General features: G+C 29.1%; 4 protein-coding genes across 9 annotated transcripts; 2 read left to right on the top strand and 2 right to left on the bottom strand.

The window, feature by feature from the left end:
• Window positions 1-13,316: 13,316 nt before the first annotated feature.
• LOC148238089 (nuclear RNA export factor 2-like) lies at window positions 13,317-26,559 on the bottom strand. Of its 2 annotated transcripts, XM_088181781.1 has the most exons (10): window positions 26,503-26,559; window positions 26,086-26,360; window positions 25,765-26,020; window positions 24,326-24,443; window positions 24,045-24,258; window positions 23,556-23,745; window positions 23,346-23,497; window positions 23,082-23,276; window positions 13,523-13,638; window positions 13,317-13,440 (listed from the first exon to the last, which is right to left on the bottom strand). In XM_088181781.1, the coding sequence occupies exons 2-10, from the start codon at window positions 26,287-26,289 to the stop codon at window positions 13,365-13,367; spliced, it is 1,521 nt and encodes a 506-aa protein (XP_088037907.1). In that variant the 5' UTR covers window positions 26,290-26,360; window positions 26,503-26,559; the 3' UTR covers window positions 13,317-13,364. The 2 variants fall into 2 exon arrangements, with proteins under 2 accessions (XP_088037907.1, XP_088037906.1); XM_088181780.1 differs by having other exon boundaries at window positions 26,086-26,559.
• On the top strand, window positions 16,291-19,388 carry smid (nuclear valosin-containing protein-like smid). Its single transcript, XM_088181779.1, has one exon. The coding sequence runs from the start codon at window positions 16,342-16,344 to the stop codon at window positions 18,916-18,918; it is 2,577 nt and encodes an 858-aa protein (XP_088037905.1). The 5' UTR covers window positions 16,291-16,341; the 3' UTR covers window positions 18,919-19,388.
• A 5,268-nt stretch (window positions 26,560-31,827) lies between the features above and the next one.
• Window positions 31,828-42,231, top strand: LOC148238091 (insulin-like receptor). Its single transcript, XM_088181386.1, has 6 exons — window positions 31,828-33,611; window positions 36,389-36,821; window positions 36,890-37,092; window positions 37,156-37,290; window positions 39,749-39,923; window positions 39,984-42,231. The coding sequence occupies exons 2-6, from the start codon at window positions 36,426-36,428 to the stop codon at window positions 42,090-42,092; spliced, it is 3,018 nt and encodes a 1,005-aa protein (XP_088037512.1). The 5' UTR covers window positions 31,828-33,611; window positions 36,389-36,425; the 3' UTR covers window positions 42,093-42,231.
• A 767-nt stretch (window positions 42,232-42,998) lies between these two features.
• Window positions 42,999-57,871, bottom strand: Rh50 (Rhesus blood group-associated glycoprotein Rh50). 5 transcript variants are annotated; one of them, XM_088206148.1, is made up of 10 exons: window positions 57,723-57,871; window positions 49,916-49,985; window positions 49,634-49,838; window positions 47,671-47,862; window positions 47,461-47,603; window positions 45,612-45,762; window positions 45,247-45,548; window positions 44,714-44,881; window positions 44,485-44,584; window positions 42,999-43,328 (listed from the first exon to the last, which is right to left on the bottom strand). In XM_088206148.1, the coding sequence occupies exons 3-10, from the start codon at window positions 49,800-49,802 to the stop codon at window positions 43,150-43,152; spliced, it is 1,404 nt and encodes a 467-aa protein (XP_088062274.1). In that variant the 5' UTR covers window positions 49,803-49,838; window positions 49,916-49,985; window positions 57,723-57,871; the 3' UTR covers window positions 42,999-43,149. The 5 variants fall into 5 exon arrangements, with proteins under 5 accessions (XP_088062274.1, XP_088062276.1, XP_088062275.1 ...); XM_088206150.1 differs by lacking the exon at window positions 57,723-57,871 and adding an exon at window positions 55,473-55,511; XM_088206149.1 differs by lacking the exon at window positions 57,723-57,871 and adding an exon at window positions 53,590-54,192.
• Window positions 57,872-72,089: the final 14,218 nt, after the last annotated feature.

The following is a 72,089-nucleotide window of genomic DNA, read 5'->3' on the forward strand; positions in this document are numbered from 1 at the left end:
CAATTTCTCCGGCTGAACGGCAATCCATGTTGATGTTTTTTGCCTCAATCCAAATCATGTATGTATAGGGTGTTTCGGAAGGCTCTATTGGAGCTGATGTGATAAATAAAATATAACTGATTGAGGGTTGCTAACGGACGGAAACAATAAAGATGGCAATTCGTTTTCTTGGATGAGAGCGCAGGGGAGCATTTACCAGTAATTGTCAATATTTTTATTGTCTTTTACTTACGAGTTCAACTTCAGTGTTTTAAGTGCAAAATATATTTAATAGCTCTTTAAAACTTAATTGTATTTCATTAAAAATAAATAAATTATCACATATATAAAAAAATGTAGATGCAATAAAATAGCAGGTATTACAAGTCAGAAAGTTTTTATTGACGTGTCGAGTTGTATTATTGGCAACTGTGATTTCATGGAGCCGCTGGGATTTGTCGTGATGTGTTCTCTTGATGATGCTGGACGATCCACTGTCTCGTGTATATGCAGTGTCCTGGTTTGTCTCTCCTATTCCGTTTTCTGCGTTCTCGACACGGCTTTCTCTGTGTAAACAAGTGTAACATCTTTTAGAATGCTGATTTGAGACAGCTTTGGCGAATCGCAGATAAGGATGTTTGCATGCCAATTGCATCGCTTCTTAGATACAGCAACGAAATATATATAAATGGAAATAATATAGGTGACTATTCTGGCGATCAGGAACCAACAGATAAAATTATTATCATGCATCCTTTCCAACCAAAGAGTAGTTTTTCAGCGTTATTTATGAGTGATAAACGTTTCGGGACAGATGTGCTATTTGGTAGTTCGTGAAGTATTTCAAATTAATAACCCAATTGTTTGGTCACGAGATCTCTTTTCCATTGTTTTTAAAATTAATGTTAGCGTGGTCTTACTTTCAATACAACTTATTATTTGTTCAAAATAGTCATTAGAATAACCTTAAAATTATAAAAAATGTGCAGGTGGTTGAAACCCTTACAGTATTCATTATTTTAACTATGTAAATAGTTGAGATTTTTTGCTTGTGTCAGATTGTTTTTAGTCTGGTGTCTCGTTATTTATTTACCCCATTGTAACGCCTATCATATAAGTTATTAAATTTTATATTTTCATTTTTTGTATTAATTAGTTTCAAGAAAAGGTTTTATTAAAAATAAATAAATATTTTTTTAGGTACCAAAAAATTACCTGCGTTATTAAATATTATTTACTACAATAGGACTATTATATAACTGTTATATGCATGGTTATCTGGCTTTATTTAACCAATTATCACATAATATTGATCTGTAATTTAAAAGATGCATTTTAAATGTTGATTTTATACCGAAGAGTTAAATTCTATAGTAAAATTTACATACATATAAATAGGCAGGCTGCTTAATCGTTATCGTACCATTCGCTTCCATTCATTTGCCTGGTAGACTACGTGTATAGTCAATTATCGTTCAATCGAGTTTTCTTTGTTTTTCTGATTGAACAAAGCGAGTTTTGAGGTAATTGCATGAAGCCAATCGATGCTTGTTATATATGGCTTCAATTTAATTATTAATTCTTAAAAATATGTTATGCAATAACAAAATTACTAAATGGTGTCATTAAAACAAATAAAAATTAAATTTTGCAAAATATTTTATTGTCATATTATTTATTATTATTTATTATTTTATTAATTTATTTAGCTTAATAGCTAATCTTTACATCTAACAAATTTAGTAAACATGTATAAAAATATATAAAAAATACATAACAGAAAGAAAAAATAAAAATATACAATAATAAAGACCTAATATTATAATTTATTTCTATATGTACGAAGGTGTTTTTTTATTCCATTTATGAAACCCGTTATATTTTTGCTGTTTCGGATTTCTCTTGGAAGACTATTATATAAATCAAAACCTCCGTACATAATTCCCCTAGCCGTACTCGTTTTCTTATACTTAATTATCTTTAAATTTTCTCTATTTCTAGTATTATATTTATGTACATCTTTATTTCTTATTAAATACTTATTAAAATATTCTGGTAACATATTATTTTCTAACTTATATATAAATACTAAAACATTCATACTCAATATTTCTTGAACATTCAACCATTCTAATCTATCAATCATACTTTTACAATTAGTTAATCTATTTTTATTTAAGATTACTCTCATTGCCCTATTTTGTAATTTTTGCAACATTTGTTTATCTAATTTATTTAACATATTTAATAGTGTTGCACAATAATTAATATGGGGCAATATTATACTATTGTAAATTATTTTTTTTGTATTTATACTTAATATATTTCTTAATCTAGATAATAAGCCTATTTTTCTACTAATTTTTTTAATATGTAATTACAATGTTCTTAAAAATTTAATTTTGTATCAACAATTACTCCTAAATATTTTATATTATCCACTATTTCTATACTAGAGTTATTTATTACTATTTTGGTACTATTATCTAACACGTTTTTATAATTAATAAACATACATTTAGTTTTATTCTCATTTAATTTAAGTACATTATTCTTTAACCATATTTCTAATATACTTAATTCATTATTTAAATTATTTACAATTTCTTTAATGTTATCACCTATGCAATGCATTAATGTGTAATCCGCAAATAGATGAATTTTACATTTTTTCACATTATTAACTATATCATTAATATACAAAACAAATAACAATGGTCCCAATTTAGACCCTTGTGGTACTCCATAAGACACTAATTTCTCTTCAGAATATACATTATTTATTTTAACTTTTTATTTTCTTTTATATAAGTAATTATTAAACCATCTTAAAACTATATCACTTATACCTATACTCTCCAATTTCTTTAACATTATTTTTCTGTCTATTGTTTCAAAAAATATATTTAATAATATATTTTTTCAGAAACACCAAAAATCCTTTAAAAAAATAGGAGGCATTTGGGGTTTTCTCAACTTGGAGTCATTATTTTTAAAAGTAGTAATATTCCTTACACAGTAAAAAGTCAATTAGAGAAGTAATCCAATAAATTACAATCTTTCAATACAAATACTTACTGTGATTAGAACCTATTGCTATTCTCAAACATTTATATTACGGTTACACCATGACTTATTAGTATTTTATTAAAAAAAATATATTCATCACGTTATTTATCCGTGAGATTAAGAAATCTAAAAAAACCTTATGATCATCGATCTGAATTATAATTATACAATAATCACTAATTTTGGTCTCCGAGATACGATAGGATCTAAACGGAATTCTAACCCAGGTCTATCATGCCCATCTTATGTGTTATATGAGACCATATAGTCAAAGTATTTTAATAGTAATCTTTACTCAAGTCGCAACTATCTATTTTATGTTGTGTCATTTAAGTTAATCAATAAACTTGGAAGCTGATTTGAGTTACCGAAAGTTTTAATTAGAATCCTCAAACACTTTTCGAAACCTTTATACACATATTTTCAAGACAAAAAAACATTTTCTATACAGCTGATATTGTTTCGCTAAAATCGTGAAACAATTAAATTACATAAAAAAAATTAAACGTGACTTGAAAGTATTCACATAAATTTAATCTAAGATAACTAAATTATTGTTTGAACTAATAGTTACATTTTTTTCAACGGCTAATGAATCTTTATTTAATTAAAAAAGAAAAAAAGATAAAGAAGCACTGGTTATTTTAAAAGTTTTTCAGATTTTTCTTAGCCCTAACAGATCAAGTTTTTGACAAACAAGCATATGAGTGAGTCTAATTTATTGGATTTTTATCAAAAACTAGCCTAATGAAATTTGATGGTGTTAAAAACTCTATTTAAATACAAACGTAATAATGCATAACTCATATAAGATAATAAAATTCTCGCTTATTAAAAGCTCACACTCGACCGCCTTGACAATTTGCATATATTGAAATAAGCGAGCGTTTCGTTTAACATAACGACGCGCCGAGTTTACGACCCCTGTCCCCGGACTGCACTCACGCATCTACCGCACACCAGTACGATCCTCTAATAAAGTCCCAGCACCAGGATCAGTGACCGTCTCTTGTGGCGCCGACGAGGCGCTAGTCTGTCGCCATGGCAACCTTCTCGGTGCGTTTTCCGCGACGACCCCACGCACGAAAACTTGGGAAAACCGACGAAGGGAGACGGGAGAGGAAAAGGGCAGCGCAACAGTCGCTTTGGATTTTCCGCGACTCGAGAGACAAGTAGAAGAATAGCAGCGTATTATATAAATAATAAGCCGTAAAGGTTTTTATGGCGCTCTCCGCGAAATGAAAATGGGTTATATCGCCGATTTACGGCGCCCCCAAGACGTGTTTTATAATAATTGATATCGAGTTGCTCGTGTGGTCTATTGCGCAGATTGGTACTGGTATACAGGATGGCTCAATTAAATTAAAAGCAAATTTTGAGGATCAATTATGTAGATATACTTACAACCAGCTAGGTATTTTTAGTAAAATAAATAAAGAGTTTTCATATGTCTATCTCGGAGCGTTCTGAGTCATCCATTCATTTTTTTAACCACTTAGTGAAAAATATCACTATAATGCCTGTAAAATAATATCTACTTATTATTCAGTAATTATTTTCATAATCATTAAGCTTTTTGAATTTTATAAAACATGCATAACACAATACTGTGTAAATTACTGATCAGTGAGGAGGTCCAAGGAAAGTGATTAATTTATTATTTTACATACATTTTGATCAGAGACGTATTTCTGATACATTATCATTTGACATTCAAAAGAAAATTTACAGTAGATATAGGAATGACATTCGGTAAATATAAAGAATGCTGCTTTTATTGCTTTCTATGTACACGATTTGCGATTGTTTGTCGGTCAATCAGCAAATGGAATATATATATATATATATAGATAAAAAGACAATTTTTTCAAAACAAAATAAAAGCGCATAAAGAACAACAGTTTTTGGAGCGAACCTTATCACTCGGGTATATTGGGAGTAAAAAAGTATATAAAATGTTTCACTGTTAAAAAATATTTTTTTTTATTGCTTTTAAAAATGTTTTTAATTACGTGGTCTTCAATCTGTGGGGTCACATTAGATCAAAATTAAAATCATAAAATTTGTTTTATTCTTAGGTTAAAAGAGTATTTACAAAAATATTTTGAAACTCAATATAACAAAAATTTAAAAAAATGCTGGCTTTGAGGATTAGTTGCCGAAATGCAATGATTTTGTTTAGTACTTGTTTATTATCACGGCGCCATGCTCAAATTTAATAGTTGTGAAACGTCCACTTATTATTTAAACCCAAACCTAACCTAAACGAATATAATAACGGTATAATGCTTAATTTGTTAAGGCTATGTTTGGGTTTGAGCAGCAGATGGACATTTTTCGGAACTTTCCGGTTATCAGAGGTCAAATTTATTCTAAAAATATATTTATTTATACATTTTATTAATTTATATACAATTATAAATAGCATTTTTTAAGTAGATTCGTTAGAAAAAGTTATTCACGGGGTGTTCACTGTTCTGACCAACGCTCACTCGCTGCCGCTCGTTCGTACCTAACCTGTTTAAATATTGAAATTTATGTAACAAACACAGCAAAATAGGTTATTACATGAATTGTTCGTGACTTGAATGTGAATTTAATTTTCAATTCATACATTATAAAAGTATAGTACACTTTATTATGTATATTGAAGCTGTATAAACTATTGTGTAATCAATCAATCTTTTAAAATCGCAGTAGCATGGGATTTTATCTACGCGAATTTGTTGAATCACTACGAAATTTTCCATGAGTCACGTTGTTTTCCTGGAATTTTAAGATGATATATAATTTTGATTCTGTATTATTATTATTTAAGAGTACTCGTATTCGAACGATAGTAACTATCTGCAGACTGACATATTATAAAATAGAAGGTAGAGACAGTTGTAAATATTAAAAAGAAACTCATATTAGAACTTTAAAAAGGATAATTAAACTGTTAAGGACTCTCGTCAATTAGATAATATTTTTTTATTCTCGTTGGAACTTAAATAAAAATGCTTATTTAATAGCGAGAGCCGCAAAGGAAGAAAAAAACGAGGTATTATTACAAAACTTGTCAAAAAATATCTGGCTTTCTTCCATATTATTATTTTAAAAAGTATCACACCCTACTTAATTAAAAAAAAAGCCAAATATATTTTCAATATATGATAATTCATGATAATTTTTACTCCTTTTAATGTATATTAAAACCTGTTTTTTGTATTACCTTAAACATAATTATTGACAAAACTTTTGAAGATACCTCTGGAGTGCAAAGGGTTAAGCTTTAATTTTTTTCAGAAGTTTTTGCATCATTTGATTATGAAATGTTATTTAATATTTATCCGCTCAGTTTCCCTTTGGATTCAAATCTGTAGGCAAGCATCCGAGACAAAATTGCATACACGCTATAATATTATAGTGTCACACAATCGAGCGTAATAAAGCTGCTTGATACTACATAATCGAGACATAAAAATGAGCCGGAACGCCGTTCCGCCTCATTCCATAAATCCGCCGAGCGAACAAAGTGCACGCATGGAAGACGGACACCTCGTTTTATTGACATCGTAAAAAAGGGAGTCCTCGACACCTAAAACTAAAAGGCCCAGAGCTCTATTCGGCTCTGTACAAATTCGACGTGAGTAATTCGCGACCATCGAGACGTGACCGTCTGGGCTGGTTTTGAACAGAGGAGGGTTAAGGGTGAAAAACTTCCCCGGCTTGGGGATGGTGGAAGAATCGAAATTATATACCTAACAACTCCCACCAACCTTCATCAGCGCGATTTCTAAGCAAACAGATAAGATTTCTCATTGAGATAAATGATGGATAGACATTTGCGGACACAACAATATACATACATAGTAGCTATTGTCTTTAGTTATTTATAAATACTATATATATATATATATAGATATTGTCTTAGAGTACGTTGCAAATACAAAATAGTCCTTAAGCCCAGTAGATAAGTTATAAATATAATAGAGGGTCTGGACTAGAGTCTCCAATTACTCGAACCATCAACTACTCGAGTATCGAATATTAAAATTTTAAAATACTCGAGTACTCGAGTACTTTCGAGTATTTACCAAATGTACCAAAATAGCTATTATTCAAATTCGTGCACATATAAATAAATAAATAAAATACTTAGTATGTTAATTTTTACAATTATTTTAACTTCACGAACATACTTTTTAAAAACAATAATGCAAAAAGTGTCTCGAATTTAATATTACTGCTAACCTTTGGTTTTATTATTCCCGTTATGGAAAAAACCCTTTCCGTTGCTGTTGATGTTGGTCTTATTGTCATTAACGCGTTGGATAAGGCTTCTAATTTATATCTGTTCGCTTTTTATAGATATAAAGATTTTTAACTCTCTTTTTATGTTCTCTTCTTTCATTCCCTTCTCTGCTTTTCTCTTATTTCCTTCGATTATTGACAAAATAGCATTTTGTAATTCTTCTTGAATAGATTTTTTTTCTTAACAATATACAATATTCTACTCCTTCTGATTAATGCGAAGAATTTAAATATATATCCTTCGAAGATGTATTTGGGTGAATCCCTTTCACTCTAGAGCAGAGGTGGCCAGCCTTTTGTATACCATGCGCCAATTTTTTCACAGACAAGTTCAGATGCGCCATACAACTCAAGCACTTTTTTTATCTTCTTTCGTTCACATTTTGGGTTGTAAAATAAAGATAGGAGTAGGAACTGCTTCGTTTATGGGAGAAAAAGGAATAACTCAATCACGGAATTCAATTAATTAATTTACGTCATTTTAAAAGCACACGTTTATTAGAGCACAAATCTACAATAGTAAGAAATAATCACATGGGCGAGAGGGTGATCGCTGTTCAAATTCTAATTAGTTTTTTGCGACCCTGTTTTGCTTTTTACTAATTTCATTTATTAAAAGGCTTGTTCACACCTGTATGCGGTTCCAAAGCGACATATATAACTTTTTGCATATTTTCTTAGCTCTGGGAAATGTTCACTAAGTAATGAATGCCAGAAATTAATAATGTCAGACGCATTTTGATCCGGGAAAAACTTATCAAATTTAATTTTTAAGAAGGAATTTGATTTTAAATCAATCAATTCCATTTGCATGTTACAAAGCATCTGCATTTTATTTTGTTCACTTACTGAAAATGGCTTTATAAATGAGAGCATACAGTTTTCTTCTTTAGCAAAATCACGAAACCACTTTCAAATGACTCTTGCAAAATCTTGATTTTGTCAATATATTTGGTCAAATTGCTATTACCCGCAGCACGTTCACTCTGCTCTTTTAAGTGTGAAAATTGATTTTAATCCTCATTTTGTAACTGGGAGATAAACATTTTTAATTTGATTTTAAATAAACTAATGCTATTTACTCAGCTAGAAAAGAATGTATTCTTATCTTGTAGTTTTATATTTAGATCATTAAGATGGCTAGTAATGTCAACTAAAAATGCCAAATCAAATAGCCAGTATAATAAAGTTCTTTCATCAGGTAGTTCATTTTCCTTTACCAAAAAATTAGAAACGGCATTTTTCAATTTCCAAAATCTACTCAGAATCGGACCTGTAGAAAGCAAGCACACTTCACATTGAAGGATAAGTTCACCATATTCCCAATCTAGCAATTCACAGTATTCTCTGAATTCTCGTCTGTTTAATCCTCTTGCTCTAATTTTATTCACACATTTCACAACCGGTAACATAACATGTCTTATATTTAAAGTTTTCCCACACAATGCCTCTTGGTGTATAATTCAGTGATATTTTAATACAGGACGTTATAAAAAGTTTTCAAGCAAAGTTGTAAATACAGAAACTCCATCAGTACAGACACTGATGAGTTTACTATAATCGAATTTTAGATTTTCTAGGCATAATTTTACTTTTTCAAATATGTCTGTTCTTCTTGTTTTACCATGCAATGACTTCAGACTAGCAAGTTTTTCAAATACATTAAAATTATCATTAATTCCTCTTATAAAAATGTTTAACTAGGCAACATCACATATGTCCATTGATTCATCCAAAGCTAGCGAAAAGAAAGTACAAGAATGAACAACATCTCCCAGTTGCTGATCTACGTCCTTTCTTTCTAAAACTTTGGATAAATATTTGGAGACAAGATTTAACAATTTCTTCTCCTAAAGAAAAAAGGCTTCTTTTTTTTGCCAATGCTAAAGCAATTTTATATGATGCTTCTGTCGTCGCCAAGTCTTCACAACCTACTTTAAGAAATATATTTTGTCTTTTTTCTGATTTCTTCCTTTTTCTTAGTTACATATTCTTTTCGTAACTCAGACTCAAGAACAAGCTTCATTTTTTCTTCTATATTAGTCTGATGCTGTGTTTGATAGTGTCTCTGAAGATCATGCCTTCTATTATATGAAAGAGTACTTTCACAAACAATGCAAAACGGTTTTCCTGATGAATTTGCTATAAATAGCTATTCATTTTCCAACTTTTCATTGAAATCGCGCTTACTATCACTATCTTGGCTTCTTTTCTTCATTTTCTTTTGCATTATAACAGATAACAGGAATTTATAAAAAACATAAAAAAGTATATAACTCTAAAAAGTTGAAAAAGAACAAATAGATCCAATGTACGTACGTCATATTACACAGAATATCAACTATGTGGGATTTGAATTCTATATATTGCTCTGCTTCGACAATCGTTATACATATTTATTCTTGAATCTGTCTTTTAATCACTCAATACAAAAACCACGCTAGTACACCTAACACTCGCAAAAACTCCGCTTCAAACTCCACGCCACGGTGGCTCACTCAGAATTAACTGACAAGCACGTTGTGTGTTGCTAGTGCGCAGTGCTTGCGAACGTTTGAGTGGGAACGCACAATGGCAACACCTATAGCAGCGGTTCTGAACTGGTGCATCGCGAAAAAAAATATGAAAAGCCGAAAAATCCGCATAAAGTTGGACATTACCGAAGGCTGAATGAATTGAATTAAGGGGACTTGAGTTAAATATGGAGTCAGTTATGACGCCTATTTCAAAAGCATAAGTGGCGCAAGAATGCAATGCGCCACTTGTGATCATCCAATGCGCCACGTTTGGCGCATGCGCCACTGGCTGGCCACCACTGCTCTAGAGCTAAACGGTTCGCAAAGAACTGACTTTACTTTAAATGCCTTTAAAACACACAATTGTTTTGATTTATATTTTAAGCTGAGGGATCAGTATAAACAATTTACAGCACTTTAGACTACAACTGCATAGTCATAAAACCTAAAAATTTTTTTTGTTGATATTTCTTATTGTTCATTGCCATAAATTAGATAAGTCGAGACTGTCGAACAGAAAACACAAAAGAAATTTCTCCGTCGTACCCACTAACATAGCCGACGACCGGAACTATGCAACTATGGAACTATGAAAAAATTATACCTGATAGTAACCGCTCTAACTCGGGACTTCAGGCATAAACGCCAAATAAAACCAAGACGTTAACCTTTACCGGACCGAGTTAAAGTTATTTTTGTTTCTGAAATATTTCAAAATTTTTTAATTTCGAGTATTAATCGAGTAATTTTAAAAATACTCGATTATCAAGTACTAGAAAAATAGACAAAAATACTCGAGTATCAAGTACTCGATTACTCGAATTGGAGACTCTAGTCTGGACTAGGGTTCTCAATTATAATTAGTTTTCAACTATTCGAATATTGAATACAAAATAGATGATCTCGATTTTTATTTAACCAATTGGTGCAAAAAATCAATTATTAGTCTGAAATAATATATAATTAAAATATAATTATTGCTTTATAATAGTCATATTAATTAAACATTAATTACTATCATACCCGTTAAGCTTTTTTAATTTTATAAAATATGCTGAGCAATTTAAATATGTCATTTTATCGATTTTTTTTGTATCATACATACAATAGCTAATAATTTTATTAGGATCGGATCTGTTTCTGGTTTTTTGTGTTGATTTGCATATAAATTAAATGACTAGAAATAAATTAACCGCGATCAAATTATTCAATTGACTGAAAAAACATCTTTGCGTATTAAAGCAACAAATAAATAAACGTCACACGAACTTCACAAAAATTTGCGACGCACGTCTGTTTTTGAGATAAGCGTTAAACGATAATAAAGGGTGGGCCTTTCCAACATTTTGTTTCGTTCAACGATCGAATTCTGTGTATTTCGGTCATAGTAAATACTACTGATAAACATTCTATTCACAAATGTATTTCGAAGGCGTAAAAGCATTTTTTTTTGTTAGGAAAAAGCGTCTCATTTTCTCGCATTTCGAAACAAAATAAAGGCACATAACGGACCATAAATTTTGGAGCGGCACTAGTCACCCGGGTATATTGAGAAAAAAACGGCTACCTGTGTTGCTCAAGTATACAGATTGTTTCATTCTAAGATTTTTTAAATTTCATTCGAGATAATATAAACGAATATTTAATTAATTATTCAAATATTGATATAGTAAAAAATAGGACGAATAATTCGAATAATCAAATATTCGATTGAGAACCTTAATCTGGACTGGAACGCCAATAAATATTTATATTTTGGGCAATCATTAACTAGTGAGTTCTAAAAACGTATAGTCTAGCACAAATACAAAGGGTTGTTTTTATTGGCGGTAAAAATGGGCGGTTAACGTTTTTGGAAGAATTGAGCTATTCGGTGTCCATGTATTATTTCCTTCGTTAACGCTGGTCTTTTTTAATATATAGATTTTTCTGTCGTCGTTAAACTTTGTATCGGAAAAAAGAGATTTTTCTTTTTGTTGTGCAAGTGGTCGTTATGGTAGCCTTTAAATTTGGGTTGAAACACCCCACAGATCTTGAATAATTGCTGTAAGATGAGAGATAGTTTTATTAAATTTATTCACTATGTCTTATGTATCATTGTTTATTTTTGTCTGGAATTTTATTTTTAAAAGTCTTATGTTTTTTGGGTTGTGACTTTTCCATCAAGATAGACGCCGAAAAGCTGGTAATTATTTATTCAGTTGTAGTACGTATACCAAAGCGAAAATGATAATGGAGGAGTGCTGGTGAAGAATCTTCTTGCAAGTTAGCCCTTTGTTTGGATTACGCAATTGTCAAGTTATAATCCACTATCCTTATTATTTACATTCGCAAGTGTTGTTAGGCATTTGTCAACGCATGTGGATGGAGACCTCCCACACATTTATAAATATATCTAATTTTTTGGCGTTCATTTCTCACCTCTTGAAAAAACATTAATTACCGTACAAAAACTTCCATAACCGTTTGTTACCACTAAGTACTAAGTATTGTCAATGTATTGTGCGATCATTGAAACAATAAACATTGTTTTAATTAACAGATTGTTAGTCTTATTCGGGATTTGCTGTGGCAACTATGAAGCAACCACAATGTTTTCGTTTTCTATGACACACAGAATACATATGTATGTATTATTAAGATGGAATATATAAGAGAGGCGAAGTTTGACTATACACTATACGGTCCAATCCATTAAAACATATTTTTGAATGATCTTGTAAACAGGGTATAAAACGGAGACGATGGGTATATCATAAAATTGAAAAAAGTTTTTAGGTAAAACTCATAAATTACAATTATACCTGATTGTCATAATGTGTTTAGTATCGTTAAATGTTGTTTAGTCGACTAATTTTTTTTCAGTACTATCGGTATTTTATTTTGTAATACTGGTAGTAACGAAAGTCGATTTTTGCCCCAATACCCTAATCCCTATTGATAGCAACATTATTATCTGCGTGTACATTAAAACAGTGTTACGGCCTTGAGCATATTTTTTATTTGACTTTAAAGTATTTAGACTTGAGGTATTCGTGTACATTTGCAGAAACCATTTTTAATAAATTAATATTATAATAATTATATACTTTTTGCATGTATTTTATTATATAAATAAATAGAAAACATACTTTGATATTGGAATAATTAAATTTATACTAATATTCTGTATTATATAATTTCCATATTCCTTCTCTTTTGTATGTATTACATAGATGAAAAATATACATACATAATATGCATATAAAGAAAAGTCTGGTTTAATACAAGCTTTTCAACAAAGTCGGCCAACGGTGCCAAATTTTCCATTCCATTCGTATAACAAGCGGAAAGCTCACGCCATTAAATAAAAAAAATACGTATATAATTTATTTCATGCACATTCTCAGTTCACAGAGAAAATGTAGTTTCCCGTATTATTTACTTAAATATCAGTAATAAAGAATAACTAGCACATGTATCACAAAAATGTACTTTATTAACGGTAATGGTTTTGTTACAAAATTATGGCATTTTCTTAAATATCTCAATGGCTTTCTTGATTGCCGTTTGAAAATTCCATTTGGACTCCTCCAAGCAACTAAAACAACAAAAGGAATATTTTATAATATTATATATAATTTATGTGACATAGATAATAGATATGATGAAGTTATAGTTACTCATAAGCTTCAGACGGTGAAAGTGTGGTGATGTTAATTAAAAGATCCACCAGGCTTGATTTCGTCGATTCTGGCAATACACCAACTGGCGAAAGAGTTAGTTTATTACTCGTTTTCTGAAACATAAATCTTGTCTGTAGTTTTAAGCAATACGTGAACAATATTCATAAGTAAAGTTTGCGAATGAATCTCTTAATGCAATACATTCTCTTTAATCAAACTTAAGTCTACTGAGTTTTTGTCAGCAAAACTAATACTTCAACATTTGTATGATATGTGTCACAGCAAAATAAAGCAATTTTGCTGTTAACAATTCAGTTTCATCACTTGGTACTAAGTTAAGCTTAGACAAAATAAACAGAGATAATTTAATTCTATAACTAATCAAAAGGTACGGTCAACACTGGCAATAAAATCACGAATGAATATTTGTGTAAGATCGATAAGAATATGATCTTTCATATTATTTTTAGAGATGCCGTAAATAGCAGCACTCTTATCCCTCTCAACATAAGTAGACGTAATTATTTCATAAGGGAGCTTACCTTGAAATAAGCAAAACCTTATATTAATAAAAGGAAAATAGTGGAGAAAAATTATATTAAAGGCAACAAGATACATTTGAAACGTTCTTATCAAATATCTTCCGATATTGATTTGGTTAAAAATGCAAACCACTGATTGTGACATAGCAGGTAAATGTTTCTACCTTACACAGCTCTTTGTTGCTATAGCTGTCATAATAAATATCGTTTTGAATATGTACTATTTTTGAGTATTTTTTTTCTAATTTTGAGTTTATTAGTTACATTTCTTAAAACTTTTTAGTATTGATTTTAGATATAATATGAAGCTCGGGTCTTTCTCTTTATGATACATGTAAAATTGAATGCTGATTTTTTCTTTTTTTAACACATTGGATACCATAATTCTTAAAAATGGGGCGAGGCTTAGTTGCGAAAATTAGAACCTAAACCTTTTAAACCGTCACAACTTTTTAATTAGTTAACGTGTTAATATCAAATTTAAAATACAGCTGAAGCTCGTAAGCATTTCCATTTATATTGGCAAAATTTTGCCCGAAAGTTCTCAAGAGTATCTTGTAATATTAATGTATTAAGCAGACTATTATTAGGTTCAGATCCTGTCATAACAGGAATGCGACCAGTACATAACAAAAAAGTAAAATCTTTTAAGAGACGGTAGCCACGTTGTTTCACGATGAGCCTCATCTAGATACAAATAGACAATCGTTGGATAAGTAAGAAGAATGGTTTCAGACCAGGAACCATAGAATTCCTCTTTCTCAAGCTAAAAATTTAAGAAATACTTTACATACTTTTTTAAATAAAATATTGCATAAAAAAATTAAAATAAATGTTGTATTTTTTCTGTAATATATTTTTAAGCACTAAGGCCGGTTTTACACGTGCCGTATGGATTCACCCAGCACCGGGCCGGCGTTTGTTTCAATTCCAATTTTGTGATTATTGTCTTTTTTCATGTGTACTTTTCTGACAAGTCTACATTACAAATTTTGGTGAACAAATCATCGTTCGTCCGACGACGCCCAGGGGATAAATTCTATTTGGACTGCCTTGTTGAGACGGTCAAACACCCTGTCATAATCATGGTGTGTTCAGTCATCAATGTGCAAGGGATATGAGGCAGGACAAGTACAGACAAGTACTGGAAAAACGGTTCTTGCCTCAAGTCGGAGAATGGTTCCCTGGTGGACATGAGTATATGTTCATGCACGACTCCGCACCCTGCCATAAAACCAGGAGTGTCACTGCATTCCTGGCTGAAAAAACGTGCAGGTTTTGCCATGTCCAGGGAATTCTCCTGACATGAATTCTATTGAAGGCACACGAAGAGGGAGGACCAAGGGGGTGATTATAAACAAGCAGCAGCTCATTGAAACCCTCATCCGAATGTGGCATCACTATCCTGAGCTAAGGCAAAGTGTAAAAATGTGAATTGAGGGTATGCCAAGATGTGTGTACAAGCCGTAATTGGGGCAAAATGCGGTATTACAAATTTTTCACTTTTTATGCGATAATATTTAAATATAATTAAATAAATGCAGATGTATTACAAATTTTTCACTTTTTATGCGATAATATTTAAATATAATTAAATAAATGCAGATGAATAAGGAATATGGTGTTAAAATGTTCCCAATTAAATGTTATTATTAATAAATAATAATTACTGTTCCTGAAATCATAGATATATTTTTTTTATGAATATAATAAAAGTGAAAAAAAATCATATGTATCCCTATTAATTTTGCAACCCAATGTATTTGACTAAGAGCACTTATGGAATTAACTAAAGTAGAGAAATAATTTTGGTGGCCTAGATCGGTAAAATACCCCACAGTGCGTCGGTCACAGTTATCGCATAGCTTCGGGGTATTACTGTACATTACACGACTGAGTTTTCTTTCTTGCTGCTCAAAGAGCGGGAGTGAAATGCAATGCGTATGTGTAAGCGACTGTTGCACCCGTTTACAAATATGCATCCCAGAATTAATGAATTTATCCCCGATGAGTGCTTATTATTATTTTATGCTATGCGTAATACTTCCAACTTAATGTTTATTATATTTATATAGATATTTAAATTATTTAATGCCATGTGTATTAGTTACACATCATAGAAAAGAAAAGGTTAAACAAATAATTTGTTCACATCGTCGATATCGACGCTCGCGTCACAAACATGGCCGATTTTTCACACTGGTAACACTATTTGCGCTTGACAGTTGGCAGCGTGCAGTTTGGTGGCGGCGGTTGTTCCGTCTCGCGTCCATCATGAATCTCAACCGAAAGCGCAATCTAGCGCTCGTCAAGAACTCGCAACTGGTCCCCAGGGTCAAGAAGTACCTCGCGGACAACCTGGACAAGTCGTACGTGGACATAGCGCACATGTCGACCACACTGCGCAAACGGTACAACGAATACAAAATATGCAACGAGCAGCAGTTCCACAAGAGCGTCGAGGCTGCCTACAACATCGTCCTGCAGAACTACGGATTGCACGGCCACGACCTGTCGTCCTCGTCCAGCAACGATGACGACTCGGACGACCTAGAAGTCTTGGACGACTCCAACGCCCTCAACGAACAACTCACCAACATGTACGACAAGAAAAAGAACAATAAGAAAAAAGATCAACCACCGGAGGAGAGTAACAAGAACAGCGGTGAACTGATCGACATCAGCTCCGACGACAATTCGGAGCGAGAGACGCAATCCAAATCGCTCAAACTGGATCAACGACTGCAGCTATCGTCCGCCGAAGAAGAATACGCACCGCAACCCGTGCAAATCGTACGAGAAATCTTAGTAACCGACGATTCCGCAGCGAAAAAACGCAAATCGATTAAGAAAACGACCAAGAAACCGGAAGAAAACGAACAAACCAGAGGCAAACACACGAGTAAATTCGGTTTCGAAGACATCGGCGGAATCGATCACATCAAAGAACAAATCTGTGATTTAGTCCTACACATGAAACATCCCGAAGTGTATACCAAATTAGGCATCAAAGCTCCGAGAGGCGCTCTATTACACGGACCGCCCGGAACCGGTAAAACGCTACTAGCCAACGCCATAGCCGGACGATTGCAATTACCCATAATGGCGAATCCAGCCACCGAACTAGTCGGTGGCGTATCGGGCGAATCCGAGAAATTAATCAGAGAAGCTTTCGAAGCTGCGTCTGCTTTAGCCCCCTGTATTCTATTCTTAGACGAGATCGATTCAATCTGCGGTAATAGATTGAACGCGCAAAAAGACATGGAGAAGCGAATGGTCGCACAATTATTATCGAGCATCGATAGTTTGGACGATCGAGTCCTGCTATTAGCGGCTACGAACAATCCCGATGCATTAGATCCGAGTTTGAGAAGAGCCGGGCGATTAGAGCAAGAGATTGCTTTAGGCATACCAACGTTAATGGCCAGAAAGGATATCTTGAAAATCCTATGCAAAAAACTAAATTTAAGTCCGGATATAGACTTAGATCTGATAGCTCAATTAACGCCGGGATTTGTCGGCGCCGATTTACAAGCCCTCATAAATAAATCTTGCACAATTGCCGTCAAACGAGTCTTTAAAAAAATAAAAGAATCACAGATCGTCGAAGCTGAAGCTATTAAACCCGCGCCGATTAAAGAAAACGGAGACGTGTCACAAATCAACGGAGAAGAAACCGAAAACAAAGACGAAAAAACAATCGATTCCAACGAATCGATCAACGTAGAAGACACTACGACTGAAGATCAAAATGATTCTATACCGCTAATCGTAGACGATAAACCGCCGCCGCCACCGAATAAAGCCAGTACCGCATTAGACGATCTACAGAGATATCTAGATGACGATCATCCGTTCACCGATCAACAGTTGCTCGATATGAAGATCATACAAGAAGATATGTTGATCGCTTTGAAGACCACGAAGCCGTGTGCCATAAGGGAAGGAATCGTAACAGTCCCGGATACGACATGGGATGACGTCGGATCTTTAGCCGACGTCAGGAGAGATCTACAATTGGCCGTCCTAGCGCCGATCAAATATCCCGCTCAATTGGAAATCCTAGGCCTCAACGTACCGAGTGGCGTATTATTATGCGGACCGCCCGGTTGCGGTAAGACGCTTCTAGCCAAAGCCGTGGCTAACGAAGCCGGAATCAACTTCATCTCAGTCAAAGGACCCGAATTGCTGAATATGTATGTCGGAGAGAGCGAGCGCGCCGTTAGAACGTGCTTCTCTAGAGCGCGTAATTCGGCGCCTTGTGTCATATTCTTCGACGAGTTTGATTCTTTATGTCCGAAACGATTGAACAACGACATAAGTGGCGCCACTAGAGTCGTGAATCAACTATTAACGGAGATGGACGGAATAGAAGGCAGAGAAGGAGTGTTCGTATTGGCGGCTACAAATAGACCCGATATCATCGATCCAGCTGTGCTGCGACCCGGTAGATTAGACCGCGTCTTGTTCGTAGGCATGCCGTTATTAGAAGATAGGGTTGATATTTTAAGAACGATAACGAAGAAGGGCACGAAGCCTCAATTGGGACCGGACGTCGATTTAGAAATCATAGCTAAGACTACCGAGGGTTACACTGGAGCAGATTTGGCCGGTTTAGTCAGGCAAGCGGCCACAGAGGCGCTCACAGATTTTATCACGAGCAACGGAGCGCTGGACGGACAGATTGCAGTGATGGCGAGTCACTTCCAAACTGCCCTCGCGAAGATGCGACCCTCCATTTCTTCGAAAGAGATGCAACATTACGAGAAGCTCAGATTAAAGTATTCGTCCGCCGGAGAAGAGAAACCGGACGTCGAGATGGATATTGCGGAATCCATGGACACGGTTTAAATCTTAAATAATTACTATGAAAAAGTGCCTCATGTCGATGAGTCGCAAACTTTCGTGTGATGTGTAATGCTATGAAACTAAACTTAGAATTAAGGCAAAGATATTGATCATAATTAGGAGTGTTTGTTTTATAGCGTTTAGATGTATTGTATGTTATACTGCATCAAATTTTTCGTTGTATCATGGGATTTCAAGTGAGAGATTCAGTTGATCCTAAATATTTGGAATCAATATAAATTTTATATATTTTTATAATGCAAATCAAGACATTGTTATATATAAACGACACAAGTCATTATAATATATATTCAATTTGGCATTATTTTATTTTTATGTAAATAAAAATAAAAATGTACAAATGCAAAAGTGAATCATGAAAGACGATAATGCATTCTCGGATAAATTTATTTCAAAACATTATCTGTAAGAATCCAACTATAATTTTTTATTTGAATAAACATTTAAAATTATTTTACTTTTAATCTATCATACGCTTAACTAACACAACCCTTTAACACATTACATACCAGCAGGCCGGCGCAAAGGGGGTTTCAGGAACCAAGCACCGCAGTTCACAACTTCTTAGGTCGCTTCAGGCGGTTGAATGATGTGAAACGAAGAAAGGTTTCGTCATTACAGCTGGAAATTCCCCATTACCTACTACAACTGAAAATGTCTACTACCCACATGCACTTAGCGAACTTAGTACAAAATAACCAATGCGCTTTATTGTATGACAAAATTTATCAGAATCTACATTTCTTATCAAATAAAATCGGTCTTTCGTCAACATTCAGTCTATCTATCTTCAGAGGAGCGTCAGTGAAAATCGAGGAAACTTCAGAGGGTGTTCGAAACATTAGTGAAGCATAATCCAGTACGTACATTTTAAATTTATTTTAAAAAAAATTATAAATTGAAATTTAAAAAAAAAATTTAAATTAAAAAACATTTTAAATTTATTTAAAAAAAAAAATAAACTTTATTGGCGGGTTAAATCAACATTTTTTTTTGTAAATATTCAATATTTTGTAAAGGAGTTTATAACTATATTTACATTAGTTTTTTTTATTTTGAGTGCCTTGCATAAAGCGGAAGATATCTCATATTCTACTGAAAATTTAAATTTTAATTGTTTTATTTCATGTCAAGTTTTTATTTATCGTAAGTCATTGTACAGAAATATTTTTTGTGTGATAATGTACATACATATGTAAAAATGTAATGTATGTCAAATAATGATTAGAAAATAGCCCAAAAATGTATGTATAAAATGTAATATAAATAAATTGTACAGTTATAAAATGGTATTGATGTCATTTTTTCAGGCCCCGCAAATTTCACGCTGGCCCTGCGTACCGGGCATTATTCCTAAAAATGCAGCAATGTGGCGAGGCCATAGATATAGAAATAAATAGAGGCAGTGATGCATATTAAAAATTGTAGCGTATTCTGGATCGCCGATGGACAAAATGACCTTGTGACGATTGACAAACGAATAGGGCTGCCACATTTGTAATTTATTAATTTATATTTTTCTTTATTAATTTACTTTTATCACCAATTATTATTATATCATTACAGACATTTGTTTTAAATTCTAATGCATCTGCTACACAATTCCTAAGAAGTTGAGTAGCTTACTTCACTTTCATTTTTTGGTTGTGAAAGTGAATGTGTTTTTGCGATAATTTGTTAGCGAAGTGCAAGTTTTCTTTTTCCTGTATTTGATGAAGTTGCATTACAGGCGGCCCTCGACTTTCGCACAATTCGCTATTTCGCACATTAAAAAAAAAAACATTTTTTTTAAATTTTTTTTTTTTTTTTTAAAAACGTTTTGCTAGTGGTGAATCTTTTGCTTCATCTGACGTTCGTATGATACAAACAGGTCTACGATATGTTCAATTTTGCAAAATAAAAATATAATTATAGAATACGTTTAAAATTGTGGAAAATATAGATATATTTCCACAATCTTTAATGATATGTTTCCAAAAAAACATAGATGAAATGGAAAATCTTTGTCATCGTAGATCGATGACCAGCATCAAAAAGATGTCCCTTTGAGTATTTCAATTATTCAAGCAAAAGCTCTTAGTTTGTACAAAGGTTGGAAGGATAGATTAAAAAAATATTTTAACACGGTTTTTCAAGCAAGTAACGGTTGGTTTTACAATTTTAAAATGAGGTATTCTTTTCATAATATTAAATTTACTAGATAATCGGCTGATGCGGATAAAGATGCTGCAAAAGAATTTATTTCCTAATTATCTAAAATTATTGAAGATGTAGAATATTCCTCTAGCCAAATATTTAATGTAGATGAGACAGGTTTATTTTAGAAAACTCTTTAACAATGAAAAATATGAATGAAGCCTTCACGCACCTTGACAAATTTTTAAATATTATGAAAGATTGTGATCCCAATGGAGAACGCATATTTCAAGTGCGTACGGCAATCAATAAAAACATAGCATGTTATAAAATACTTACGAAGAAAAGAATAGGAATAGTGGAAAACAGTTAACTCTTGATAACTTTTCAAAAGAAACACCCGCAAATCCCACTTAAACGCCTCTTAAACATCTTATATTTACTTGATAAATAAATATTTTAAAATACACACAATTTCATTTTTTTTTACTTCCCTCGACTTTCGTACATTCAACATTCGCACACATTTTCAGGAACCAATTATGAGCAAAAGTCGAGGGCCGCCTGTATAAAATTCCATTCAATATTATTACCCAAACTATCCCTAAATATTTTTTTGGATTCCAACGAATTCCTAATTATTTTAAGCATGTGACACCGATCTAAAAAAACTGCTACGAGTTTCTGAGTGCATGGATGCGGAAAAGTATTATTAAGTTCATTATATTGTAATTTATAGTCCAAATTTTCAATCATAGAAAAGTTAACAGAATAACCATCAAATGTTACAGAAACCGCATCTATATTGCATTTGTGTACTTTTTTAAAACATAATTGTAATAAATTAGCCTTTTATGTGCCTGATATGTCGCCGAAGAAAGTTGGACAAATATCAGGGCTTTTGAATGCTATTACTCAATATAATATTGAAAAGGCAGTTTGCGTCTCGAGAAGTTTTGTAAAGAATATCAAGAAAAAATGGACCCTCAGGTTACTTTAGATCCAAGAAGGTTCTTGTGGAAGGCACTGCATTACAACCATAGGACTTACAGAAAGATGCGCGATATTTATGTTGAAAACCGAAAATTACCAATTCGTTTATTGACTAAAAATATAATCTATGAAGGGATAACAATTTACCAGCGAACTTAACTCAATGGGCGAGGCTTATAAATCCATCATAACTTTTTAATTAGTTAACGTTTTTACGTCAAATTTAAAATACAGTTTTGTAATGATTGCTTTTTATATTTACAATAGTAAAATCAGTAAATGTCAAACTGTAAATCGTGTACCAATAAAAGAAAAAGTAAATTTATATTTTGATTCACCAAATTTACATATTAAAAATAAAAACGATACAGATTATGATAAAATGATGGTATGAAATTCTTGTACTCATTTTTGAAACTACAAATATCAAACTTTGTAACTTCTACAATAATTTTTTTATTTTTAACACTTCGATTTACGTGTCGATATTTGCATGACCGTTCAACTTTGATACTGTTGACAGAAGGAAGAAGAAATCATCTTAAATAATAAGATTAGATATTAAATTTACATCTAAAATTATTATTTTTTTTTATCAAATTGTATAATTGTAGGCGTAAGCGTTGTTAGAAAGCATCAACATCTAAGAAATATATATTGAAATCTATTGTCATGTATATTGGAGAATCCTTTGTATATGTATATTGAGAATCTATTAGAATGCATTATATGTAAAATAGACATTCTTCGTTTAGTTTGATTCTTTATCTTCAATACAATTGAATTGTACAACTCAACAGCTTATGAAGATGGACAGAATAGAAATAAAATAATTGTTTGTATTGGTAGTTAATAATTAACTTAATAAGTTCAATAGATTTAACAGAATCTTTTTAGTCGGCATACCTTATCAGAATTACTAACAAAAAAAATGATACCTAATTTTCAACATTCATCAAAACTTTGATTAACTTTAACTATCGATTCAACGAGAACTGAATATATTTTATACATACCACAGTCAATCTGAAAGCATCCTGAGGCGGCGTTATCTTCGAATTCACGTGAAACATATCGTTGACAATTTTGTACTCGTCTTCTTCCATAACCAGTATGAAGCTTCGCATGAATTCCAAAATTGGTTCGTTTTGCGTCACTTGATGGGACGGGAATTTAAAATAGCCGCTAATGGTCAAAATAATATGTACGGACTGAAAAATTAATAATTTGATCCATTTTAGTTAATAAAAACATAAATAAAGAGACAGTAGTATACATACTGAATACTGGACGACGTCCACGCAGAAAGATAAAGGATCGTGTTCCGTCGACGGAATCCAACAAAGACAACCTGTGATGCTTCTAGGTCCAGAGAATATGTTGGAGTTATTCTTGTTTAATAAGTTTCTCGCTCTTTTATTGAAGATCGCCTCTATTAAGTTATTAAAGATAATAAATGTATTGTTTGGTCAAGCCTTCAATGTACATACCAGTTTTCGAACAGCTTATGGAGAATATAGCGTCTTTAGCATACATATCCATCATTGGACTGCGATCATCTGAATCAAAGTAGGTGTAGAATATTTCTAAGAATTTTCCAACAATAGGTATGCTATTTTTGTCTACTGAATAATTTTTCACAGTTATCGGTAAAGAGTCTTCTGTAATGAAGTGACCATCCTAAAAATATGATAGAATAATCAATGGTGAGTAATTTGGCACTGAGTCAATTTTTTTATTAAAATTATATTTGTCTCTAATATCTCGAGCAATATTGTCAATGCAATTTTTTTAAATGATGTAATTTGGTAATTGGATAATCATTAGTTACATCAATATAATACTAATTCAGAAAAAGAGATTGCAAACCTAACCAAACCAAAAACATTGAATGATACGATATAACTAAGAACAAAACTAAGACGAATCCAGGTATGAAAGCTAGTTATTAAGAAAATTAAAATAGTAAAACGTCAAACCAATTTTAATAACGTAGGAAAAATTTGTTTAGCTGCTTTTATGTATTCTTCTTTTCTTATGTAGTTGTGGCATATTGGGTTAAACTCCAGTAAGAGAGATTTAGTATGAAGTCCGGCAAATGGTGTCAAATTTATGATATTGTAGATCTGATTGTGAGTGACATTCAATTCGTTCAACGATCCTAAAATTTTGAAATCAAAACCCCTGAAATCTCTGAAAATTTAATAGATATTAAAAAATACAGCAGAAAAAGTTTAAAGCATATTTAATTAAGTACAACCTGATGGCATTGTTAGATAGATTTATGGAATCTATGACCGAAGAAGGTAGGGTATCTTCTATTTCCAGCGAGAGAATCTTTTGATTTTCTTTATACCACAGAGGCATATAAAACCCAGCTGTAAAAATATAATATAATAATTTTAATAATAATTTTTTTTTTTTTTTAAAACCGGTGATTTTATAGACGATTCGTTGCAAAAAGCAAGGAGGAGAAAAAATAAAATTGGTGAAATATTTTACGTATTGTGTTAGATGTGATTTTATTTTGTACCGAAAATAATTTACCTCTCAGAGTAACCGTAACTCAGGATTTTATAAATCTAATAGAATTAATAAGGGGATACAATACGACGATTGTGAAACACTTCACTAATCATAATCTGTTTCTTATTTTTCTAACAAAATTCAAGATGAATTTCTCTCACTCTTTAGATAATCATGTTCGTAAGGAAATTATTTCTAGAATTCAAAAATCGAAATATTTTTCTTTAATGCTTGACTGTACACCTGATGTATCGCACCAAAAAACTAATGTGCCAAATTATTCGATATGTAGTTATTAATGACAAGTGTATTACAATTGAAGAAAGCTTTATAGATTTCATAACGACTAAAGAAAACCAAGGTAGTGGTTTAGCTAATGAAGTTATCGATAAATTAGAAAAAAATGGAATAGATATTTAAAAAAATCAGAGGTCAATGAAAAAAAAAAGTCAAAGACTGGGGTTTATATTTGTGTACAAGCTGTAATTAATCAGAAAATTAACAATCTATGTATGTTCGCTGTGTGGCTTGTAGCCTTAATTTTGTTTGTAAAAATACTGCTTCTTCAAATGCTAGTATGATTGCGTTTTATAGAATTGTTCAGAGAATCTATACATTTTTTTGTGAATTTGATGACTAGATGGGATAAACTGATGTCTGTATTGAAAACAAATTTGAAATGTCATACAGACAAATGTTACGCATCAAGAGCAAATGCCATCAAGGAATTGGATCAAATAATATCATTAGTATATAACATGTAATTGGATTTAGAAAATGAATAATCTGTGTCGAAATTAAAGTCCTATTGAAGCAAATACATGAAATTTTTTGTGTACACTATCTGCATGGAATTAAATATAGCAAGAAGTTGATCGAGTAAACAAAGCTTCGCAGCAAATGAGACACCATATGCGAAAATATTTTTTTCTAAAAGTAAGAAATTTGTCTACAGAAACAAACAATTTAAAAAAATTAAATTAGATGATCTATCTATTCCTTATGATGATAATTTTTTATTTACTGTAGAAATGAAAGGGGTGATAGATATTTCGGTGCCACTTTAGCGTGCGGTCTATTTTGTAATGCATCCTGAGGGTTTTTGTTAATTTTCTGTTCAAACCCAAACCTAATTTGATTATTTATTTATAAAAAAATAAATATTATAATTACCGTGATCCAGATCAAAGTTAGATAGATCCAAATCATTGCTCTTGGTGCTGAAGCAGTTCTTTATTTTCTTCTGTAGAGCTTTTGAAATATCCAATGATTTGACAAACTGATTATTCGATACTCCGAGTATTAATCTCGACTTGCAACTAAGTGGCAAGTCTTTTAAGCGTTGTTTACCGTTGTTAGTGCTTAAAATATAAGACACAGCTCTGTCGCAATCTAAAACGCAAAATTGTATATTGCGAAATTTGGAAAACTGTAAAAAACAATAAAAATTAAATTTAGTTCAGGAAAGTTAAATAAATTCAAGAAATTGCTTACTTCAACAGAATATGGGATGAACTTGTATGGCGAAACCCATTGTAGGATCGTATCCAGAATTGCAGCAAGTATGCTTTTTCTATTCAAGTTTTTTGGCCCCATTTGTTCATATTCTTGAACAATGTTTAATGTGTCTTTAACCATTATGGTATACACACTTGCAGGCTTGTGTGTCAAATCGTCATCGTACACCGTTCTTTTCATAGTAGCTTTTTTGTTATCTAAATCCTCGTCATCAGATGATACTACTATTATGTTTCTATTACCACTAGCATCTGGATTAGAACTCAGGTCAAATTCGTCATATTTGTTATTGTATTGCATTGTATGTGTTTAAGTATGATTAAATATAAGTCCGCGAAAAATATTGGTTCCAAAAATCAAAGTTTATATATTAACATTTAGATGCAATTATACCTTAAGTTGTTTCATATAGTAAACGTCAAACGGGCAGGCACGCTTGCCCGCTTTGACAGTTTTGGCCAAAACGACAAATAACATGGGCATTAAAAATACACAAAAATAAAATGTTACTTAACTAAAATAAATATAATACGGGTAAATAAAAATATTTTTTTAATAAAAATAAATAATCATTAAATCAATTTTATATTTAAGAAAAATCTAAAGGTATTTTTGTGATAATCAGTATATTTACATACATCACTCATAGCCAACATAACATACACAAATTAACCAAACCCAAATTAAAACTTTCATAAATAAAGTCTAAAATACAAACTAATTCAACTCAACTCTCAGGGGAAAATAAGCGAAAGAAGAAGTACAGACAGACGTCGCATCTCGCATATTGCGTCATAGTTTGTCTGCACTTTAATATTAATATACTATTTTAAACAGATGATAGCTATTTTTATCGATATTACTACAGACTTTTAATATAAGAGTATTGGTCAAAGTATATTCAAACTGAATTTTGAGAAACTTATGTACAACCTAAATAATATTGGCCATATATACTTAGTGTGACAGAGGGCTAGGTTCTCAAATTGACAAATCCCCTGGACAATGCTCCGACTTTATTGCTTTGGATATTATCCAAAGTAATAAAGTTTGGACATTGTCCAGATGACAAGATTTAGATATTAGCGGTTTTAAAAAAAAATATTTTCCACCCATATACATACATGAATTTACAGATGTATGTGTGTCTATAAATTATATCTATGTATGTAGTTTTAATCGAATTTTTATAAAACTTTTATAAAAAATTGAGCTTATAAATGTTTCGATTATGCTTATCGGCCAGCTTGCTCCAATATCATTTTACAAAATAACAGCTGTTTAGTAATAAGGTCAACGATATTATATTATAGATATTTAATAAAATTATAATAAAATACCTATTTTTTTACAATTTCATTGACAAAATCTACCTTATTATGGTAATCTTATCCGGACCGATTTTTAATGATTTAATTATTATATTTTGATCCTTGACTATGCGGTGTCTTCGCCGTGGTTAGTGAGACGCGCCATGATGTCGTCTGTGCACTGGAGGATGAAGTGGCACGAATTCTTGGCTGAACTTCTAAGAATGGCAACTGTCTATGGGTACCACTCTGAAATCTATAGTGTCTGGGAGCGCTGAAAGGATCAGCCAAAGGCGAAACTGTTGTCTTTTGTGGTGGGGGCCAACCTTCCAATAAAAAAAACTTACCAAATAGAAGCCCGTTGCTCTGCTGACCTGCTAGGATGGGTATTAAGGACGGAATAACATAGTCCGTAACGTCTCGGACTAGTAACTCTGAGGTGGCGGGTTCGAGCCCCGGCAGCGGCATTCGAATTTTTATTTATAAAAATGCGCTATTATTAAAAAAAACCGGCTCAGCTGCAGTGTCTGATTTATTTCTCAGTTGCTACAGATTTGCCCATTGTAACGCATTAGGCTTACGCATGTCAGTTTACAACGAAAGATTTAATAAATAAATAAACATTGAATATATATATGACCTGATAATAATGGAGATTCAACAAATTAAAAGTAAAGGTCATGGTATCGGGCCGATGAATAGGCCTCTGTACTCTAAGTGACGATTCAAGATCCACGAGTGTGGCTCAAATTCATTGACATTCCTGGCGGCTGGCGGTCGAACGAGATTTTTCAAACACGTTTTCCTTTAAGATTAAAGTTTTTGCTCTTATTATTAGACTAGTTATTACAATTATTATTATATACTATACTTTAAAAATAAGATAATATCACAATCATTGAAGCTTTAAACATTTGCTACAATTATTATTTTAGATAATATTTATTTTATGGTCTAAGATGGATTATTGTAGTTATCGACAAAAATAATTATTAGAGTTAATATTTTCTATTATTTTACGTAGGTTTGAATTAACGTATGACAATTAAGCATACTAGAAAGGTTAACCAGAGTCACTTAAATAATGACAATGAGAGATCCTAACGCTGCAGTTACAATTATAGCCTATATATAGGATTTTGTTAAATAACAAATCCTGTGTTCCAAATTATTTGTGTAGTTAAATCAGGTGTTATGTAATATTTCTTGCAAGTGAGTATCTAAATATGGGCTTCAGACAAACACAAATAAAAAATCATAATATATATTAAAAATAAATACTCTTTTTTGTATTAAAAATAAATATAGCAACATTTGATTAATCGGAATTAAAAGTATATAAAAATTACAAATTCAGATCTCCCAGATACGATCAAAATTAAAAAATACTAGATTTCATATGGGATTCGCCTACCCGACTCTTTTTGGTATTAGTCAACGACTTATACCACTAAGTTTGTTTAATATAATGTATATAAATAGTAACGAATATGTTAATCTAAATATAGTTTAGTACCGAAACAACAAATCAGTCAATTGAATCCCACCACAACAACTCCAAAAATTCGCTATTAACTAGTGACTATGGAGTAAAATCAATCAAGGAGAATTGGCTTTACAGGATCCGGTATAAACTCGTATTAGAGGAACTCGTCAAAAGGCGTAGAGTTTGACAGAGAGAATAAATGAAAATAGAATAATCAAAATATTAATGTGAACCATGCAAAATCAGATCAAGAGTTAAACTAATAAAAAAATAATATATTGAAAAGACAAAACGATTTTATGAATGAGTTGTGTCTCACTATTTACTTAATATTTGTTGTGTTTACCCCATTGTAACGCATTGGGCTAAGGACTGTTATGTTGCAACGAAGATTTACAATAATATACTATTTATTCGCTCGTTCACTTCTCTTGAATTAGCAGATAGTGCTTAATTTTTGATTAATTAAAGACATAAATAGTTAAAAGAAGGTGACGTATGAATACTAAAGCAGGTAAGTTAGAAAACGTAAAATAACTATTGTATTTAATACTTTAATCAGAAACTATCATACATTTTTATGAAACATTTACATCCTTATCTCATATATACAACATTAATGCATCATCACTCCATATCTTTTCAACATTTTTAACTTGGAAATAATATAAAAGTGGTTGCGCGAATAGACAGCAAAATCAAATTTGCCAAAAGAAAAATAATAATGTATCAATAAGATATATATGAAAGTACCTAAACTATTTTCTTGAATATGTAATATTCAAAGATTCATCGTTAATTTGTAATTAGACATTTTTTTAATTTAGGAAATTATTTTTGTTGCTACTAAATGTGGGTATGTATAACCCGTTCATATGTAAAAATGGAGTGTGTCAAGTAGAGTAAAGACGATCTTAAGACTATTACCGTGATATAAGGTCAAATGAGGTTAATTGCCAAGTCTCGCATTGAAAAGCCGATAATTGTGTGTAAACTGTTGGTTTTTGAGCAGAAAAGACTATAAAAAAATAAATAATTTTTCATAAAAAATACACTAATATGCTTTTATTGTATGTAAATTATTGTAAGATTTTTAACTGGATATAGCAAAGAGAAAATAAGGTTTTTTTACATAGCTGATAATTTTTCAGGGGTAGGCAAGACGTTATTCAAAAATATTCAAGGTAGGCCATCAGAAGTAAGACTGCCGAATAAATAATTTTCATGTGCCAATATTCAATGATTTCGAGTTTTTAATTATAAATAAATATTTTACCACAATAAAATTTTAATTGTATATGCTGTGTAGCGAAAACTTCAGAGATTTTTATAAAAATATATCGGTATCTCTTCTCTTTATAATATAATATAGCAAATATGTTTTTTTTAAATCAAAAGTTATACAAAACCTATCAGCAATACATTATCTTATTTAAATCAGAATTTTCTACATATTAATAATTAATTCTAAAGCTCAAAGCAATTACCTGTTTTAGGAAAACCCGACCATGTTCATGAATAGCTTTGTCAATGGTTCTATGAAATTTTCTCTCGACTTTAATTGTACTTCATACCTTCTATATTGTTCATAATTTAAAAAAATCTTTACAAGTAGATTACAGATCAATTAGCATGTAAGTTATTATTGAGTTAGAGGCAAACTTTTATTGAGTTGGAGACCAACTAAGTTGGAGAAAACTTGTACAAACTTCAACCAAGATATGGCCGATTTAACTTTCCAACATCGCAGAAGCCGCCGCTTCTCTCTTCGCATCGTCTGTCCATATCGACGTCCAGAGCTTAACTCGCTTCATAAAAGCCTGAAAGCTACAGACACACCAATAGAACATTTTACATATAAATAATATATACAAACTGTAAGTGGCGATCTCAAATGTTGCACAAAATCAAATAAAAACAATCTTTTTATTAAAATGATAATATATTGTATATACAATATATTATTTATAACATTTTTTTATAAAAACCGTGTTAGATAATGTAATACAAGTAAGTGCTTATTTGTAAATATTATTATTATGATAACAAGTAATATTATGTCAAACCAAAATAAAATTATATTACTATTAGCCCACTTTTTCTGCTATCAAGATCCAAAAGTTTATTGTACTCGTTTCTTTGCGTTCACTTTCCACTATTTATATTAGCAAATAATTACTATTTATAATGACTTTTACCTGTTTTAATCATATCGCGTTACTATGCTAGAATAGAATTTATTTTATGGTCATAATGAATTACATTCCAGTTTTATTATGTCCATATATAAATTAACATTTCATTAAGAAGTCATTTTATATTATAAACATGCATTTATATAAAATCCAGTATGTAAATTAAGCCAACAATGAACGCTAGTACTAAAATATTATCGAGATTACAAAAGTTATTATGAATTAAGAAAAAATTCAATGTTATTGTTTAATTAAAAAAAGTAAGTATCACCATCAACAACGAAAAAATTGATACAATTATTATAGCAATATGATATGCTTATAAAAAATAACCTTATTTTTTATGGTCTTTCATCATACCGATATTTTAATTTCAATGAAAATTTATTAAATAAATATGTATTTAAAATATTAGTGTTAAATTGATAGATACAAAAATTATTCATATATTTTGTGAATTCACATGCCTAAAATAAAAAAAAAAATATAAAACAAAACATTAGGACACTGTGTTGGTTAAATTCAATGTTATTGTTTAATTAAAAAAAGTAAGTATCACCATCAACAACAAAAAAATTGATACAATTATTATAGCAATATGATATGCTTATAAAAAATAACCTTATTTTTTATGGTCTTTCATCATACCGATATTTTAATTTCAATGAAAATTTATTAAATAAATATGTATTTAAAATATTAGTGTTAAATTGATAGATACAAAAATTATTCATATATTTTGTGAATTCACATGCCTAAAATAAAAAAAAAAATATAAAACAAAACATTAGGACACTGTGTTGGTTAAAAGTATAATAGCTTTGTTTATGCTATAAATTAGTTGTTAAAGTATCGCTGAGCTGTGTAAAATTACCAGCTTCAAAATATATGTTTTCAGATATACGTATTGCAATTCTTATTCCAATGCATTTCAGAATTTTTTAGAAAATAAGAATTGGTAGAATTTGTATTTTCTTATATATAAGTATATAAGTCCTAATCTTCTACGATTTCATAGGCATTCATTTGTGTTTTGAATATATTTGTGGTATTTAAGTGAGAAGTAAAGTAGTAAGTAGAAGTTTAAATATAATTTAAACTAGTGACCGTATCACTATATATTATGGGAACAGATTAATAATATTCCACTTTATGATTTCTTGACGAAATTGGGAATTAATATTGTTACTTCATATTATATAACTGTTTGCACTCCTGGTGTTGCGCCTTGAGTTGCATTTATCCGGCGGTAATAACATTCATAGTGTAAGGTTATTGGCTACCATAAGAAGTGTGATTTTGCAGCCAGTAAGACGCAGGTGGAAACTAATGAGTTATATTATATATTGCGACACACTATGATGTGCGAGATGTTTTCTCCGAACAGTGGTGGAGAAGCTGGCGCAGGGATGTTGTCGGTAAAAGTTCCTCGGAGGTCTTATAGGTGGCGTGGCAGCGACAGTTTAGCGGAGGTTGATCCCTCTCTAATACAGTGCTTGTATGGTGGAATTCCTCTCAGGATGTGAGCGTCCATGACAGTATGTTGTCTGCGGGTGGGCCGGCGTCAGCTAGTCTCTTCGAGTGTCTGCCGGAGTCTGCCAGGTGACTGTCCTCTTCTCATTGAAGTCCGTGCTTAAGTATCCAGGCCTGCAATGCTTGCTCACTAATCACAATAATGCAGCGATTATATAGCCATTCGGAGCACTGGCTTATCGGGATTATTGTGGCCTTACGGTGCTGTTTATTTTTCCGATGATATATTGTTTCCTGTGACCGTTTCGTAACAAAGAAATATTTATTCAATGCACCGGATAATCCTTGCGTGTTATTTATGGAAAACTCTTAGTTCTTAGGTTTTGTCTAATTTATCCATATTAGATTCTCACAAAAAAGAGCTATGTGCATAGTCCCTCAAAATGGATTCAGTTATTTGCGCAAAACATTTTTTTTGCTTGGTAGTTATTTGTCTGCATGCATCGGATATTTTGGTAGGTTATCTAAATTGGGTTATTTATGTTGTGAATGCCTTTTGGGCAGGCTACTAAAACGCCATTTTTCTACATAGAAAATTGTTAGTTTTTATGACTTGATCTTTGATTTCAGATTATACCTAAATAAAATAACGTGTTAAAATCAATTAGGATTGGGTCCAATGTTAATTTTATTAAAAATAACTAAATTAATATTATCTTAGAGTTGAGGTGTTAAACGTCAATGTAATTAAATTGCAATTGATTGAGAATGACAGGCGTCTCGATTTACAGTCGGTCAGGCTATACGGGCCAGTCTTTTGTCAGATATCGCGTCATTGACAATCTGCGCTATACATTTTGTGTAAAGAACAGAGTGTCTTTTTCGATATTTGTGTAATTATTATTAAATCATAATAAGACATGACTAAATCATAATAAAACAATTACTGCAATTTAATAACAAAAAAAAGTTTTGTGCTTTAAGTGTTGGATGGTTATAAAAAATTGTCTTTATAATTGTGCCGTCTGCGCATGCATCGTACGTATGTTTAATATATTATATGATCCTATCGAACACCTAAAAAAAAACTATCTATTCGCTTTTGTTATCAATCGTATGCTAATTTAATTGTAAGTATCGAATTATAATACTTATCATAAAATTGATAATATTAGATTATTAATGTAAAGTTTATTGTCACAATGTTTATACAATATAATACTACTGTAATCACTTATTTTTATTATGTTTATTTAGATAGCTATTCTAATGATAATTTAACAAAATCGTATCTATATACATATATTTTATAGTATATTAAAATATTGCAGTTATCATTGTGCCAATATTATTACACAGCAATAATCCTACTTGACCTATCTAAGATAAAGTTATATAATATGACTTAAGAGGCATCTCTTTATGTCTAAATTAGTGACGTATCGCGACGATGTACATATGTACGTATTAGTGTATGTCACAATTTTTTGTGACATACACTACCTGTCTGATTTGCGGTAATTATTAAAATCTAAAATAGATCTAAAATCGTTCGGTGTAAATAATAAATAAATGTTGCAATATAAAGATATAAAGCAATTTTTTTTAGTACAATGATTTATTTATATTCACTTTGGATTATAATGTATTATACTTAGTGAGACTAAGAACGAGCTTAATAATTACAACGCTTTAAAAATTGGAGTACAGCCGACTATGAAGCCATTACCTACAGGATATTGAAGCTATGGGTTGTTAATGGTCCGGTGGGTAAGGGCCTATGCTTGACCATAAGAACCGGGTGGAAAAATCTAGGTTTTCTTTAGCTCTTTAACTTGAAGTAATAATTTGTTAAATTCCAAAGTGGATGTTCAAGTGTGACTGTCAGTAGAAGTGTCAATATAAAGTGATCGTAAGTATGGCCCTCTTCTTAAAATATTTTGAATTCAACACCTTTCGGTGGAATGGCCAATTACAAAATGGTGGCGAGTTTTAAGCTCTTCTTGGTAACCGTTTCACAATTGTATTAAATGAGTGTTTTTTCATTAAATACGTCACTTCTTCCTGCGGCATTACTATATTTTATCAAATTTAAACTGTTAATAAAATGATTTTCATAATCAGAAATAATTTGATAATGAATTTCAGTATCAGTTTCCCCTTACCCGCAAATTATCCTCACCTTGCACTTAACACGGCCATTTTAAATGCATTGATGCTGCGATTTAATTTCACGTCACAAGGATCTTAGTAGAAATGGCAGTGTTTCTAAGAAAATAAAAAATATTAGACGTGTATCATATATTTCTCAACCTTTATCAACTGATATTTAATCGTTTTTACTTCAACAATCTATTTAAAAGTTATGTTTTGTTTGTAAGCGTCCATTTTTTATAGAATATGTAATTTTAGTTTAATGCGTCTTTTTCAATTTAATAAAACTTTGTAGTAAGTTTATTTTAAAGATAAAATTTATATAATTAAAATATAATTTATTTATAAAAATAGCAGTATTGTGCTATCAATACCGTTGTATGTAGTACTATAAAAAATGTAAATTAATTGCGCGTTAGTAAAAAATCCAACAGTATTTTAAACATATATTTTTTTATTCATTGTTAATTTTCGTTGCAACATGCCACGCGTTAGCCCAATGCGTTACAATGGAGTATAAAAAATGTATAAAATAACTATTGTAATACAAAAGACTGGAATCAAAGTCTGTAAATCAGTGACATAAATTTTATTAGTTTTAAAATATTTTTATGAATTAAAACCAATTTACGACATAGGAAAATATAAAATTACTATATCTGTGATGATCGATCGAAATAATGATTATATAATAAGCACTACGATACAAATTATAAAAACACTAAGAGTCCATATGGGTTTTAAGTCCAGGTCTTTTAGGTACTTACACCACTGGTCTATCGTGCTGATATAATTTATAAATATTTAAAAATATGTTCACTATGAGTGTCCAATTATGAATGATAAGCACTAAATATTGAGTGCGCCAGTGTGATAAGAGATGTAATGCATCATAAATAATTTAAAAAAATGTAACAGAATCATAAAATAATGTGTTAATGTTTTTTATACGAACAGCTTTACACTAAGTTATGATCATAATTCTATTCAAAGATTTTTTATATATAAATATTAGACTTTTAATATTTATTAAGCAATTTCATAACGTATCTAATTTAATAACACGTATTGTGTTTCTCTAAAAAAGAACATTTATTATAAAAACAGGAATATAATAATAACTGATTGAATTTAATTTATTAAAAGAGCGATAATATTTTATTTATTTCAACATACTTTCCCTCTCAAAGAAATGGAAATTTAACCTAATCAAAAATAAACTGAACTAAGCTGAACTAATTGACAGTTATATATTATAATACAGTGTTTTGATGATCGTGTTAAATAAACTTGTACAGAATCATAAATACCTTTCTATGTAGGATTCTATAAATAATATATTAATTTTAAAAATATTGTTGAGAAGGATCATTATATTTATATTATAAGTATATGACTATATTTATCAATAATTTTTTATTTTTTATTTAAACTGCATATAAAATTTGTCATTCACTCGACCTACTGCAATGGCAAATTATATTTTTTACTTTAACATTGTTTGCTCGATAGTTTTAGTGATGCGAACAAGTATCACTTAGACCTTTTAGATGCGTTTAGTGTCAAGGTTGTCTGAGGATCGAATTCCGTTATGTGCATACATTATATTTATTATAATATTTGCATATCTATCAATTGAAGGATTTAAAATTCTTTTTTAGATTTACCTTAAACGATACATGATCATCAACATTAAACATGCCTTCTATATGGATATCCTACTTCATCGCGCTGATTTTTTTGGTGCAAGGAATAGACGTTCAAATGTTAGAAGGAGGAGACCGACTCAATAACACTTTGGGGCTCTGCGAGAGCATGGATATCAGGAATAGTGTCGAAAAACTAGAAATGCTCAACAACTGCACCATAATCGTCGGCTCCCTCCAAATAGTCCTTCTGGAAAGATTGACTAAGATCAACTACGCCAAATACGTATTTCCGAAGCTGAGAGAGGTGACTCAGTTCATCCTATTGTATCGGTTGGAAGGAATACATTCTCTGGGTCAACTGTTTCCTAATTTAGCAATAATTAGGGGGCAAAAGCTCCTCCACGATTATGCATTGGTGATATTCGAATTGCCGCAACTAAGAGAGGTAAAGGACGATAGTGAACGTCATTATTCAACATCGTCGATTATTGACAATCATTGATTTGATTTCAGATTGGACTTCGCTCATTGACGGTAATACAGAGAGGTACTGTAAGGATAGCTCAAAATCCACAATTGTGCTATTCTCAAACTGTGAATTGGACAGAAATCACGGGTCAGGCGGTCGGTCACTTTATTCATGCCAATGGACCTGCTTCTTGTCCGGGATATGAGTCTTGTCGAGGATGTGATTATAATCTCTGTTGGAGTTCAATGTTAGTTTTTAAATAATTGGATTGAGTGATTAAATTCAATATTTAAAATGTTTTATGTTATAGGCATTGTCAAAGACTACCGTCACCCTTATGTCATCCAGAATGTCTCGGAGGATGTACTCCAAATACGTCTAAGTGCTATAGCTGTAAGAATTTTGTAGACAACGGAGTTTGTGTACCACAGTGTCCACTTCACAAGTAAATACAACCTTTTTTATTTTAAATAAAATAAAAAAATGATGTTTTAAATTGATTTAGAAAAATAGTTTTTAGTAAATTAAATAATTTAAGAAACTAAAAATTTAATAAAATATACTTTTTTCGTATAAATGGTTGTGTGATTAAATTATGCTAATCAAAATTTCATATTTTATAATATACAAGTCAACAATCTACATCATTGAAATGTCAAGTAAACATTTGAAAATAAATTTTATGTCTTAGGTACATTTTATTAATGCGGTATTTTTTCTAGCAGATACATATATTTATTAATAGAAAGTTATATACATATTTTTTTCAAAATAATTTAACTCATCAAAAAAGTATTATAAGTTTTATTGCAAATATTGGGATAACAGAATCGTAAGAAATATATTTTTCCTTTTCTTGTTTTAGAGGCAAAGTTTTTGTAGCGCTGGCGTACATAGCGGGGGCGTGCGTTATTCATAAAATAAAATATTTTAGGAATATCATTAAAAATATAGTATCTAAATTAAATAATATGGTATACATTTTTAATCCTCATTATCCCTCAATTGTTTATATTTATTCTGAAAAAATGACAATGTCGTTTGAAATATTTAAAGCGACTTTGCCATTTTTTTGCAAAAAAATATGATTGAGAAATTATTAATTTATAGCAATTTTTATTTTTTAATTTATTTTCACTATTGAACAAAATTGGTTATGTGTGTATTAAAAATATTTAACATAAACATTTTGTCATTATTATTTTTATAATTTTACACAATTTATTTAATGTTTATTATTACCAAATTAATGTTTTCGAAATCTTAAAACGTCAAAAGTTTCAGAATGGTTTTACTAATAGGATAGCAATAAATATAAATATTAAGTTAAATAAGGTTACTTACATAAAAAAGTAATTGATTAAAATAATGTTTTATTTATTGTTATTAATCTTATGATCCTGAAAAGCGATTTAATAAGCGCGAAGCGGAAAATTACGAGCGATTCTTGCATTTTAATTTGTCACGACAGCTTAAAGGTTACAAATTGAAATTAGACAGAAAAAAATAAACTTGTAAAATTACACACTGCATATAGAAAAATTACATATGCAGTAAATTTTTCACTGGAGTAATTTAAAATTCTCCAGTAACATGTTAAAGCAAAACCAAAAATATACATTTATTCCATATAGAATATATATTGAATTAGTGATATTAGGTGATTTTAAATTTAAAAACAATATTTTAAAAATATTAAAAAATAAAATTAGTAGGTTACAAATGACACTTACCACTTTTTTATTTGCTTTTTATATGTTTTTTTGTATTTATTATTTTATAATATATTTTAAAAAAATAAAAACTTGTATCAATGTTTTTTGTTAACTTTACTAAGAATTAGTTCTACTTTTTTAAGTTTTCTTATATTTTTTAATATTTTTCAAGGCGAAATTTTTGTTATTTTATGAAAGTATTATACCAATGTAAATTACTTATATAAATATAATTTTTTTTTCTTTAAAATTGTTTTTTATCACTAATATGCTATACGTGAAGAATAAATTACAAACTTTGTTTCGCTTTTGCTATTTTATATGTACACTGGAAGGGTTAAAAATATTACTTGAGAATTTAAAAATACTTTATTGTGAAATTTATTCTGTGTGTGTGTAAATTTTTACTTTTATAATCTTTTCCATGTTTAGCTTTCTCCTTGTGTAATTTTTTCCTTGTAATTTTATTACGTAATTTTTTCCTAGTGAAATTTTTATGTAATTTTTTAGCTTGACACCAATTTAAACTATTTCTGCTTTATATTATATTTATTAATAAAACCCAGAGTGTAATACTTAAAATGTACGATGTATGTATGTTATATTCATAAGTGTCAAATATTTATTTAAAAAATATTAAAAACAATCTTAAATAAAAAGATAAAGGTATTTACTATAGCAAATTTATGTTTTTAAAATATAATATTCTCAAACATAACATTACTGAATTTTTAATTAAATTATCTTGAATAATATGCAACTTTTTTACATCAACAATAAATATAAAAAATCCTTTGTAAATCAATTTTACATTTATATACTACATTAATTTAATATAAATTGCGCGGTTATTAGTAAGTGAAGTAAATTAAAATTTAATTTAATATAATCAATTTATTTGTGTGTTATTTTAAGAAAGTATGCATTAAGTTAATTTATGTGCAGCGCCTAAGAGCGTACCTTTATCGTGTCCTGCATATTCACAACTGAACACCGAAAGTCGTAGTAAGATTGATGGCACTTAAAAAAATGTTTTTTTTTTGTCAAGGTCACATTGCTAAAGATATTAAGAAAAAATCTTCGATATGATGTAGATTGTTAAAGACGATATATTATATCTTGCTAACCATTGATTAATGAACTGTATTGTTTATTTTTATCGGAAAGTCTATATTTTATTTTTAATAGGTATGAACACCCTGCAACTTCGATATGCGTAACTGAAAAGCAATGCAAGAAACTGTACCGTGGAACTGGATGGGTTTGGAGAAAGTCTTGTATTAGAAAATGCCCTAAAAGCTATAAGACGGTTGTTGTACAAAATGTGAAAACTTGCGAATTCTGCGGGGATAAATGCAACGTGGTCAGTAAACCTTTATCTCTATTTAATATAAGCTCATAAGTAATTTTTTAATATTTTCAGACTTGTTTGGGTAATGAGGTGCAAACTTTAGACGAAGTTCAATATTATAAAGGGTGTAATTTTATAAACGGTTCCTTATATATCAGATTCATCGGAGATAACAGCTTCAACGAAAATGTGATGCAAGAACTATTAGAGAATTTCCAAGATGTTCAAGAAATTAAGGGAATATTGAAAGTATTCAGATCTACATCGATTACGTCTTTGAACTTTTTTAAAAACTTGACCGTGATCCATGGTAACGATTTGATGTTTGGAAGATACGCTTTAGCCGTGCATGAAATGAGTAATTTACAATCTCTATTCGACGAAGAGGTCACGAAAAAAATTAAGATCATACGCGGAACACTGTTTTTCCATTACAACGCTAAGTTGTGCTTAAAAGAAATAGAAAAGTTAAGAGTAGCAACAAATAAAACAGTATTGACTGATGATGTCTCACGGGGTTCAAATGGTTATGAATCACATTGTCATTTTTTAAACATTAAGACTGACTTTAAAGTGTTGGGTACTAAAACTGTAGAGATAACGTGGGAGAGAATTTTACAGCCGAATCATACAAACTTACAATTGGGATATCTCATATATTATATGGAAGAACCGAATGATATGAATCTCACGCACTTTTCAAGAAGCACCTGCTATGAAAAAGGATGGAAGACTATATATGTAGAAGAACCATTAAATACTGATATTAAAGTGATCACAACAAATCTAACTAAACTTAACTCGTATACTGATTATGCTTATTATGTTGAAAGTTATTATAAAGCGACTATCATGACGCAATCGTTACACGATGGTCAAAGCGAAATAAAATTCTTCAAAACTGATATGGACTATCCTAGAATGCCGTTGTTACTTGAAGCATCGAGTCCATTTTATAATATGCTGTCGGCAACTTGGCAAGACGATCCCACATATAGAGGAGTGATTACACATTATCTGATAGAAGTGGTTCTTCAAAATGATGACAAAGATCATTTGGATCAGCGAAATTATTGTGTCCATCCACTGGTGAGAGAAATAATCGTGCCTAAGAAGAAAATTCAGTTCGATTTGTTAGACGAATATGATACACCAAAGAAGACGAGAAAATGCTATTGCACTAATGAAGAATGGAATAATAACGCGCCAGATAAAGGGCTATTAGAAGTTTCTAGGACTTATCTTCAGAAGGATAAGGACGATTTTCGAGCTTGGTGTGATCAGCGTCATATGAGAGAGCCTCCCAAGGACACGGAAGATATTATAAAAGAATTTAACTGTTTCAAGTTAAATAAGAATAATAATAATAAAGAATATGACATAGAGGATGAAGACGTGCCGCTTTCTAGATCGGAAAGGAGCGTAGATACGTTTGATATTCAAGATGTCATCGGCAAAGCTACCCCAAGAACCCCCATTGAGAACGTCATAGTTGACAATGTTCATCATGCATTTTCGACACACTTTTTTGAAAGTTATAAAAATTTCACTTTAGGCAGTTTGAAACATTACGGACAGTATTTGATATATGTGTCTGCTTGTAAGGGTTCAGTCGGAAATGATTGCGGACCTTATACTGTTATAGCTCACAGAACGAAAGCTGATCCACAAAAGGATATCATTGATAATTTAAGAGTGGATGTGTTGAGTAATAATAGTGTACATGTACTTTGGAATGAACCTCCTAACCCAAACGGTGCTATTGTATCTTATACTCTGGAGTATTTTAAAAATGATAAAACAAATAATAAATCAATGGTTCATTGTATAACTAGAAAGGAGCTAGAAAATCACCAATGGAAATATCATTTGATTTTAGCTCCAGGAAAGTATGGTGTTAAAGTTAGAGCCCATTCTCTGGGCCACGATGGAAATTTCACCCAGATTTACTACTTTTCTACTGAATCTAATTTATTTAATTGGTTAATATTTTTTGGAATTGTCATCATAATTGCTTGTTTTTCCGTTGGATTTTGGTGTTGGTATCAGCATGCGAAAGGAAGTGCCAGTCCTACAGATACAGCTAGATTAATATCACAGTCGATGGGTGTAAGATACATGGATTGCGGAAGTAACGATAATTTAGATAGAATAGACTTTTACAATTTGAACAGTTATTAATTTTTTTAATATTACAAAAATTCTCATTAAAGAAACAGACTGATATAAATTATAAATTATTTTTTAGAATTAAATTATTTTTATTCAATATTAAGCAATCAGTTCGTTCATAATTAGAGATATTGGACTTTTATCTTTTATTAAAAAATTACTAATCTAAAATCCTGATTTTTTACCAAAAAAATATTTAAACTAAATAGACAAATATTTTTCTAAACCCTTAAATATTTTTGTTTTTCTACGTAGCTGTCTTTATTATTAAAAAAAAAAATTATTTTATAAATAAACAGCGCTTCTAGTGATTTAATTCTATTTATATGATTATAACGACTGTTTCAGTATACTTTTTAAGTCATTAGTAATCAGAGATACTAGCAAATAATATTTAGAATTTAAAACTTTGTATTTAATTCAACTTATAATATTTTAAAATATATTTAATGTACATAATGCTGTTACATCTTGTGTCGGTTTCGGATCAAAGAAAAACACATAGTTATTGTCGACACATAGTTTATATTAGACGTAAAAAATAAAAGGGTCTATTTTAATGTATTAAACATATAAATAAGGCGTCATGTTTTAAATTTAAGAATGTCTGCTATTAAAATAATTTTAAAGTCAATTATAAGTCATAATTTTATATTTTATATTTTAAATAATTATTTGATCATAATTAGTTGTTACAATACATCCATAAATAATTGATCTCTATAACGATGATGATTTGATAAAAAATAACTGTGATTATGTAATTACGTAATTTTTAAGTAAAAATTCCAAATTTTGCCTTTAATTTTTTTAGCATAATAATAATTTAAGACTAATGTTTTTTTTAATAATTTAAAATTTCTGTGATTGTAATTTTTATACATGACAAGAGCAAATAAATAAAATACAATAATATTAGTAAGTTATTTTAACTAAAAAATATACATTTATTTATGTCAACATAAAAACCTTAAACTCTAAACAATTAATTGGTAATGTCATTTTGGCATTTTATTTTTATTTCACTACAAAAAGCAACTTTGGATTATTATCAATGAAAAAAATACTACGCCGACTCCAAAGTGATGTCGTTTTTATTTTCGGAATTTCTTGCAGAGTTTGTGACGCTAGCATGGTTTTCATCTTGACTTTCTTCATGATGGTCGGGAACTTCCCAAGAAAATTCGTCGTTGTACTTGTTCTTTTCAAACAACGGGCCTACCAACGATGTCTTCAATACTATACCTGAAAAAAAAATAGTTATCTAAATTATTTTATAAAATAAAGCCTTAATAGAAAAAAATAAAATAATTTTATAGCATTGTAATGATCACTACACAAAAAATAATTATAACATTAAATAAATATAAAAAATAAATATAGTGCACACTTTCAGATCCTAGAAGTAACTCACTACAAAAGAAGTAACTAACTCAATACAAAATGTTTAAAATTATTTATACAGCTCATTTACTTGCCAAAGATTAAACGCTTTCTTATAATTTAAATAACATTAAATTATTATTGTCATTTTTTGCTTTGGATTAATCAGGAAATATCAAGAAGGAGATAAAATTTTAAAAAGCTTGTAAAAAATCAATTCATGTATTAGATTACTATTCTACTTTTCGACTTGTAATGTCTATGATAGAGATACAATTTAAGTATTTTAATAAATTTTGAGATTTTTATTAGCTAATAAATCGTTTTTACGAATCGCCATGAAAAAGTAATCGAAAATGAAAGAATATGCACGTGCATTAGATAATACATTTCAAGGATAAATTCCGAGGCACAGCTGCAACATAAAAAATAATTTAGCACATCAGGTAGATACAATTTTATATTGACTTGAATAAGTTAAAATCATTAAATTCAAGGTGCGTAAATATTGCGATTTGAAGGCAACGACACCTTTTGAAACGGGACAATTAGCATGTACATAAAACGTTAATCGTTATCTTCGAAAAATTGCTATATTTACGTAATAAATTAGATACTATTTTAATAAATATAATACTGTAAAAAAAATCAATAAAGACGATCTTGGATTATTGGAGAGAGATCTAAATATATATTGTTTTTCTATTTCTTTGTCAAGTAAATAAAATAACTAATATTTAAAAATAAATACAAGTGCCATTACTAAAGTTGTCTACGTGCAGAGCATTAAAATTAGTATGATAATAAATACACACGACAATCGATGTTGATTTCTTATGTGCGATATGACAAATACGTTTTCGTTGGTATCGGCAATTTCCCAAAACGGAGAATCGTCATAATATTTATTGTACTCTAAATATCCAGCGTTTGGAGAAATAAGAATTTTTCCTAATGATGAATTTGTTAATTTTAATATATTCTAAATTATTTATTATTTAATGTAAATGATACATACCTGTAACTAAGCCAGTGACTATAGCTAGAGATAGAGTGATTACTAAGCCCAACATCTGGTAGCCTGCTTGCATGGCGCTCGTTCTCGCATCTGTAAGGATCTAAAAGTATTTATTAATGATAGTGTCATACTACAATGAAATTAGGTATTTAGTAGGTGAAAATTTAAAACAATTTTACTAAATGTTTAACATTATAATGAATCGAAACATTTTTTATTGTATACTTACGTCGGAATTCATGGCCGGAAATATTTTGAATAGAGATGTATGATAGTTGCCCTCAGAAGCCAGATAAGCGAAGAGCACCGACAGCAATCCAGAAAACACTCCTGGCATTCCATGTAGGTTATGTACACCGCAAGTGTCTCTCAAGCGTATGGAAGATGTGATCTTTGGCTGAGGGTAGATTTATCAGTTAGAATTTCGTGTGAAATTGCATCTTACAGTGGGTGCGACACAAAAGTTTTCTGACTATGTTCAAAAATACATTTTTCATATTAAGTTATAATTTAAAAAAGACTATTATATTTTTAACTTACATTCAACAGATTGAAGCGAAAGTTTAAAAATGGGTAAAAAACTTTTTGCTAAATTAACAAGCGTGATAATCCAAATATTTGGTTTCCTAGTTTCAGTCAGTCAGTCCTAGTTTGATACCATAAAGCAAAAGAATACCAAGTTGAGAGCTCTTTAGTATTATCACAAAATAATATGTCAGTCCGAGAACTTTTGTGTCGCAAAATTCAAGTATATGATATTACCGAGATGTATTTATAACCGCACACTGACAGAATACCTGCCAGCATTCCAGCTAGCATTGCTCCGAAGGGGTGCACCATCAAGTTGCAAATTGCGCCCACGGCAACCCCTCCAGCGAGTGTCGAGTTCTGAACATGAACCATATCGAATTTCTTCTCGTGGCTGGTGAAAGAGGAAAATATGAAGGCGGTCACCGTACAAGATGCCAGAGATAGATACGTGTTGATTATGGCCCTATACTGCTCATCCCCTTTGACCAGACCCCCATTAAACGATGGCCAAAAGATCCACAGAAATACAGTACCTAAAAAATATTATTAAATGATAAGTTATACAAAATATATATAAATATACATTAGAAAAATACCTATCATTGCAAATAGATCTGAAGTGTAACTAGCTCCTTCTAATTCGTGTGCTGCTGAATTTTCTTTCTTTGGTCTTAGCATAAAACTAACTGCTAGACCGAAATAAGCGCCGAAAGTGTGTACTATGATGGATCCACCGACATCAGTGATCTGTAATAATAATTGATATATTTTTACATAAATAAATATACAATTTTTTTGGGAAATACTGAAGATAGTGATTAATTATAGCAATATTCACCGAATAGAGAGATGGTTTAATTTAATAACACGTTATTTATATCTGTATTTTTTTTCGATATCTTCATAATATTGGTTTGATACTTTGCTAATTTAAAATTAACACATTTAAAAGCAATACATATGAATATATTTCTGAGTATAAATCAATTAAATTTACCAAACCAATTAATAAAAAAAGTATAATATATAGTATTTTTTTATGAAGTATTGAATCAAAATAGTTTTGAGCAGTTAAATAAACCATCTTAAACGAAATGTAAATAAGATAAATACAAATTTTAGACGCTGCATTTAATAGTTGCTTAGTTTATTTGTAATATTTAAATTTTATCTTAAATTTAATCATAATATTAAAATAAACATTTTAATTTTACCCTTTTCAAATTTATTGTTATCATTTTATTTATATCCAAGTATCAAACCATTACTTTCAAAACAATGTTTTTTTTTTCAATTTAAGTCTCAACCCTTTTATTAGTAAGTTAACTTATTATTTTATTTTATACAGTTTTTCATAATTATTTCCGTTGTTATTTATTTATTAATAGTTTATATTGAATGTATAGTAAATTATATAAAAATAGTGATTTTTACCGTTGTTTTGCTTTTTAAATTATAGAATAAAATTTGTGATTTTAAATTATAGAAAAAAATAGTGATTTTTAACGTTATATTATTTAGCTTTTGTGTATTTTTTTATATCAATTCAGAGGCTCTCAGTATTTTTTATAAATTTAATAAAAATATATTTTTTGGTATTTTGTATTAATTCGTACCCTTTAATTTATTAGTAATATTTTATATAGAAATCATTTACATTAAATCAAATTTCAAAAAAGTAATACATAATGCTTTTTATTTAATATTTCTTCAGTTATATATGTAGATATTATATATAACTATATGGTACCTTAAAACAGTGAAAGATTGAACACCGTACATGTACGGCGATACCACTCAAATAGCTTTGTAATGATCACTACACAAAATATTTTTGTTTTGTGTAGTGAAAATATTTATCATAAAATATTTTTTTTTAAAAATGGTACGACTTTTAGTCACAGTTTTATTTTTAAAAATATCACTTATAACCTAAATAGATTTAAGCCATCTCTATGAAAATCTAAAATTACTTTGAAACATGTTTATAATTATATTTTACTAAAATATTTATTTGAACAAGCTTTTAAATCAAATTCTTAGCCAAAAATATTGTTTTTAGCTTTTTTTTAAAATAGTCTAAATAGTCTGCAAAGCTCTTGTACACTAAGCGTTAATTAATTTTGCACTTGTATTTCTTTCATCATTGTAATTAAAAGCATTTTTTTATAATATTGCAAAAAGTATTCTTCGTCATTATTTTATTTTTATAGAAATATTAATTGTGCTTTATTATATTGTTTTGAAAGAAAATCAATATTTTTATTTGTACTTGAATAATGATGTTTTAACATAAAATATTTTTAATATATTGCAATGTATAACCAGGAACTTTAGTAATTTTATTGTTTGTATTTTCTTGTATTCTTAATCTTATGGTATACGCTTATAACAAAAAATATGATATTATGATATGATTTGTTATTTAATAAAATAAATACGTACCTCTAAAATATCGATTACCAAATATTCGTTGGCCGCGAAAACTATTATTTCTATTACTCCCATTATTAGCAGTTGAAGGAATGAAGTTTGACCTAAAACTGCTCCCATCGATATCAACACAGCAGCTGCTGCTATATCAGCTCCTAAAATATTAAACATAAGTTTAAAGATGCCATATTCAGATACAATAAAACATATGAATCTAATTACCCATCAGTGACTTCAAGCTGATCTTTATTTTGCCATCGTCCATAGCAAAGAACCCTCGACATAAAATAGACCACTGGATCATCAAAGCGGCTAGTAGTAGATTAAATCCAACTGCACTATAACCGTATCGTTTTAGGAAAGTCATCAAAAATCCAAAACCAATGAATATCATGACGTGAATGTCTTGAAACACTGCAAGATAAATATGTTTAGAATATGTATTTTTGCATTTTTAATTAAAATAATACCATATTTTAGTCTATCGTTTTGATTTCCGTATGCTTCTTTCCAATATGAGTCAATATCTCTTGCTTTGCTAAATCTAACGATGGCGATGTAAATTATCAATAAGAAACATTGAAAGAATAGACAAACTAGCGAAATTTTAAATCTATACATCATGTGAGCCATGACCGAATCCTTTTTTTGAGAATTAGTTCTGGGAATTTTGTGAAAATATATCTTCTTTGGAATTGGTGGAAGAGCGTTTGTGTCGTTGGCTTGTTCCATTATGACTGGCGTGATATTTTGAAATAAAATGAGAATATATCAGAAAGGTTATCAGATGATCCTGAAGTGAAAATTAGCATTAAAAAGCAATAGCTTGGTGTTATATAGATATTCTCAAAATATCTATGTAAATACATATATATGTATATTTAGAAAGTTAAATAGTAAATATTTTTTTAAGCCCATATTTTATCTTTATAGCTATAGCGTAATACGCAAATTTAGCATTTTATTAAAAATATGTCAACCATATCAAATAAAAAATATAAAAGCAACATTTTTTTTAGCCAATGAATTCTAAAAAAAAATTGGTTAATAAAACCAGTGAAATTGTATAGTGTTATTATTATATTTCTTTAATTATTATATGTTTGTATAATACATTGTGTAGTGTAAAATTATTGTTGAAACACAGCAGTATTTATTGAAATTCAGGAAAAAAAATCTTATATTACTTAATTATGTGAGTAAGTATTTTTTTTAAACGTTATTTTGACTACACTTAGTTTTGTATGCTCTTTCATATCAGAGTTTTTTTTCGACGTATATGTATATCCGAGCGGACGACCATTAAATGGTATCCATTTGCATGTTTAAATAAGTGCAATAAAGTGTTTGTGGTAAATTTCTCTGCTGAACAGAAACTAAAACATTGCGTCTTTTGATTACGCATTTCATATAATATTGGAATTTCTAATTTATACTAAATTTGTATTTATGTTACTATGGTATAAGGTATGTATAAAATAATAACAAAGAGTCTAGTTTGTGTCTTAAAGGCAACAAAGAGTTTAAGATATGTCTAAAAAACAATGCAAACATCTTCATCTGCGATTCGCCAGAGCTGTTCCGAACCAGCATTATAAAAGATGTGACACTTGGTCACAGAAGAGCACGAGACATGAATCAGAAAATCATCTAGAATTATCACAATAATACATTATGACAGATCACAGCCGACAATTATTCAACTCGACACTCCAGCGAAGACTGTTTGACTTCCAAGACCAGCCATTTTAACTCAAACACTTGGTATTGGCATCTACTTTTTTATATGTATATATGTGTTCATTTATTTATATTAAATAAAAAAAGGTTTTCAAGTGTTCAGTTTGGGAACAAATTCAAACCCTTTCGGCCGCAGAAACTCGAAAGATAATAATCACTTGTATGTAATATTTAATTTTTATCTTAATATAAAAAATGCATTTTTGTTATAATGGTAGATTTGCGAATGTCTGCATATCTTGAAACTAATTTAAGGTTAATAAATTTGTTTTTGTTTTAGGTTCTTCATATGTACCCTAAATTTATTTATAAAAATAGAGCTATGATACTACATATAAGGTATGAGATTTTAAATACGTTGCTGATTAGTTAAAAAATTAACTAAAATATACTTGTATCTAATGTTATCTATATGAAAAAATAAATTTAAGAATCGTTTACTTACTTGCATAACTAACGTTCATTTCCCTAGTATTGACATCTTTGACAGAAGCATCGGCAGATTCATGATAACTTCCAAATATTCCATAAAGCACTATCATTGCTATTTGGAATAACATTATAATCATCAACTCCATCTTCATTGAAGAAAATAAAGATTTGAGTGACCCCATCTTTATGTCGTTATTCGAACTTTTTTAATATTTTTGCTAAAAAGAAATAGTGTATTAGTTTGATAGTTGACTCATAGATGTAGATATACATAATTTAGATATGACTGACTTACAAATTTGCTACGGTGATTATTGTTTTTGGAGGCCAACTTCCAACTCATGTGTTCTTCTTAGTACATGTTACTAAAATTATAAAAAATGGCAAATAATGTATTTTTTTATCGCTAACTTATTTAGTGCTATTATCGCATTTATCATGAGACCACACGTTTATAGATTTATATTATTTGTTTAGCACTAAATTTACACAAGTGACGTATCTGTTGTTAAAATATATTCGGAAATATAATATGGTGCTAAGCAATTGATATTTCAATCTACATTTGTCTATTTATATAATATATGATTAAAAAATATGTATATAAATATATTCGACTGTATACTTTATTTATAAAAGAGGCATGCGTAATTTTTTTGTGTTAAAAATATATATTCAAAGAACAAAACTATAGTTCTAGTGTTGTTTGTTAGATCAGAAGGAGCCTGATTAACATATGTATATGTATGCATATATACTAAAAAAAAATAAGATTAACATATACAAAATCTCTACATAAATATAGTTTGTATTATATAATTATATGTATATACAAAACTTTAAATATATAACAAGATTTAACTTCGACGTTAGACCGCAGACCCAGAACGAGTTCATATTTAACTTTGTACAATAACGGAAAGTTTTGTTATTAAGTGTTGCTCGTCTGAAATAATAACAGCGAATTAAGAATAATAATTAATGTTTCGTGGAAATGAATACGCGGTAGAGTACTGTAAATTATTTGGAAGCCAGAGATTTAACTAGAGTTTGAATAGGTACGAACATTGTATGCTGTGTAGATGTTAGTCAATAACTTAAGGCTTGTGTTTGTTTTAAATTGTTATCTATTGATTCAGATTTATCAGTGGATTATGAATGCTTGCTAAAACATTTTGTGGATAATCATGATTAAAACTTTTTAAATGAAACGACATTGATTTAATTAAAAATATTTTGATATGAAAGCTGCACATTTTAAGTTATCTTAAAATGTGTCATTTTCCGTTAAACTTAAATTATCACAGACATAGTAACTATAGGTGGTAAAAAATAAATAATTTTTATTGCATTAATTTCATAAAATGAAACTTTTAATAAACACTATTTTGGTATAATTATTATTAAATAGTAAAAAAGTACCACAAAAGAGTGATTTTGCGAAATTATATGATCCATTACTCAATGGGATATATAAATATTATATATGGTTTTATAAAAAAATAATAATAAAATATCACATGCTTAAAGAAAACATCGGCTAGTATTGGTCAAACAATTATTAATAAAATTAAGTAAATTTAAAAACCACCAAGGAGCTTACTTGAAATACAAGTTTGTTAGATTTACGCATAAATTTGTAATAGTGCTTTTCATACGATGTTGGTTTAAAATCTAGGGTTGATTCCTGAAGCAGAATAAAATTATTATTCATAAAAACTCAGTTGTACAAAAACGCATGATATTTACAAAACATATAAGACTGTTTCTAAAATAACAACTTTATTGATTATTTTCTGATTTCACAACAAATAAACTTCCTTATCCGTGGTAATGTTTTATTGACTTCACTGCTGTTTAAACATGCTATTTAGCTAGAGATATGTAATGCTATTTTTTGATCAAAAAGTACAGAAAGTTATGAAAAAGCAAATGTATTTAATATCTTTAATAAAGTGCATGCAAGAAATACATGCGTCTTACAGAGGCTTTGCCTGACTTGAAAATTTTTTGAAATCTTAAGATTTAAAATAGCGATGATATAAGTACCTCATACTACAACACCTAGAACGTAAGCAATAAAAAAAAAAAAAATAGAAATGTCAGATAATGTAGATTAGGACTTATATGATATATAGTAAAGCATATGTATTTTCATTCCTGACACTAGTGATTATGTTATAAATAAAACTTCCAAAAACAATAAAAATAGTAAGAAAAATAAGAACAAAATGACAATGTTTTGTAATAAAAAGTGACATATATAACTGATAAAAATAAATGCTTTTTTTATACTTTGTATGTTATTTTGTATTTGCAATGTATTTTCGGTTTTCGTTTCAATTGAAACTGAAACACAATAATTGGTTTGATTCCTAAAATAAAAAGCAGTTTTAATTGTCTTTTATTCTATATAATAAAAAGTAAAAATTCAATGAAATTTATATGTTTTTTTTATTTTTATTACTAGTTATTAAAAAAATATTTATACATGACAGCAAAAACTAATTAAGTGTAAGACTCGATACATTCTAAGATTAATTTTTTTTTGTCAAATTATTTTAAGCGTTAATGATGTATACCTTATGTATTACATTTTCAACTAATTTTTCGATTTTATTTATCTTAATATCCCATTCTATTTATTTCTAGTTATTTTTAAAAAAAAAGTTACCTGAAAATTAAAAAAATAATTTCATAAAATATTTTTTTACAATATTTTTCAAGTAATATTGTATTTAAAATCCGACCTATTTAAAATTACTTTAAATTTCACACATTATCTTTAATATTTTAATCTTAGTTTACAGATTTTACCCAAAAAAAAATTATTTAAAAATACAATTGCAAATCAAATATACATTTTTTAAACTTTATTTTTACTCTAATTTGATGATTTAAAAACAATAATATCGGACATGTAACAATATATTATATAAGAATTGTTTTAAAATTTCAGATGAGGATATATCGCTGTTTGATATTTACAATAATTGTATATATATATATCTAAAAATAAGATATATATACAATAAATAATCTTTAATGGATTTATTTTATTTTAAGATTTATTTTAAGTTATTAAATTTGATTAATTAATATTACATTATTAGGTCCAAAAATAAATTTTTTGACGAGATAACAACCGATTTAATAATTCAGATTAAGCAGTAAAATATAATATTCAAATATACGAAAATAATATCCCAGTGGTATAATAATACCTAAAAAACTTGGGTTTGTGTCCCATAAACATATATTAAAGTGTTTATTTTTTGAATTACTACCGTTTCTGGAAGTTCGAAATTAGTGAATTTTATATATTATTATAATTTTAATCAATAATCATATATTTGGTTTTCCTAGATTTCGATAATCTTATGAATGAATAGATAAATAAATAAAATAGATTTGGTCGTGCATAGTAATGAATCGATTGTAAGCTGTAATTAAATTTTATAATTAATAAATCAGACTTTGATTGCAGTCTGGTGTCTCACCACTTACTTAGTAGTTGCAAAGAAATGTCATTCATGCTGCAAAGGAATATTTAAAAAATAAGAATGAAGTGATCAAACGCAATTCTGATTTTTAAGTTTAAAAGAGCTTTTTTAGGACTGTATTTAAAATGCATACTAATACTATTCCTATAAATACGTATTTTATTTACCATTCTAAATAAATGATTATAATTTTAATTCTAAACACTGATTTTGATTATTGTTTTTTTTATTAGTGATACTTAACGATTCCAAAATATGGTACTATATTTTTAGTTAATATATTATTACTGTGATTTAAATTTGCATATAGCATTGACCTATATTCATACACAACTGTAAATAAATATGTTTATACAGTTATCTTTCGCCTGTAATATTTATTATTTATTAACACATTTAGTATCTATTCTTAAAAAATAAAACTGTTTTAAAATTATTTATAAAAGGCACACACTTATGGACTAACCTGGTAATATGTAAGATAAACTTAAAGGAAATCTATCAAGTTCTTTCAGAAACTGCTGCGACCGTCTGGGTATAAGCTCGATGTATGAATGATTGTGTTCAATCATCATCATCTCAAAAAAGCCGCTGTGCAGCATCTGATCCTACTGAAACGATCTATATGTGTAGGTACCATATGTATAAAACGATTCGTATATGTATCTACTATGGTACACATTATTAGCGGCGGCATTATCCAATTTAATGTCTCTTATCCCACTCTATGACGCGAAACAATGCACATTATCTAGAAATGTATCGTCAGTGACTTCCCCCTTTTACTTGGTACATCCGTTGCCGATTTGCAGATTGAGAACATCCTTCGATTAATGCTCTATTCATAGCAAATTGATTGTTGAATAATATGTGTAAGATATAAATTTAATATAGCGGTCATATCGATCATTGATAGCATATCGAAAAAAGCAATATCAAAATATACTAAAATGATTGTTATTAAAAATACGTTTTTGTTATAATTAAAAATATAATCTCAGATAACCTGAATATTAAAACCGTTCCTAGCTGTTCTTGGTACCGGCTTTTTACAATTAACAATATTATTTACTTTTAATTTGACAGTTTTATGACCAGATAGCAGTTTATTATTTTTTATTACAGTCACTTTATTTGTACATACAATATAATCTAAGCTTTTACTATGTTTATATGACTTATCTTTAACTGACTAATAGTTAACTCTTTTAAATGAAATTTTTAACTGTAAGTGGAATCGATATGTAATGCATTTATAATATATACTTTAGTTTCTAAAATTTCTATACTGCATAGGATTTACTAATAATTTAAACTTACATAACTCATGATTCGTTAATTGTACTCTATATATTACATAAAACACGAAGTAGGTCTCGTGCATTATTTAATAATCACTGAATGTTTTTTGCACTTTTAACAATTAACTCCTATTGTACTTTACGCATGTAACATCACACTGAACAATTAATCCCAATTAATCCTGAAGACACTCTTAAAATAGTGTATATCATCCAACTCTAAATTCTTTCACACATTATCATCGCTGAAACTAGATACGATTAATTTAAGAGACTCGCTATTCTTAAGCTCTATATTACATATTAAAACATTTTATAACTAATATTAGAAATATTATATAATACAATAGAGATTTGGACGTATACTACAAACTTAATAATAGTTAATATGATTAAATAAGGTTATTTTTAGGCTAAGAGCAAACAACTATTATATAATACAATTATGAATAATCCTAGAAAATTACTCATTGTATATTGGCCACTAGAGTAGATTTCTCCCGGTGGTGTCCCATTTTAACAAAGAAGCCCCGTTGTTTGCCTTAAATATTAACCCGCTTTTGTATATCACATGCCAAAACTAGCGTTGTCACTAAAGTGTATGCTTTAATAGCATAATAATCAAATTATTACAAGCGTAAATTTTGCAAAAACTTTTTTGACCGTTTTAAAATCCATTGGATGATTCAATTATTAAATGAAAGGGTAGTTCAATTAATAAACTAGATAATTTAATTGACTCTTAATATTTTCAGAAATGATAAAAATTAAAAAATCTCGGGGTTTCGAATTATTTGTTTTTTGTCACAGATTTATACCATGCTGGTAATTTTTATATGTATTTATTACTACAAATTTGATAACATAGTAGATTTTCCCAATGCGTCATGATGGTTAGTTAACGGTAATTTTACAGCTATAAAAAAGACATAGTATCTGAACTGTAAAGATTTTTATATAAATGTAAATATTTCTAGCGTTGTTTTCACATTATATATATTTTATTACCACCATTAACATTTATAACTGTAATTTTAACTTCTATTACCGTTTGCGAATTCCCAAAATATACGCGTTAGAGCGCTACAGTGACGTCACGATGACGTTTCACGCCGGCGCCGAAATCAGTTCCACAAATACTCACAGGCGTCGCTTCATACGCCGCTGCGATCGCGGGATCAGTTAGTCATAGATTGGATGATGCTGGACAATTACAATATATACCGAAATGAGAACAAATCAATACAATAGCTTTAAAAAAAGGTAAGGTTGTTTGGTTCTATAGTAAAAGTCGGAGCGAGCGGCAGCGAGGCGCCTCCAAGACGACGCTAGAAAGAGACGAGTGAATGCTAGAAAAAGACGCAAGATGTGACGTTGACATGGCGCCCTAATGCATGCATTATGGGAATGCGCCTACGGTTTATTGCCGCTAACTACAGAAAATTATAAAACAAATTTGTTTAAAATATAACACACTATTAGTATTGTATTGGGCTATTTTCGAAACACTTGTTTAAGAAATATTATTAAACAAATCATTCTTAAAGTTTTTAGTATTCTTCGGTTAGAAACCACAATGGTTATGTTTATAAAGAGACACCCAGAAGCTCATGCTTAATTATCGAAGTAAAATTTAATAATTTGTTCTAGTTGGTTCAAAAAAACTTTTTTATATTCCTCTAAGTTTCTGTTAGAGAACGTATTAAAAATTATAATTCCAATTAAATAGAGACAAAGTGACATAGAATAAAAAGCTTTTTAGCCCTTCAAGGAAGGGCTACTCTATTTTTATTATTTTTTTAACCAAATCAACCTAGAGTTACATATGTTTGTGGTATATTTTTTATATGTATTTTGTAGTTCTAAATAAAAAAAGTATATTTATAGCAAAAAAAAATCTGGCAATTCTCTAACTAATAAAGTAACATCACAACAAAGTGAATTGGTAATTTAAGTACTGTTAAAAACCTATTTGTTAAGGTAATTTTACAGTTCTAATATATACAGTAAGTTAAATTTATGCAGTTAAGATAAATTTTTTTTAGAATATATTTATTTATATTAATATTTTTAATAATAAGACACATCACAAAATAGCAAATTATAAATTTAATTTACCAATTTTTCACACTAATTATTTTAAGTTCATTGTGGTCAATTTACAATTCTAATAAATACAGATAGTAAACTTTATTTTATTAAATCTATTTTTATTGTTAATTTTACAATATGTTTATTTACATTATTATTTTTTTAAGAAAAGATTTTTTTTTATTTGAATTTTGATAGATATTGGATGCTATAGAAAGTTTAACAGCAAATTAGTTATTAGTAAGAATCTGCAATATTTTTATACAAGTATTTTATTAATATATTCTGTAAAAAATAAGTTTAAAAGATTTTGCAAAATTTAGGTATTTAGAAATCATAATATTGTGCTACAATAATTATTTATTAGTTAAATCACAGATATTAAATGTGAATAAGTTGTGCTTGTCGCCTAATTAAACATAATATATTATTCATTTATATTTAAAAAAGTTTTTAAAGGTATGAAAATAAATACAAAGCATCCTTAAAAATCTATCTGTAGTATATTGCAAAAAATTATATATGATTTTAAAAAAATATATTTAAAGAGTTGTTAAATGCTAAGTTAGGATATTAATCATGCTAATGTGTTACAATATACATACATAAGTTAAATCCAGAAGTTTAACTAGAACATTAAAAAGCGATTATGTATGCTCCTTCTTTGACTAAAATACATTAAAATTATGATTTTAACTTGCTTTTATAACTATAATAAGAAAAAAATTAGAGCAGTAGGCATTAATCACTATTATTGTATGTATAATTGTTATCTTAAATAATAAATAAATTGTATTATTATTGCAATTTAAAAAATAATAAAAAATCATATATGATAAGCATATAAAAATCGAAGATGAACGCTTGTAACTGACCCAAACGGGAACTTAATAAATGTGTCATTTACTTGATAAGCATTTTTTACTGATTTTTATCACATCTGTAATAAAAATAATAACCTTTGTGATAATAATAATTATTAGTTTATAAGTTAATTGGCGTGTCTCCATAAATACTGTGCGCCATCAAGATTTTCATTGTTAGATTATACGAATAAAATTTTAAAAATACATGTTTTTTATAAAATAATTTTAAAATATAATTTATTAATGGGATATTTGGTATAACTGGTTATAAAATCACTATAAATTATTTTAAGTGGCTCCATAAACTTAAAAATAGACTTAGGGTTATATATTTATTTTACCGTCTCTATAAAAAAAAGTTGCGAACTGAACGACTGTTCTGTGTGTACTGACGTCGTGAGGCGCTTGTTGACCCAACTGATAATGCCGAATAATTGACCAAACGTTTGTACCACCAGGTAATCAAGCACGGGCGAATCCTCATGATATTTTGATCGCATTTGCACAAGACCAGTGTTTGTTCGGCGCGTCCGTAAATATTCATTGCTACCAACCCATTGTCCGCGGAGACCTAGGGGTAAACACGCGAAAATGATTGTGCACCAGATAAATCTCATTAATAAACACGAAAGGGTTGTTTAAGTGTGTTTGGACGAACACACGCGGGAACGGGCACTTTACAACGGTCGTTATCTAGGAAGTGAAATGGATGCGTTAGCGCTTGTTTTTAATTAAACCTAAACAAACATTATGGATTAATGTGTGTACTGCACATTTCATGATTGCACATATTATTTACTAGCTGTTATTCAACTTTGCCCGGGGCCAAATTAGAAAGGCATAATCAACGAAATGTACATTAAAAACACAGTGTGCCAAGGATATTCAGAAAGTAGAGACAGAAACAGAAATAATTGACACATTTGTTGAGCAGTTTTTGATAGCCGGATGTTTTAGTTAATGTTTTACAAACAAAAAATATTTTAAACCTATTTATTAGTGACAACGGATTCACTGATCCCATAATTTTTTTCACCGTAAACGTAACATTTTAATATTTTAAATTTAGTTTGACCCATATTGTATTTTATACACAAATTTTTTACACAAAATTAACGAATCACTGTTTAAATCTCGCCCTTTGTAATATTTATAAAGAATTTACCCTTACATCTAAAACACAGATTATAGTTTAAGTATAAATCTGTAAATAAGATAAAACTATACACGTCATACGGAGTCTAACGAAACCAGTGGAAAAACATTTTAATATCTCTACAAATTTGCATCGCAGTTTTCTATGTATATTATATACATACAGATGTACTCATAATCATTAAGTGACTTTTTATAGATGATAAAAAGATGTTTTATTATTTAAGGAAAATAATTAGGGCTATCTATTTTACTGCTATAATAATAAAATTAATTTAGTTTTAAATTATTTTTAATCAAATATATATTAATGGAAATATGTTGAAATTTTTATTAAAAATCTAAAGTATTTAATGAACTTTTTAATATGATAAGGTATGCAGGTAACATATTAATAAATATATTATAATTTATTCATATTATGCTTCTAACATTAATAGTACCCGAACTGGTGATTTTTTTCTAAAACGTAATTAATTTTAGACTTAATTTTTTATTATACAAAAGTCTGTTTCAAAATATATTATATGAATTTTTAATAATCATAAACTACAAAAATAAGTATTTATTTTTGTTATGATAATCAAAAATAATGTTGTATTTTATAAAATTAAAATGTTTGTAAAATTAATATAGATATACCTTTATTAAAAAATGCAGTTTTTCTTAATATAATTGTAGATATCTAAATACAAAAAAATAATATATTGAGAGAATAAATTTTGGTAACTAAAAATATTTCATATTGCATTCCTAAACACTTTACAGGGATTTGTGCATTTATCAAAAAAATTATACGCGATAAATTACATAATGTAAAAATTACACATGAAAGAAATTACACAAGGAAAAAATGATTCTTGATGATTTTTCATCATTCAATTTTTTGGTGCATATGAAATTACTGCAGTTTAAAATTTATTGCGCATGTAATTATTTCCATAGGTGTATGTCATTTTTTCATTGTGTAATTAATACCATGTTTATGCATTTTTTATGTTTAATTGTTTCAAATATAATTTCATCCTGACACTATTTTCAAAACCTATTATTTTTGTACTGTTTTCACGTGCTCTTACTTTTAATTTTTTTTTTGATTGATCTATTTGTATATACCTGTTCAAAAATTTTGGGAAAAGTTCATCAAAAGTTCATAAAAGCTTAATTTTTTAATTGATCAGTTAATGTATATTTATAATTAATATAAGAAAATATAGATGTTCCAGGGCTTTAAATATCAATGCTTATTTTCAATACCAATATTTAGCTATTTTTAAAACTGAAACAAAAATAATTTAGGATACAACGAGATTAAAAAAATAATAAAAAAACGCAAAAATGTAAATAAAATACACAAAAATGTATTTAATATAAATTATGATCGTAAAATATCAGTTAATGATAATATTTTTATATTTTAAAATTTTTCATGACTATTTATAATAGAAATATGTTTTTTTTCATGTTTTTATTTTTATGTCTATTTTTACCATGAATGGCATTTTCACCATAAATACCAATATGTAGTATTGTGTACCTTAGGTTTGAGTTTATTATAGTACAAATATTGAGGTTGGTATTTACTATCCGACCGAAATTTAAAACATATTCTTTTAACACTTAAATTATATTTTAATATAGTATAACTAATTCATAATTGGGTTAAGCGAAGTTATGTAATGAACTTATTTTTATTTTGGGCGTGCTGGAAAATTATTATTATTTACAATTACAAATTATATGTATACCCTCTATTCTTAGAATATTATAATAAAAGCATTGTAAGAATGCCAAAAATATGAAAAATCATGAGACATACAAAGTGATAAAATTTTTAATTAATTGTATATGTAATTGGAAATATTAAAGTATATGTATTTGAAGCCCTATTAATATATTAGTTCAATGCTGAAAATAGTATTTTTTTATAGTCGATTTTATGTAATTTTACACAGTCGTAAATAGTTATTTTATTTATCGTTTTTTTAATCATATTGTTATAACAATAACAATGAATATTATATATTCATATTCTGTATTTTGTGGTCACTTATAGTAAAACAACAATGTTTAATGTATTCCGAAAATAAAATTATAAAAGACAAACACTTAAACCATACTCTTTATTTACAATAGACTTTTATTAGCGCAATTAAACGATCGTTCTGCCGAAAAATGTTTACAATCTTCATAAAAAAACGCGAGATAAACAGTTTACACAAAAGTTTTAACGAGTGCGAATTTTTAGCGCAATCTACTAAACTTTGTTATTCGAATTGTTTATTTTTTATACGTAACATCCATTAATTCACATGAAACCACCAGCTACGCGTCATTTTTCTATTTACCTTCTCCTCAGTTTTTATTTACTCAGCAGTAGTTAGAGACCATTTATTGACATGCGATGTTGTGAAAGGGCCAATTTGCGGCACGTCAAAAGGCCCGTGAATAAATTATGCCATCCTGTTGTTTTGACAATCCGGATCTAATAGCGCGTTCAAATGAAATCAAAAGGAAGGTCTGCCACCGTGAATTATATATAGGGTCAAACGGGACCTTTCCAAAATCTTCTCGGATCAATAGTGCAAATAAGAAACGTTCGATTTGCACGAGTATGTGCGTAAACACGTTCCATTCATGCCCTTTTCGCGTGCGTCCAAGTGTGTCAAATCCTTAAAGATTTTTGTTATTCATCATCCTTGAAATGTTTTTTTTATAGAATTATTCGAATGTGAGGTAATGGTTAAGAATAATGTTTACGTGGTTCGATCAAAAAGTATTTCATTTATAATTTTTTATGGTGAATTAATTGAAAATCAAGGTTGGATATTTGGAGATCAATTCGCCACGTGGACTTAAGTAGACCAAGCATACCTTTTTTAGCTGATATACTGTCGTAATAATCAGATTTAATTACATACTACTAAAATAGTCAGAGCTATCAAGAATGATTAACTTTATGTTTATTACAGGCAATTAGATATAGCAAATATTAGTAGAATATAGTTGAGTAAGTAAGAATTTCATGTACATCCGTAATTAAATTATGTAATTAACTATATCTTAAATTAAACATAAAAGTTAATATTATTTTTCGCTTAAAGTTCGATACTTTTTGCAGGATATAAACATAAGTTAGACTTATATTAATATAATAATAGTTTTTCAGACAATAAATTTTCGATTTTATCGTGAACTTTATGTAACACAAACAAAGTTTAAGTACCTCGAATTTAATGTTTTAAAATTTTTACACTTTTTCTAATAATACAAAAAAAGTAAGAGAAGTTATCGATTTATTTATTTCTAGCGCATTATAACGAAAGATATTTAAAATAAATTAGCATAGTAAAAGAAATATTAACTAAACATGCTATGATCTTTCATTCGAATGAAGGGGATCCTATTCTTGAAGCTAGCGTTAAAATCTGTGACCATAGATGATTATTCATCAACAATTGGGAGAAAAAAAACAATATTTGACCATATAAGGCTCTCGTTTGTAGGGGATCTCATTCTTGAAACTCGCGTTAATGACTGTGAGCAAAAATGAAAAAAAAAACTAAAAAAAGGGTCACACGCAAGGATTGTCCGGTGCATTGAATGAATATTTTTTTGTTACAAAACGGTCACGGGAAACAATATATCACCGGAAGATAAAAAACACAGTTAGGCTACAACATTCCCGTTGCAAAATTCGACTTCAGAGATGTCTATCAAGCAAATGTCATTTTCTAAGAGCGTTTACATATTTCGTTGTTCTAAGAAGCGAGTGCGACGATTGGCTGGTTGATCGATGCATGCTTGCAATTGACCAGCGAGCTTTGCAGGCCTGAATACATAAATCTGGTCGTCAAGGAGAACCTGTCAGACTCCGGCAGACACTCGAAGGAACAAGCAGAGACTCACAGATTTGCCCCTCCCTTGACTCCTGAACACGATCATCGCAGCAAGAGGAACTGACCTCCAGATATTGTCACTGCTACCTACTAGACCCCTGAGGATTTTCACGTACACCATCCCTGCGCCAGCTTCTCCACCACTGCTCGAAAAAAACGATACTAGCCGCAATATTTGTAATATAATCTAATACAATTTTCACTAGTTTAAGCCTGTGTCTTACTGGCTGCAAAGTCACACTCCTTAGGGCTACCAAACCTTAAATGAGCATTCTCTAATAAGTCCCACAATAGACTGTACTAGAAAAACAAAAAAAACACAACTTTATACAACAAAAAAGCGACTAGGATGACTTCATAAAAACATTACACGAAAGAATAAGTTGTATTTTATCACTAAAAATTCTGAAAAATATATAAAATGCAATTTATTATCTAAATATTTTTTTTAAATGTGCAGCATGAAAAACGTCTACTATTTTTAAAAAGCAAAAAAATTTAAACTGCGCAAAATATACTAAAAATAAAACTCTTGAGAGTAAAAGGCATATAAAAAAAAATACAATATACGCGATTAACTAGCGACATTGCCAAATTAAATAAATTAATAAAATAACAAAAAAAATTAATCACTAAAGAAAAAAACGAGGTAGTTCAAGAATATATTTAAAGTCATACTGCTGCACTCTACAAAATACTCGCTATGGAAGGAAAAAATAATAAATATGAGTAAAAAACGATAGAAAAATGTTATATAGCTTTTGACGGTCATTACAATTAAATTATTTCCAAAGAAGATACTTGTAAAAATAATCAGACTAGTAAAATAAAATTTACTTATTATTTAAATGCATATTTTTAGTTAAATAACAATTTAAAAAAATCCAAATTAAAAAGTTTATTATATAGTAGAAAAAGATATATTAAGCAGCAAATGATAAAGGATTGCCAGTAAAAGTCATTAGAATAATGACCATCCTATTCAACTCAGTATTTAACTACTTTCCAATCCAATGAAATGTTGCTTTAATTATAATTTTATTTAAACTAGGAAAATAACCAGACGATATTGCCCGATAAGTATCTTACCGGTTATGTTAAAAATATTAGAAAAAATACTATTAAAAATAAATCAAACTGAGTATCTTACCAACTCTTAAATTTGGCAATAGAAATCACAAGCCTTTATATAAATAAAATAGCTCTAAGAACTGCAGGAAATATTGTGTTGTGCTTTAAAAAAGTCACTCAAAAAAATTATATTGTTGTATTTTATATATACGAACAGAAAGAAAATATATTTAGCCATATTTAAAAGCCATAACAATTTATTTTATTTTATTTGCTAATAACTTTATGCATTATGCATAAATCTAAACGGTAAATAGCTTTTTACTATACTTTTAATAAAACAATATTTTTTTTATAATTTAACCCATTCCTTCTCTTATGCGTTTTATATGTTTATCGGTCTTGTGTAGCAACTACCATTTGAGGGCATTACACAATACGGCGAACATGTTAAACACAAAATTCGACTTACGTGCCACACATACGCGCACCGGTCACGTCCAATACAACATTCGCATCTCTAATGTATGTAGTGAATCCGTTTTATTTTCTGCAAACAACCGTCGCGATTATAACACCAATAAAACGTTTTTTGTTAGCTTACATACACGAAAATAGCACTTAGCTAAAAAGTCATATTTACACGTTTACGCAAAAGATTTAGATTATATTATTGGCTAATGAGAACAATCAACCGCATGATCCGCTGTCAAGTGCAAACATCGCTTTTCGCACGTATTAAATTGAATTCTCGTGATTTTGTCGTTTGACGCTTTAACCCGTTAAGCACCACATGTCAAAGACATTTTTTTAGATTAAAACTCTGCATAAGAATATTATTTTCATAAACATTGCAACTGTATTTTTTTGTGGTTTATATTAAAATTGGAATACGCTAATAATACACCGTATCAATAAAGACAGGCACACATATTTTTTAATCCTCCGTCTGTTAGAGAACAAACCGCTTTACAATAATAGCTATATAGTTCTTCTGATATACCCAGTTTATTTATTTTTTAAATACATTATATTTAGTTTAATTTAGGTACGCCATTGGTTAAACATTGTGCAATTTAGACACACAGATCGTAAGCACTTATTAGTGTCTTGGCGCCTGAAAATATTTTTAGTGACGCTGCGATAAGTGAATCTTGAAACCTTGACTCTTAATTATCACCAAGCTGACTGTATTATATCACATACATTCATAGCTGTTTTGTGTGTTTTAATTGTCTTTTTCTAATTTGCTATAATGAAATTTTCACGATTGGTCGAGTGCACCAGATTCACGGATCACGGGACGTTTTCATTATTCATTTCAGATTGTCGGTTCGATTCCAGCTCGCAACAATGGAATGAACAATAATGGAATAGGACGAGAAATCAATGAACAATATCAACGCCACAGGGTGTATGCAAAAATTAATGCATGATAAAAATTCGGCGCTTTGCCGCACTGTGTGGTAGCTGTCCTTCGTTACTAGATAATTATACCACATAACAATATTGCACTTTTTTGCCATATAAAATTTTTTTTAAATCTCTTGTCTTAGATATTGTCATTTTTAATTTATAAAACTTTTTAATTTTTTCACATTTTAATTTAAAAAAAACTACTACTACATATATTTTTATTTATTTTTTATTAATTTTTTAATAACAGTTAAAAAGCTAATAAAATAATAAACTATCTTGCACTACGGTTAAAATCTGGTGCTAGAATAAATAACACATGCAAAATTATACAAGAAAGAAATTACACACGAAATATATTTCACACTGCAGTAATTTTACATTCTCCACTAACATGTTTAACTCTTTCGGTGTGCACATAAAATAGCGCAAACGAAACGAAAAATCTTTATTTTTTTATAATATATGCTGTTATTAAGAAAAATATTTGGCAATAATTACGTTAGATAGTAATTAATATTGGTGTTAACATTATTAAATTTTATCGATTTACAATTTTAATTATTAAATTAAAAAAATATTATAATTGAAATAGATTTTTTATATTTAAAAATAAAACTTTAATATTGTATCTTGTGTTTTATCTAAATATAATAGTTGATAAAAAAAAAACGTATACCATCAATAAATAACAAATTAGTTAAAAATCACTATAAGATTTATAGAAATATATGTTGGTTACGTATAATAATAAACCTGGCAACGAAGGACATTATTACTCATTTTATAATTTAAATGACGTTATTGATTTGGAATATATCAAAAAGTAAAATGTTCCAGACATTTTATTTGTTCAAACAGTATTTGATTGACGGATGACCACGCCCTAAGTCAATCAATTTCAAGTTTACCACAATACTTGATTTATTTATTTTGATAACTTTTTAAGAAGTCACCAATTCGATTAAAATTTTAAGTAGTCCGTAAATAACTCTAAATATAAACGGGCTGTTCGGAAAATTTACAACTTTTTATGTATATTTTTAGAAGAAAATTACAACTCTTATATAACCATTTTATTGCTTCTTCTGTCGAGTATATTTCAATATTTAAAGAAGTTTTGAAAAAACCGTTTTTTTGCGATCGAGCATTGTACTTTAAGGCAACTAATTTAAACAAACATTGTCTTAGTTATCTTTGCCATATTTAGTAGTATTTTTAATATATTTTAGATATGTTTAAATTCCGAATATCACTCTTACCTATATATATGATTTAAATAGAATACTTATAGGATGTTTTTACCAAACGGATTGTATTAAGCTATTCAACAATGACGGGTGTGCTAATTTTTGTACGTTTTGCTACATAATCATTCCCGTGATTTGTTAATCCAACGATTCGTATGATGTTACGTGAAATAAAAAAAAACGTTCACGTTTCGCGAGGCGTGAACAGATCCGCAACGGCGCTAATCCCGCCCTGGTATTTAATGAGGCCGAACCGTACTGTAATCAAGCTCGTATATATCACATTAGGACAGGCCAGGAGTGCGGCACTTCCATACTATAGGCAACATATCTTTTTGCTGGGACAGTCCACGTTGACAGCGCGTTGTGTAAACGAATATATAGCGCTAAGATAACGTCCGAAATGAGCCAGCGACGGCTCCCGTACTGACCCTTTAAAAACGCCTGATTTATACGTTTACACTAAGCGCAAATAGACCGGACAAAACTATCGTAGTGTTGGGTGATCGATGGGGATTTTGTTTGTTGTACATAATAAATCATATGTAATCTATTATGTTAAAATTGAAAATATAAAATATGTCTGATTCTAGATGTTACCAACCACCTTATCGATTTGTTTCTAGCGCGTATGGTGAGATACATTCCATTTCGTTCGCTCGCGTGTTAAGTGACGAGAGTGAGTGAGAGATACGGCCGTGCGTTACATGCGCTCCGCACGCCCGCATCTACTCACTCACTCTCGTCACTTAACATGCGAGCGAGCGAAAGGGCATGTATTTCTCCGTACGCGCCAATTATTCCTTTTGGTCCTTTGCTGCATTAAATGCTTCTTCAGCTGTCATCTACGTCCATATGCGTATGTCTCGTAACCAAGAAATCTTCTTTGTTCTAAACCATTTTTTCTTTTATTGCGGCATAAAAAACTCATATTTAGACCTAGAATTATGTGTACAAGGCTTTACATCTTTCTTCATTTGATAGCTGCAGAGGTTCTCAATCTCATTGTATCATAAAAGATATTAGGTTATTAGAGATTTTTTTAGTCTATAGAACTTTTAACGGACGCCTATAAAGCCACATCTCAAACGCTTCCAGTCTATTCATTGTATTTATTTTTAAAGTCCAGGTCACACATTTGTACAATATCACTGAAGTGCTATACTTTAGAAAGTTGATTTTAAATATTTTCGGTTTGACCTTTTTAAATATTTTCGGTTTGACCTTTCTCAATGCTACTTATTATTATTACTGCTTTTTAAAAAATCTACGAATCAAATGTAAACAGCTCTACAAACTTCGTGATATTTCTAAAGTAGTTTCTGCATGCATAAGAGGGATTTTTGTGTAATTTGCCTTTTTTTAATTTATAATTATTCTCTGCTAATAAATTATTTATAACATGTGTTATTATTTCATTGTATAATTTTTAACTAAATTTGTATCCATTGACTCTGTGAGCTTATATATTAAATTGCTGCACATGTTTGACTTATTTTTTAAGCAGTAAAAGATAAAATGAGCTGTTTTTAAGGAAGTATATTTTATTAAGGAATTTGTTTTGTAAAGATGTTTAGGTTTACCTCGTATTATATTGTCTAATGTGATTCGATAGATCTGTTTGACTCATTGTTATTTGATATTCATAAAACCTATTTTTGTTAAAATTTTATTTTAATGATTTTCTAAACTTAGTTTATTCATTCATTTTTTCATATGTTATATATTTTCTTTTATGTCTTTTTTTCAATTAAATTCCTATTGCCCTTAACAATTTTTCATTAAAGTAATTTTTTAGTGCCCCATAATTTGCATTTAAATATTTTTTTAGTGTTCATGTGTATCATATTTTTAGATTATTTTTAGATGCACGTGTAGGTCTTTTTATTAATTTTAGTTATTTTTGATAATAGTAAAATGTTTCTAGCAAAAAGATTTGCCATTGAGCTCTTCAAAGGCATCGATAGTGTTTATGATATACATTATTTTGAAATAAGCAATTTAAGAATAAGGACCTTGACAGTTATTATATTATATTCTTGATAGCTGCTTTTTTATATTATAATTTGCGAGATAATTTATAACCATTTTCGAATGCGTGCCGCATCTTTTTTTTTAGCAGTTTTTATAGCTGTTTTAAATAAGAAATGCATTCAATCCCTAAAATATTGCATTATTGATTGTCATGGTTTTAGGTTAAGTCAATTAGGAATTAAAGAGTAATCACTAGAAATCAATAGATATATTGAAGAATTTTTATTTATTTCTTTTAATATTCATTCATATATAATATATTTATTACTTGTAAAACTCAATCCAAATTCATTATTATATTATTATTAAAGGTTTAAGTTAAAAACTCGAATGAATATCTGATTTTACTTATTATTATTCTATGTAGTTATTAATTGGGTGAAAAAAGAAATAACTAAGCACATACATATGTACATATTATTTTCTGCAAAAAAGTTTTGTGGACATAAATTTTTTTATAAAAGTGAGTTTTATTGGGGCAGACAAACTTTGCGAATTTTATAGAGTATCCTTCGTATCAACCTTCGTCATTTCCAATTATAATGTTTTGAAGGAAATAAAATATTGATATGACGAAATAACGATATATCATATTAGGAAAAAAAACTTTGGAGTGGTAGTAAATTATTATAAAAATAAAAATAAATAATTAGATCTATTACACCTACGTACTTTGTAGAAGTTATGAATAGTATATAAATAAATAGAACGTATTTATATAACATAATATAAATATCCAATTTTAAATACCGGTAGTGTAATATTTTTAATTATAATATATTAGAATAAAAGTTATTTTATTAAATTAATAAATAAAAATCTAAGAATTATAAAAAAATGTTAAAATACATAAAAAACATAAATATGCTATGTACTAAATACAGGTTTTTTAACTTTTATTATTTCAATTATTAATTAATTGTTGTTCTATCATTTTTATATTAATTTGGAATCATTGATAGTTAGCATTTTTCCACATATTTTTTTTATTATTTTTATGTACTTTTAAGATGATTTGACAAGTGTGTCGTTTGTAAAATTGTCTTTCCATCATATAAGATTTATTGGAACTTGACATAAAATATATATCACTTTATTTGTTAATAAACTGTTTTTAATACTTACCGAAAACAATCGATTAGCAATTGATTTAGCTACCTTCGTTCTCAAAAATATATATTTTAAGTAGAAAATATAATATTTTGAGAAAGAGAATTGTAGACGAATGAATATTGCTATACTAAATAGTTAAACAAGTTATATTATTGCAAAAAAATTGATTATGTATTTAATATTAGATATATGAAATATAAATTAATACTTATATTAAAATATATTCAAAATTTACTCATCTATGATCGATAATGCTATGAATTGTTATTGTACACACCCTAAAATGCATTATATATATTTCAATGCATTTATTGTATAGAATACAATTATTATTTTGTAACTATTCACAAGATACAATCAGTCTTTGCATTATTACTGGAATTGGAGTGTTTATTGTGTTGGTTCAGTTGGGGTGTAAGTTCAAGTCGGGTGACCAATACAATGAATGGTAATCGCAGAATCAGTTTAGTTCAAAATGTAATTTTGCATGATTCATTGAGCCGTGCTATTCAGGATGTTGTATATATAATTTCCCTTGATGTATTTTACAATTTAATTATTTATTAAAATAAATAAATATTAACTTCATTATATAGTTTCAATTTTCTTTAAAAAAACCCTTATTTATAGCTTTAAAAAGTATTTAAAATATATTTAACAATTTGATACTTTTTAGTGGAAGAATACTTTTTTTTAATTTGCTTAAGCTTATTCATTCAGCATACCTAATTCATAAATAATCAAAAATAGTTAGACTTAAGAATAAATAGTATATAATACTATATATAAAAAAGCAACAAAATAAAATAAATGTAAAGTTAGCATTCAATAAAATACCTCAGGTATATCAGTTAGCATCTTAATACTTAATAATAACAATCATATATTATATTTATGTATTTAAAACATTTTAGACATACAATTTGGCATTGCTCTAATATTGTAATACGTCTGATATATTTCCATATCCATTATTATACTAATTGACAAAATAATAGAAACATCAACATGCCAATGTAATATTATTTGTCAATGACATTATAATCTCTTGACATTTAATTATAACTATTCGTGTTATCAAAGTGCTTTTATTCTAAAAACGTGGTCTATCTATAATATAATACCATATGCCATATAATAATGTACCAAACTGAATAAGTAACATAATACGATTGTGGTACATGTTTGCCAAATATTTGTAAAATTATTTAAGATGAGCACACTTTTGAGGTTGCGGGTTCGAGCCCTAGCAGCGCACTTAATTTTAATTTAGAAAAAATGCGCTTATTAAAAACCAGTTTTAGCTGCAGTGATATCTAATAATTATAAATTATATTACACATAATAATTTATAAAAAATATGTAGATGTGACTGATTCCCAGACTTTCATACTGATGATTAAAACTTAATTGTAGGTATTTATTAAGTCTGATTGTCTTACTTAGTTAATACAGATTTATTTCCATTGTAACACATTAGGCTTACGTCTGTTGGATTACAATAAAAGATTCAAAAAAATTAAAAATAAATATATTAAGCTAGCATATGGCTCGGTTCAATAAATTCCAGTATCAATTTACATATGTATACTGCATAATTATTATTATAACATATACAAGTAAAACTTCAAAGGTTCTTTTATTTTAAAAATATTTATATTTTCTTTAAAATATTTAAGCACTCATATATGACTCACTAAGTTCTCGTATAAATTTTTATCTAAGTGACTTCTACAAGGTATTAAAGCTTTTTAACCGAAATTCAGATTTCACACAAAACATGCTTTGCCTTGTGATTTTGCACTATTTTTAATAATATTTGCAAGGTCAAACATATTTTAATATTTGTTTTTAGTAAAAGCAAGCTGATTATCAAATAAAATATGTAAAGATTTACATATGTATATTTCTTTCTAATCTGTATAGAAATATAAATACATTTTCTATGCAAAAATCGATTTAATTTTTTTGTAGTTACAATTTTATTTATTATTATAACTCATGTTATTTATTAAATTAAAAAAATATTTATAACATATTATTTATAATAAAAAAATATATTGTAGTTTTATACTTTAACATTTATGTTATGTTGTTGAGCTATTAATCACTGATAATAACTTTTGAGAACAAAGTATTGTAAAGATTTCATTAAAATAGATTTATTTACAAGTCACAATTATTTATTTTGTTTGATTAAAAAGTCGCTTTGATTGCAAAATATTTTGTTAAAATAGATAAATCTGATATTTACATCTATATGTCACAATTATTTATTTTATTTCAATGAGAAGTCACCTTGATGAAAAAATATTCAATAAAAAATAAATATCTGAGACGTCGAAATTATTAATTTTATTTAATTTGATACATTATTTTATTGATGCACTACATAAGTATTTACTTTAAAGAAACATTTTTGCTAGTATCCTGTTTCTTTTTTAATATAATAACATCTTCAAACATGCATTCATCCCTTAAATCAATGCCACATGTCTGTGTCTCAATATAAACGCCTAGCGCTGCATATCCAGGGGGAGCTTCTTTATATGGGTTTCAAACAAAGACCGCGCTGGAATTTATCCCATTGTGCTAAATCAAGGGTAGTGTGGTGTATATGGAAGTGTGGGGTATGTAGCATAAGCGTGCAGCGTGGATTTGCGGCGTGCTTAATGATGAGGGAAATATTCGAATATTCTCGTGGCACGCGTCAAGACTCACAAACTCATCCCCTTCGGATGCGGAATATGAAATTTTATAGCCAATACAT

The sequence above is a fragment of the Plectrocnemia conspersa genome, unplaced genomic scaffold (assembly GCF_051122295.1).
Source record: "Plectrocnemia conspersa isolate PC_06_02 unplaced genomic scaffold, ASM5112229v1 ptg000002l, whole genome shotgun sequence".
NCBI classification, from domain to species: Eukaryota; Metazoa; Arthropoda; class Insecta; order Trichoptera; family Polycentropodidae; genus Plectrocnemia; species Plectrocnemia conspersa.

What these genes read in the sequence shown, in the direction of transcription:
- smid (XM_088181779.1), top strand. Translation starts at nt 16,342, where the DNA reads ATGAATCTCAACCGAAAGCGCAATCTAGCGCTCGTCAAGAACTCGCAA.
- LOC148238089 (XM_088181780.1), bottom strand. Translation starts at nt 26,409, where the DNA reads ATGCAATACAATAACAAATATGACGAATTTGACCTGAGTTCTAATCCA. An exon ending in TAACTTTGATCTGGATCACG is followed by an intron (nt 24,444 to 25,764) that starts GTAATTATAATA and finishes ATATTTTTACAG; the next exon opens with CTGGGTTTTATATGCCTCTG. An exon ending in TGGACGTCGTCCAGTATTCA is followed by an intron (nt 23,277 to 23,345) that starts GTATGTATACTA and finishes TTAATTTTTCAG; the next exon opens with TCCGTACATATTATTTTGAC.
- LOC148238091 (XM_088181386.1), top strand. Translation starts at nt 36,426, where the DNA reads ATGCCTTCTATATGGATATCCTACTTCATCGCGCTGATTTTTTTGGTG. An exon ending in AATTGCCGCAACTAAGAGAG is followed by an intron (nt 36,822 to 36,889) that starts GTAAAGGACGAT and finishes ATTTGATTTCAG; the next exon opens with ATTGGACTTCGCTCATTGAC. An exon ending in AATCTCTGTTGGAGTTCAAT is followed by an intron (nt 37,093 to 37,155) that starts GTTAGTTTTTAA and finishes TTTATGTTATAG; the next exon opens with GCATTGTCAAAGACTACCGT.
- Rh50 (XM_088206147.1), bottom strand. Translation starts at nt 48,180, where the DNA reads ATGGAACAAGCCAACGACACAAACGCTCTTCCACCAATTCCAAAGAAG. An exon ending in CAGCTTGAAGTCACTGATGG is followed by an intron (nt 47,604 to 47,670) that starts GTAATTAGATTC and finishes TTAATATTTTAG; the next exon opens with GAGCTGATATAGCAGCAGCT. An exon ending in TTCCGGCCATGAATTCCGAC is followed by an intron (nt 44,585 to 44,713) that starts GTAAGTATACAA and finishes AAATACTTTTAG; the next exon opens with ATCCTTACAGATGCGAGAAC.